This window comes from Macaca fascicularis, chromosome 8 (assembly GCF_037993035.2).
Source record: "Macaca fascicularis isolate 582-1 chromosome 8, T2T-MFA8v1.1".
Classification (NCBI taxonomy): Eukaryota; Metazoa; Chordata; class Mammalia; order Primates; family Cercopithecidae; genus Macaca; species Macaca fascicularis.
This window is the reverse complement of record NC_088382.1, coordinates 73,081,520-73,153,608: the sequence shown is the minus strand read 5'-3', so window position 1 is coordinate 73,153,608 and position 72,089 is coordinate 73,081,520. Positions and strand designations below refer to the sequence as shown.

Genomic DNA, 72,089 nt, shown 5'->3' with positions numbered 1-72,089 from the left:
TGCACCTGGTCACCAAGAGCTCTCATGGAAGTGTGCAAGGGGATTAATGTTGTTTTCATCCCTGCTAACACAACATCCATTCTGCAGCCCATGAATCAAGGAGGAATTCTGACTTTCAAGTCTTGTAATTTAAGAAATACAAATCATAAGGTTATAACTGCCACAGATAGTGATTCCTCTGATAGATCTGGGCATCTGTGCAAAGTTAATTGAACGCCTTCTAAAAAGAATTTGCCATTCTACATGGCACTAAGAACATGCATGGTTCATGGGAGGAGGTCAAAATATCCACATTAACAGGAGTTTGGAAGAAGTTGATTCCAGATCTCATGATTGACGCTGAGGGGTTCAAGACTTCAGTGGAAGAAGTAACTGCAGATGTAGTAAAAATAGCAAAAGAACTAGAATTAGAAGTGGAGCCTGAAGATGTGACTGAATTGCTGCAATCTCATGATAAAACATGAACAGATGAGAAGTTACTTCTTACGGATGAGCAAAGAAACTAGTTTCTTAAGATGAAGTCTACTCCTAGTGAAGATGCTGTGAACATTATTGAAATGTTAACAAAGGATGAACAATATTACATAAACTTCGCTGATAAAGCAGCTGCCAGGTTTGAGAAAACTGAATACTTTTGAAGGAAGTTCTACTGTGGGTAAGACGCCATCGAAAAGCATCTTATACTACAGAAAAGTCATTCATGAAAGTAAGAGTCCACCAATGCAGCAAACTTCATTGCTGTCACAGCCACCCCCATCTTCAGCAACCATCACCCTGATCAGTCAGCATCTATCAACACCAAGTCAAGGCCCTTGATTAGCAAAAAGATGTACTCACTGAACATTCAACTGAATGTGAGCATTTTTTAGCAATAAAATGTTTGTTAATTAAGGTATGTTTATGGCTTTTTAAACATAATGCTATTGCACACTTAATAGACTACAGTACAGAACAAACATAACATTTATATATATATAGGGGAACTAAAAAATTCATATGACACACTTTATTGTGATATTTGCTTTATTAAGGTAATCTGGAACACAATATCTCCGAGATTTGCCTGCTAAAGAGATTGGCATGGCACGGTGGCTCGCACCTATAATCCCAGCACTTTAGGAGGTCAAGGATGAGAGAATCTCTTGAGGCCAGAAGGCCAGAAGGATCACTTGAGACCACTGGACAGCCAGATCCCATCTTTACATAAAATTTAAAAAACAATTAGCCAACTCTGGTGGTGTGTACCTACAGTCCCAGCCTCAGGAGGCTAAGGCAGGAGGATCACTTAAGCCCAGGAGTTCGAGGCTACAGTGAGCTATGATCACACCACTGCACTCCAGCCTGGGTAACAGAGAAAGACCCTGTCTCTAAAAGACAGAGAAATCACTAGGTAATGCTAAATTAAAAGTCATATATCATTAAAAATCCTCTCGCTACATAGTATTCCATAAGTAGCAGAGATCCAGAACACCAAAGAGAATTATGTCATTGTGATTGGTAAAACTTAGGCATTGTGAACAAAGTTCTGAAAGTAATTCTTTCCTAATCAGGCAAGCAGGCACATTAAAAAAAAAAAAAATCTGTGCATTTTATCAACTATGGAAGAAACATCAAGGACCTGCCACAGTCTCAACTATTAGCTGGACACTATGGGATTTCACTTGCCCTACTTTGAAGAGAAAAGGCTCCTGTTGTCCCTTCTACCCTTGCAGCTTTTTATGCTTGTAGATACAAAGGATCTCCATTACTTTTACATTCCCATTGTACAAATTGAACACTTATTCCATTGTACTATCTTATTTTTTTATATTCGTATCTTCTATTTGTCAGCCATCTCAGATGTTGAAAATGTTATCAAATGACGAAGAACGTGGGAATTCTTAAGCACTGCTGGCAGGAGTGTAAATGATTATAACAATCTCTGAAAATAATTTGACAAATTCTAGTCTAGCTGTTAACTGTCATACCCTAAGACTCAGTAATTCCATTCCTAGATATGTTCCCTAGAGAAAATCTTTGCACATTTACATGTAGATATGCACAAGAATGTTCCAAACATTGCATCTCTAATAACAAAATAATATAAACAACTTAAATATCCATTAATTTAAAAAATGAATTAAAAATTACAATGTACTCATATACTGGGATATTATGTTAAAGTAGGAATTAATGGATTATAGTTACATGAATCAACATGAATGAATGTCACAAACAAATTTGAACAACAGCCCGGGCACAGGGGCTCACGCCTGTAATCCCAGCACTTTGGGAGGCTGAGGAGGGCAGATCACTTGAGGTTAGGAGTTCGAGACCAGCCTGGCCAACATGGCGAAAACTCATCTCTACTAAAAATACAAAAATGAGCCCAGTGTGGTGGCACGCGTCTGTAGTCCCAGCTACTCAGGAAGCTGAGGCAAGAGTATCATTTGAACCTAGGAGGCAGAGGTTGCAGTGAGCCAAGATTGCACCACTGCACTCCAGCCTGGGCGACATAGGGAGACTCGGTCTCAAATAATCAATCAATCAATCAATCAATCAATCCAAACAACAAAAAACAAGTTACAGAAGAAAAATGCAATATAATGTTATTTACATAAAGCTTACCAATATGCAAAGAAAGAAAATGCCGGCCGGGCGTGGTGGCTCACACACATAATCCCAGCACTTTGACAGGCCAAGGCAGGTGAATTACCTGAGGTTGGGAGTTCAAGACCAGCCTGACCAATGTGGAGAAAGCCTGTCTCTACTAAAAATACAAAATTAGCCGAGCATGGTGGCGCATGCCTGTAATTCCAGCTACTTGGGAGGCTGAGGCAAGAGAATAGCTTGAACCTGGGAGGCGGAGGTTGTGGTGGACTGACATTGTGCCATTGCACTCCAGCCTGGGCGACCAAAGGAAAACTCCATCTCAAAAAAAAAAACAAAAAAAAAAACAAGGAAATGCCCAAAGAGATGATTGATTTGCCCTGATTTTGCCCTGATCACATGGCATGTAACAGCAGAGGTGGAATTTGAATACAAATCTGTCTAAAATCAAATGTCATGCACTTCCCATGACACATTCATTGTCTTGACTGATTTTTCTTTGTGGAAGCAACCTTCCTCCTATCTAAGGCCTATGGCTCACTCCACCCCTTAACTCTAGGGATGCACACATAATCTATAGCTAACCAATCAGGAAAGTCCATACTCAGGCAAAGTAATAGATTCTAAGGGAGACAGGTGGCAGAGCCAGGTAAGTGAGACATAATCCAAGGATTGTTACAAAATTATTGAGAAAGATATCTATTTATGGGGCTTGCTTAAATAATAGAAGACAGTTAAATTAGGTGTTGCAAGTTGCTTTGGTGTCTAGAATGGAGTTGCTAGGCTTATAGGGCGCAAACCCAGACCACTGGTAGCCATCTTTGTTACCACTTAAAGAGAACCCACTAGAGAATGAAAACAACACAAAGTAAAAAAAAAAAAAAAAAAAAAAAAGACAAATGATGAAAAGAGATAGATCCCTACTATAAACCTGGACTCTTCACTAAGTGAGCCATTAAATTTCCTTTTCATTAGTTCAGCTTCACATAGGTTTCTGTCACTAGCAACCAAAAGTATCCTAATACAATAATTTATTTTATTATATGCATTCATATAACTGTGGTCTTCTCATCACGTTAGTGGGTAATTATTCATTTATTTAAATTTTTTTGATTACTCTCTCTCTTTCTAAAAGTAAGATCAATGAAAGTAAGAATCATGTCTTATTTTGCTCACCATGGTGGTGTCAATATTGCCCAGAACAACTAATAGGTGCTTATTATATATTTGGGGGGTTGGTTTGTTTGTTTGTTGTTTGTTTTGTTTTTTGGTTTCTTCTTCTTTTTTTTTTTTTTTTTTTTTGAGATGGAGTCTTTCTCTGTTGCCCAGGCTGCAGTGCAGTGGCCGCAATCTCAGCTCACTGCAACCTCCACCTGCTGGATTCAAGAGATTCTCCTGCCTCAGCCTCCCGAGTAGCTGGGATTATAGTCACCTGCCATGATGCCCAGCTAATTTTTGTATTTTTAGCAGAGACAGGGTTGCACCATGTTGGCCAGGCTGGTCTTGAACTCCCGACCTCAAGTGATCCTCCCATCTCAGCCACCAAAAGTCCTGGGATTAAAGATCTGAGCCACCATACCCAACCCTATATATTTACTGAATTAATAAAAAAGCAAGGAAACATAGAGCTCTCACTTCTTGTGTTCATGGAAGAAGCTCAATAGTCGAGTAAAGTCACACCAACTATCTATGGTAATCCACCTGGTCCTTCATTCTTAAACAGAAATTACCAACCAAGGGTCTCCAGATAATTGGAGAAAACACTTCATAGAACTACAGTTGTCCCTCAGTAGTCATAGGGTCTGCTCCAGGACAGCCCACAGATACCAAAATTCACAGATGCTCAAGTTCCTAATATAAAATGCCATAGTGTTTGCATATAAGCCACACACATCCTCTTATATACTTTAAATCACCTCTAAATTACTTAGAATAACAAATACCAATGCCTACAGGTCACTTCATTTATGTGGATTAAATGTCATACTCAGCATGTTGCAAATCAAGTTTTGTTTTTTTGGGACTTTGTGAAATTTGTATTCCCCAATTCTTTCCATGCCAGCTGGTTGAATCCATGGATGTGGAATCCACAGATATAGATGCCTGACTGTACTGGGTAAAAAAAAAATCTATCAAAATGGAGAACTTGAAAACAAAGAAAAAAAATGATAAAAGAAAAAAGAGGCATGGGTGTTCATTTCAGAAGGTTCAAAACAACTAACATAAAATCCAATAATGCAGAATAAGTAAAATAAGGGTGAAAGATAATCAAATAAATGCAAGAATAGAATATTGCAAAAGTAAAGAATGGCACAAATCCTGTTTGGAAGTACCCAGTACCATGAATTTAAAAAGATCCATATGTACACATATTGTAGAACTCAGGTACCAAAGTAAATGCTACAAAGGAAGACGTTTCAGATTGGCACTGGAGTTTTTATCAACAACACTAAATTTAGCTGTAGTCCCAGCCATTTGGGAGGCTTGTATGGGAGGATCTCTTGAGACCAGGAGATGTGTGTGGGTTGTGTGTGCTATGGTAATCAGATGCCCACACTAAGTTCAGCATGAATATGATGACTTCCAAAGAGTAAAGGACCACTTGGTTGCCTAAGAAGTGGGGCACTGGTCCAGTTTGGAAACCAAGTGGGTCAAAACTCTCATGCTGATCACTAGTGGGATAGTGCCTGTGAATGGCTACTGCACTCCAGTCTGGGCAACACAGCAAAACCCCATCTCTAAAAAAACCAAAACCAAGCCAACCCCAAACAAGCAAACAAACAAACAAAAAAAACAACACTAGATTTAGGAAGAAAACAAAGCAATGGTTCAAAATTCTGACAGGAAAAAAAAAAAAAAAAAAAATTCTGACAGGAAAACAATTTTGAATCGAAAATGCTACGTCCTTTTAGAATATCAACAAGTGGGACAGAAAACCATTTTTCGCATGTGCAAAGGCTCAGAAACTTTACCATATACTTGTCCTTTATGAAAAAAGGATTTCACACTTGCTTGGGGCCTGTAGCCCCTTTGTTTTGGCCAATTTCTCCCATTTGGAATGGCTGTATTTATCCAATGCCTGTACCTCCATTGTATCTAGGAAGTAACTAATTTGCTTTTGAATTTACAGGCTCATAGACAGAAGGGACTTGCCTTGTCTCAGATGAGACGTTGGACTGTGGGCTTTTGAGTTAATGCTGAAATAAGACTTTGGGGGACTGTAAGGAAGGCATGATTGATTTGGAAATATGAGGACTTGAGATTTGGAAGAGACTCAGGGCGGAATGATATGGTTTGGCTGTGTCCCCACCTAAATCACGCCTTGAATTCCCACACGTTGTGGTAGGGACCTAGTGGGAGGTAATTGAATCATGGGGGCAGGTCTTTCTGGTGCTGTTCTGGTGATAGTGAATTAAGTCTCACGAGATCTGATGATTTTGAAAATTGGGAGTCTCCCTGCACAAGTTCTGTCTTTGCCTGCCACCATCCATGTAAGACAGGGCTTGGTCTTCCTTGCCTTGGACCAGGATTGTGAGAGTTTCCCACCCACGTGGAACTGTAAGTCCAATTAAACCTCTTTCTTTTGTAAATTGTCCCTTCTCGGGTATGTCTTTATCAGCAGCATGAAAACGGACTAATACATTTGCTATATATTCTTTATTCATTTTTCATAATTTATACCTTTCAAGGAATTTGTCCATTTCATGTAAGTTATCAAATTTATGGGCATAAAGATGATAATAACATTCCTTTATTATATAAACTTTTACATTTAACATTTATGGGGTCTGTAGTGACATCTCTTTCATTCCTGGTTTTGGTTATTTGGGCACTGTCTCTTCATTACTTGTCCAGTCCAGCTAGATGTGTATTAATGTTACTTATATTTACAAATAACTGCCTTTTAGGTTCTTTGATTTTCTCAGCTGTTTATGTTCTATTGCATTGATTTCCATTTCTCCCATTATTATTTCCTTCCTTCTTTTCACTTTATTTTTCTTGCCTCTTAAAGTGGAAGCTGAGATCATTGATTTTAAACCTATCTTCTTTTCTAATATAAGTACTTGAAACTGTAAATTTTCCTCTAAAGCACTCGTCTAGTTTCATTTCATAAATTTTAATGGATTTTGTTTTTGTTTTATAGCTTTCCTTTTGATGTCATCTTTGACCCATCAGTCATTAGAATGAGGCTTAATTGACAAATATTTGGAGATTTTCCAGGGTTTTTTTTCTCTATATGGTTTAAATTCTCCCAAGTTTTTGAGACTTTTTTATGATCTAGTATGTGATCTATTTTGAATGTCCCATGTGTACTTTAAAAAATGTGTATTATGTTGTTGTTAGAAGTAGAGTTTTATAAATATAAATTAGGTTAATTTGATTGATAGTGCTCCTAAAGTTTTCTATATCCTTACTAATTTTTTTTTGTTTTCTTGTTCTCATTGAAAGAAGAGTATTGAGATTCTAAAAGTAATCATGAATCCGTCTATTTATTTTTCCAGTTCTGACAATTATTGCTTTATTTTTAGGTCTCTGCCAATGTTTTCATAATTTGACATTTTCATCATTAAGAAATTTCTTTTTTCTTTCTGTTATTATTCCCTGTCCTGAGTCTACTTTGACTGGTTTTTATATAGCCACTCCAGCTATCCCTACACTTCATGTTTTCATGCTACATTTTTTTCATTCTTTTTTTCACCTATCTGTGTCTTTACATAATACAAACTAACCCTAGAATAAATACTACTCTAATCTGCCCTAATATATCTTAACAGCAAGCCTCAAAAAAAAAAAAAAAAAAATCAAGCTAATCCCCAAGTAGCCTGTCAAAATAAAATTCAAATATTTTTTAAAAGAAGACAACAACCAGGAAGTCAAGCACTTAAAATGCCAACCAAAAATTACCAGACGTGCTAAGCATCAAGAAATGTGATCTCTAATTAGGAGAAAAGTCAGTCAATAAAAATAGACCCAGGAAATGATGGTAATAATAAAATTAATGTATAAGGACAAGTTCAGGTAGTGATGCTGCCTGTATAGGCTGTGCTGGCCTGATCAGCCACATTGTTTTATTCTTATCTCAGTATGGACTCTTCCCAAAAGTATTCATATGGATTATATAAATGCCCCATCTGGCTGCAGCAATGCCTTTCCAGAGCCCACAGCCTCACAGAGATATGTCTTTAACATACCAATCAGTCATCACCCAGGTATTCAACCAAATAGTTATGCTGTTAGTCACAGCCCAAGAGTGAGTAAAAATAAAACATACATGGCCGTTAGGAATATTGTCTTGAGTAACAACAGTGGCTTTGAATTTAGGCCATTGTGTTGCTACCCTATTATAGTCAATCTTCCAAATTTCCTTGGGTCTAGACAGCTGCTGACATCCAGTAGATAACATTAGCTTTAACTTTGGCTCAGCAGTCAGGAAACCTCTCACTCTTTGCCAAAGGCTTTAATGAGCATAGTTATTAGCAATAGAGATCTGTAGTTCAAAGAGATCCTAGAGTCTTTGTGCCTCCCAGATTAGGGCTGCTGAAACAGCCAGTTGCACTGCCTCTATCTCTGCTCGCTGCTAAGATCCCCCCGCTAAAAATTTAGCATATTTTCTCGTCACTTTATATATTGGTATCAACAAAATGCCTAAATGAGGTGTGCTATAGATTGAATGTTTACATCCCCCCAAAATTTATATGTTTAAATTGAATCCCCTGTGATGGTATTTGGAGATTGGGTCTTTGGGAGATAATTAAGTCATGAGGGAAGATTCCCTCATGAGTGGGATTAATGTCCTTATAAAAGACGCCAGAGAAGTCCCTTGCCCCTTTTACCATATGAGGACACAGCAAGAAGACAGTCATCTATGAACCAGGAAGAGCCCTCAACAGACATTGTATCTGCAAGTGTCTTATTTTGGGACTTCCCAGCCCCCAGAACTGTGAGAAATAAATGTTTATTGTTTACAAGCCACCCAGTCTATGGTATTCTGTTATAGCATCCTTAATAAACTAAGACAAGATGATGCTGTCTCCAATATTCAAATAATCAAATGGATTGCTGAGCTCCCTTTTTGGTAGTGAGGGCCAGAAGGTAACTCTTCCTTTACTGTCCCAGTGGCCAGGCTTTGAGCCTCATGCCACATTGTTTCCAAGAAATTGGCTGTTCCCTGAATCTTATCAGAATTAACAAGACATCCTGGATTGTCGTGTGAGTTAGGGTATACTCTAAATAAGTCATTGTCACTTATTTTTTTATTGGGGTATGTAGGGGTGTATTAGGGTTTACTAGAGGGATGGAACTCATAGGATACATGTATATATGAAAGGGAGTTTATTAAGGAGAATTGACTCACAGTCACAAAGTGAAGGCCCACAACAGGCTGTCTGCAAGTTGAGGAGCAAGGAAGCCAGTGGTGGATCAGTTCCAGTCCCCAAGCCTCAAAAATAGAGAGGCTGATAGTGCAACTTTCAGACAGTGGCCAAAGGCCGAAGAACGCCTGGCAAACCTCTGGTGTAAGTCCAATAGCCCAAAAGCTGAAGAACTTGAAGTCTGATGTTCAAGGGCAGGAAGCATCTTGCATGGGAGAAAGACGAAGGCTGGAAGACTCAGCAAGTCTAGTCCTTCCAAGTTCTTCAGCCTGCTTTATCCTAGCCATGCTGGAAGCTGATTAGATGGTGCCCACCCAGACTGAGGGTAGGTCTGCCTCTCCTAGTCCCCTGACTCAAATGTTAATCTCCTTTGGCAGCACCCTCACAGACACACCCAGGAACAATACTTTGCATTGTTCAATCCAATCAAGTTGACAATTAATATTAACCATCCCAGGTGGAGAGACTCTAAGATAGTCTCCAATAATCACCATCTCCTGGTATTCCTAACCTTTTATGATCCTGCCCTTGGTTAGAACTTGCTTCCAACCAGTAGAATACCTCAACATCCAGAAGTTGTCAATTCATCATTAGATTATATACGAGTGTGATTTCTATCTTGCTAGCAACCTCTCTCCCTTGCTGGCTTCAAGAAGCAAGCAGCTCTGTGGAGAGGCCCACATGGCAAGGAACTGAGGATGGGACCTTCAGCAAAAACCAGCAAGGAACTGAGGTCCTCAGTTCAAGAATCCCTGAGGAACAAAACCCTACCAACAGTCATGTAAGCTTAGAAGCAGATCCTTCCCCAGACTTTTACTGAAGGCACCAGCCTTGGTGGACGCCTTGATTGCAGTCTCATGAGAGACCCACCTAAGCCATGCCAGATTCCTGACACAGGAAAACCGTGAGGTAGTAAATGTGCTATTCTAAGCTTTTAAGTTTGTAGTAATTTGTTACTCAGAAGTAGATAACTAATATAGGGCCTCTCTGCATAATTACACCATGCGGTGGAACTAAACTCCCTGAGGGAGAGAAATTTGTTTCATGTTTCCGTCCACCTATTGGTGGGTATGGGAATTCTCATACTCCTGTTGCAGTACCATAAATATGCACTGAAGCCCTAACCAGGTAAATGCTACTGATCTTAATCTCTTTGTGCATAAAGGATTTAAAAAAAAAGGCATTTGCAATGTCCAAGATGACATTCCAGGTGCCAACAGTTTTGATACACAATGTCTGAAATAGCAGGAATATAACAACTGAATTCAATAGTAATAATCTACCATAATGGAAACCTCTAACCCCTATCAGCCTGTCTAATGGGCACACTGAACTACTGTAATAAATCGCATCTGTCAATACCCCTGCTGTCTTGAAGTCCTTAATTATGGTTTTGTGTTCCTTTTCTCCTCCTGTAATCATATGGTGTTTTTGTTGCCTAACATGGATGGAATTGGAGGCTTAGTAAGTGTGTTTGTCCCACTATCACAAGCAATTCTTCTCAAATGAAATTTATGAGCACTTACAAGTATGCAAAATATCAATACCAACTGTGCATTCAGCAATAAGAGCAATAATGGCAGTGCCTATGTATGCTTCAAGCAGCCCAACACAGATGATTACAGTTACTTCCCTTACATATTTCACTCCCTTTTCAAATCCGGCCAATTGAAGCTGTGGTCCTCACCCCTCAAAAGAACCTGCTAAGATAATCATGTGAACGCTAATACCCAAAAGAGCCATAAAAATTTGTATGCCAGCTGGGCACAGTGGCTCATGCCTGCAATCCCAGCACTTTGGGAAGCCGAGGCCAGTGGATCACGAGGTCAGGAGTTTGAGACCAACCAGGCCAACATGGTGAAACCCCATCTCTACTAAAAACACAAACATTAGTGGGGTATCATGGCGGGTGCCTACAATCCCAGCTACTCAGGAGGCTAAGGCAGAAGAATCGTTTGAACCCGGGAGGCGAAGGTTGCAGTGAGCTGAGATCGTGCCATTGTACTAAAGCCTGGGTGACAGAGTGAGACTCCATCTGAAAAAAAGAAATATTGTATGCCAAATCCCTCCATCCTATTCCATTGTATCCTCAATTGAATGCAAGGTCTTCAGTAACTTCTAGGATCAGGGACCTTGGTCCAACCCTTAGTCTATCTTCCTCTTATAGGCTGTCAAATCAGGATATGAGCAAGGGTCAGGCAGCCTCTTGACTTCTTTTCTCCAGTAGTTGGAGGTTGATCATTTTGGAGGAATCTGATTCTAAAGAAGCACTTTGTTTCAAGTGGGTGGAAAACTGCCTGCTGAAGCCCACCTGTCCCAGTTAATATCTTTTTTTTTTTTTTTTTTTTTTTTTTTGAGATGGAGTCTCGCTCTGTCGCCCAGGCTGGAGTGCAGTGGCAAGATCTCAGCTCACTGCAAGTTCCGCCTCCCGGGTTTACGCCATTCTCCTGCCTCAGCCTCCCAAGTAACTAGGACTACAGGCACCAGCCACATCGCCCAGCTAGTTTTTTTTTTTTTTTGTATTTTTTTAGTAGAGATGGGGTTTCACCGTGTTAGCCAGGATGGTCTCGATCTCCTGACCTCATGATCCACCCGTCTCAGCCTCCCAAAGTGCTGGGATTACAGGCTTGAGCCACCGCACCCGGCCCCCAGTTAATATCTTGACCCAATTACTCCAGTGCCAAACACATCAGTCTCTTCCTTGGGATCCATATCACCTTATCACCAGGTTCCTTTGAAGAGGGTTTGTTTTTATTCCTATCCTTCGTTTTGCCTCATTTTGCAGAAATATTGCTTTGTTTGCAGGGTGTGTCAATCTTTAGCCTGGGTAATCAATCATTCACAGATTCTTGCACAGTGACTCCAGCTACCAACAACAAAGTTAATGTTCCCAACATTTAGGGGTAGATTTTGGTACAGAGGTCGTTTTTGGAGTTGCCACTTTGTCCATTGTACCGTCAGTCTGGAGAAGCTATAGCTCTTGTGCTGTGATACCATATTCCATAGTATTTTCTGGGATTTTATGGCCCTGAAAAAGTCTCCATGAGTTAGCCATAAGTACCTCAGTACAATCAGAGGGCCATGGAAACAGAGATCCAAAGCCTTTCTTTGAAGCCTGATTCCACTCCAATTGAATAGTCTATGTAATGGCTTGAGGCATGGAATCACATATGAGAAGGCCTAGTTGTTGCCTTTCACATCCAACAACACAACCTTCCTCACTTTCTTGTCATACAGACACACCAACCAAGTCTCTAACAGCTTCCTGCTTAGAAATGTTTCCTTCCGGTTCTGCTCAAAAACTAAACTGTTTCTTCTTTAGTTCATCTCTATTTTTTCATGTGCAGCCAAAAGAAATCCATTCGTGCTTTTTGTTTCGCCTGAAAAATCCCTTTAGCCAAACTGTGTTAAAAGTATCTCTCTGCAACTTACCAGGTATGATACTGGACAGACATTTAGCTTCCTTTAGTTGAGATTTCCTCATTTTGCTAATATTGTTCTCATTCTTAACAGGTTGTTCAGAGGAGTATAGTGGATACATGCAAAGAGCTAGGACCATAAGTGTATTAGGTATATTTTCTATTTTCCATGTTTTCAACTTTCTACCAAGCTTTCTACCATAAGTAACATGAGTCACCTTTTCTCCTAATGACAAACTCCTTCCTGTCCTAACAGGCTCCCCCAAAAATGTCCTCGAGTCCCTTCCAGCTTCCACCTATCCCAAAGTCAAACCCTCATGTAATAGTTTTTCATTAAGCTGCACTCCACTTCCAAGAAAAAATTTCGGTTTTGGTTTCTACTGCGATGTAACAAACCACAACAAAACTGTAGGCACTTAAGAAAACAATAGTTTTATTATCTCTCACACTTGTATAGTTTGAACTCAGTAGGGAAATTCTGCTGGTTTCTCACTTGGTTGTAGTCAGGAGGGGATGAGACTAAAGTAATTCAGGGCCTTTCCTTGGACAACAGGATAGATCAATATTGACCTCCGTGTAATGTCATGTGGTCTCTCCAACAGGAAGCTAGATTTTTTACATGGTCACTCAGGTTTCCCAAAACTGCAAAACTAAAAGTTGCCAGACATATTAAAGCTTTGAGCCACTGAGGCAAATGTCACTTCCATTGCATTCTGTTGGTTAAATGGTCACAGGGCAGGCAGATTCAAGGGGAATATAAGCTATACTTTCGTAATGCAGGGCATGACAAGGAAACCCTGAACAGTCTTATTGGAGATGTACTTTAGAAGTACTTTAGAAAGTACTTGCTACCAGGCTTAGAATTGGCATATTGACTTGATGGGCAAAGGTTTTGGTAGGGGTAATATGGGAGAATCATCTGACCTCTTGCTAGAACAATGCATCTCATTAAGAATAGATTTTGCTATTGTCATTTTATGCAAACATATTTTCACTGACTCATTTCCTGGGATAACAATCTTAGATATTAACAAAAATAGACCTTTAATTCATTCTTAGGAAGGAAAAGGGGGTTAAGGTTTAAAACAGACATTTAAAACAAAAGATAAAACAACACATCTCCTATTGCTGATAAAAAGCAGTGTCAAAATAAATAGAAAAGCTAAAACAAAGCATACTTGTGGCTTAAAGGAACTAAAGGAGGCAGGCAGCACTGAATTTTTATAGGATCTATTTCTGTCATGTATTTCACTCACCTGGATGCATCACCTTATCACACTGTTGCAGTATCAGATGCCAGAAGCATTTTCTAGATAAATGAACTCTGCCAGTGGTGTTTATATGTTTGTGGAACAATCAAGTCAATCAGCGATTCTTACCATCTGAATGCTTCTCAAGAAGCAAAACAGTTTGATGATATCTCACTAAACAAATGACATACAATTAGTTGATTGGAAGGACTATCAAACTCTGGGAAAAGTCATGGATTGATTGATACATTCAAATATTTGTGTTCACAAAACTCTGATACAGGGCAGCTACTGCTTACAATTTCCAAATAAAAGCATAATAAAAGGCAGTCTGGTAGAGTGCCTTTAAAAAGAGGTAATTCATAAGAGAGGGTGATACTTAAAATTAGAAGACCATCCACTATCTCTAATGCAGGTAGGTGATACTCTCAGTAGCACCACCAATTTGACTGCTCCTCTCTGCTTCATACTGCACAGATAAAATTCAAACCATGGGTAGATAATACAACTAGAGACTACCCATATAGTTGGCTTAAAAATGCCAAAGCTTCACTCTGCATTTTCTATAACTATGCTCTTCCTAATATGATGCCTGGATACCACCATTGCATTCACCTTCAGGTAAGCCATTAGTGGGTTCTTAGAAACATGTCAGCAGGCTTTAGTATTAAGCCATAATCAGAATTGTTCATCCAAACAACTAGCTGAGAGCTGGCTTGGAGTGAATGAGACCATAATGCAGGTACAATTTGATACAGAAGTCTAGAGAATGAAGTCATGTCACAAGAAAAACTCAGAATAAAAAGCATTACTGTGCTTACTCAATAAAGAACCATGGCTTTAAGAATGGAGTAAACAATCTCCATTCTCAATAATAGTACCTGTTACTGTTAGAAGTGTTTGAACTAGAGCAACTCCACTGTGAATAGGGGCTGGGTAAAATAAGGCTGAGACCTACTGGGCTGCGTTCCAAGGAGGTTAAGGCATTCTTAGTCACAGGATGACATAGGAGGTCAGCACAGGATACAGGTCATAAAGACCTTGCTGATAAAACAGGTTGTAGTAAAGACACTGGCTAAAACCCACCAAAACCAACAGGTCAATGAGTGACCTCTGGCCATCTCACTACTACACTCCCACCAGCACCATGACAGTTTACAATTGCCATGGCAATGTCAGGAAGTTACCCTTTATGATCAAAAAGGGGAAGCATGAATGATCCACCCCTTGTTTAGCATATAATCAAGAAATAACCATAAAAATGGGCAACTAGCAGCTGCTCTGTCTATGGAGTAGTCATTCTTTTATTCCTTTATTTTCCTAATAAACTTGCTTTCACTTTACTCTATGGACTTTCCCTGAATTCTTTCTTGTGCAAGATCCAAGAACCCTCTCTTGGGGTCTGGATGTGGACCCCTTTCCAGTAACATTACCTCTTATTGAACACTTACATATGCCTGTTGTCTTGCAATGACACTTTGCATAAATTCACTCTGCTCCTAAACAATTGTGCAAGATTAACATGTTTTCTCACTCTTGAAGTAAAGAAACTGAGGCCAAAGGAGATTAAATTTCTTGTCTAATATCACACAGCGGATAAAGGCTGAGTCATACTTTAACTCAGTTTTATCTGACATCAAAGTCCCTACTGGTTCTACTACATTAAGCTGGCTCCAGTAGAGGATTATAAGTCAGTGGCAAGAAAGGGAGTCCACCTAAACCAGACCCATGGGACCATGAAAGGCTTCAGGGAGACACTGATGCTGGAACCAAATCTTGGAATACTAGTATATTTAAATTTACATTTATTTATAAATTATAAGGTCTTGATAGACAGTTCAAACAAAAGATTTAAGGCAAAAAGTAAAACCTCTTCTCTGTCCTCCCCCACAGCCAGCAAGTCCAGCATCATACTTCAGAGGTAACCATTGTTAGGAATATTTTGTACCTACTTCCATTTTCTCTACATACAAGATCCTTTCAAAATCTGATTTAAATTTAAATTATGTATTAAAATCAAATGCAAAATATTTCAATTGTGTATTATACTTTAAAACTCATGGTACAGACCATTATTTTTTTTTTAAGAAAATGCATTAACATCTTCCCACAATGGCTTCCCATCAATGGCTATATAGTATTTCATTGTACTGAAGTTTCACAATTTAATTTTTTCTTTTTTTTTTTTTTTTTTTTTTTGAGACAGAGTCTCGCTTAGTCGCCCAGGCTGGAGTGCAATGGCGCGATCTCGGCTCACTGCAAGCTCCGCCTCCCGGGTTCACGCCATTCTCCTGCCTCAGCCTCCCGAGTAGCTGGGACTACAGGCGCCCGCCGCCTCGCCCGGCTAATTTTTTGCATTTTTAGTAGAGACGGGGTTTCACCGTGTTAGCCAGGATGGTCTCGATCTCCTGACCTCGTGAACCGCCCGCCTCGGCCTCCCAAAGTGCTGGGATTACAGGCGTGAGCCACCGCGCCCGGCCCACAATTTAATTTTTAGGTGAACAGATTCATTCCCATTTTTTAAATCTGCAATTACAAATAATACCACAAGTAGTATCCCTGTGAACCCACACATTTTCTGTGCACTTATAAACAAAAGAACAAATTCCAGGAAAAGGAATTCAGAGTTGTCTTTAATAAATGACGACTATGGCTAACGTGTGGAGGGTGGACTTGGAGTGAGTAGAATTCTGAGGCTGAAGGGCAAGTTAGTAAGCATAGGAACTGTGGGTAGGACAAGGAGAGACAAAAATATCAACAGCAGAAGTGGGTTGTACACATGAAATGTGGCATCAGGATTGTGGAGAAAGGCCTGAAACAAACCTTTCACTTCCCTCTCCCTAACCACCACCACCTGTACATTACACACACAGCCCTAGCCTAAGTACAATCCTCCTCTTCTAATGAGTACTCTTCATAAAATTCTGTGTATTTTAACCCTTTTAGGTCTCATAATCCACCCCTTATAATGGACAACAGGGTAGAAGACTTTAGAAGCACAGGAGAGGTCTTCAGGAAGCCTATAAAAACACAATTAGAGACAATGCCCTGTAAAGCAGTTGATTTTGCATGATCCAGATTTACACTAATGAAATAAACACATTTCTAAAATTACTATGGAAAATTATCATTATTTTTCTTATACCAGCTACATTTATAGGAGCGATGGGGGTGATTAACAGAATTTGAGTGGGGGCAGACAGAAAAAAAAAAGCCTCTTCTTATGCCACCCCCACATTCCATACACATTATCCAATATGATAAAACTTTCCCTGCATATTGATAAGTGAGATGAGAAAGACTAAGTCAAAATATTATAGTTTTTTCTTTTTTTTTTTTTTAAAAAAAGCAAAACCCAACACAAAATATAATGAAATCTCAATAGCTCCCTCTGCTGTCCTTTTGTGTAATTTTTTGTTTTGTTTTATTTATCTTTTTGTAATTACTCAACCAGGAGCCACATTAAGCTGGGTAGTATAGAAGAGTATTTGATTAAATGCTTACCACTCTTATCTAAAAGTGGAGGCATCACTCTTGTATTATGACTAATGACCATTTTCTGGTCAAACTTTTTTTTCCTATATGGTAGGTATAGAGGTAGATTTAGAGTGATTAGATTTCTGAAAAGTTCTATATATACTTTAATAAGAAGGAAACATCATCAACCTCTAAAAACCAAACTAATTTTTAAAAATAAAACTTGTAAGTTTCACCTGTCTAGACAATCTTGGACATGTGAAAGCCGAAAAGCCAATGGCTTTGAGAAGGATCTAGAGCGTCTACAGTCGAATGCAGAAAAAGCACTAGCAAATTTAGGGAAAAAAGCAAGTTCTTCTGCATGAGGACAGCCAGGACTCCTAGAAAAAGAGGGGCAGGAGCCAAAGCTAACACAATGAAGGCTTCAACACGGACTGGGCCAGCCAGGCACAGTGGCTCACGCGCGTAATCCCAGCACTTTGGGAGGCCTAGGTGGGTAGATCCCCTGAGGACAGGAGTTCAAGAGAAGCCTGGCCAACATGGTGAAATCCCATCTCTACTAAAAATACAAAATTGGCCTAGCGTGGTGGTGCACACCTGTAATCCCAGGTACTTGGAAGGCTGAGGCAGGGAAATTGCTTAAATCTGAGAGGTGGAGGTTTGCAGAGAGCCGAGATCACGCCACTGCACTCCAGTCTGGGCAACAGGAGTGAAAGGAACTCCGTCTCAAAAAAGGGAGGGGAGGGGAAGGGGGAGGAGGAGAGGGGAAAGGAGGGGAGAATGATGGGCTGGGCACAGTGGCTCATGGCTGTAATCCCAGCACTTTGGGAGGTGGGCGTTATCACTTGAGGTCATGAGTTTAAGACCAGCCTGGCTATAGGCTGAAACTCTGTCTCTACCAAAACTACAAAAATTAGCTGGGCATGGTGGTACACGCTCAGCTACTAGGGAGGCTGAGGCAAGGGAATTGCTTGAGTCTGGGAGGTGGAGGCTGCAGTGAGCTGAGACAGCGCCACTGCAGTCCAGTCTGGGTGACAGAACAAGACTCTGTCTCAAAAAAAAAAAAAAAAAGATGTCATGCATTATGCATTTTTAATTCTCTGAACAATTCTGAGTAAGGATGTTTCTCATTTTACAAATAAGAAAAATGACAGAGGCACTTAATTGTTGGGTCAGTCAACAAGTAAATAGGAGTTGAGTATTCCTTATTTGAAATTCTAAACACCAGAATGTTTCAGATACCCATTTTTGTTGGACTTTGGAAGATTTGCATTATATTTACCAGGTGAACATCCCTAATCCGAAAACCCAAAATCTGAAGGGCACAGATTTAGATGAGCTTGACATTGAAGTAGGAACTAGAAAATCAGGGCTTTTATAAAGTCCTGATTCTCTCACTCACTTGGGAAAGTTATAGCCTTCCAGGCTGTTTCTTCATCTATAAACAGGAAGATGAGATTAAATGACCCGCATAGGTCCTTTCCAGCACTCTATGATCTCAGGGTAAATCACACTGTATTCCTCCCCCTTATCTGACCCAGAAAAAAAAAATCTGGTTTAAATGAGAGTCAAAGGTAATTTTGGAAAGAAGAAAACAAGGAATGAAGGGGGGAGGGGGAGAGAAGGCAGCTTCACAAGAGCAGCCAAATCGAGTATTAAAGTGGAAATGGGGATATTATCAAGTAGTCAACTTTCCCTTTGGTAGGAAAAATGTAAGTCACATGGCTTTCTTTCAAGCAGTTACTAGTATCACCAGTTTCACAGACTGACTTCTGGCTCCCTAGTAAAGCTGTCATTGCAGCATCAACAGTAATGATCCATTTGTCACAACTTAAGAATGAGCTTGGAGGATGGTCAATGACTCATTCAATCAGTAGCTGTTAAGGATGCTATGTGCCAGGCAGTGTTTACAGCAATAAAGAAGACAAAGTCCCTTTCCTCATGAATCTCGGTTTATAAAGATAAAGCCATGCACAAATTAACTTTAGATAATTTCTATGAAGTAAATAGAGGATAAGAAAATAGAGGACAGAGTTATTATTTTAGACAGTGATCAAGGACATACTCACTAATAAAGTGTGATTTTAGCAGACTCGTGCAGAAGAGAAGAAACATCTGACACAAGCAGAGAGGATAGAAAAACCTTGAGGTAGAAATGCATGTGAAAGTTTGAGGGAAGACAAGGAAGCCAGTGTGGCTGGAGCACAGTGACAAGGCAGAAGATGGGGTGAGTTGACACGTGAGAGGAAGTCCGGGGTGGTTAAAAACAGAAGAGTGCTGCGTTGGACAGAGGAAACACAGTGAGGTGGAGAAGAGGAAGCAATGATGACAATTTCCTCTGCTTTTGTTACCTCTACCTTTGCTTGGAGTTTGATGAGTTAATAAATTAGTAGTACTGAAAGTAGAGCTGGGAGAGTTGGGGTTAGGATAGACAAGGAAGATTAAGGTTAAACAAACATTTCCCTTCAGATACTAAGTATCTTCACAAAAATCCCTTAAAAATATAAATCCATACAAATTTATGACACGTTTGTAAACACAATTTAAAGCTAATTTTGATTATAAAACTACTCGTTATTTTTATAGGCAATGAATCACCAGATAAGGTAAAAAAAATGGTATGAAGCAGAAGCAAAAAAATTCACTGATAACTAAAAGCTGACTCTATAGATTCCAAGTAGTAGATACATTCCTTGAGATGAGAATGTGATTTTATGTTAATAAGGTCAAGGAAAGAGGCTGGTGTGCGTCTGTAGGAGGGTGGGCAGGCCTGTACATGGCAGAGTTGCCCCAAGGCAGGGCTGCTTAAGTGATCCAACAGAACCTCTTGGGAATATCCATTCACGTAGAGGAACTCAAACTGCAAACAGTCCATCACCGACGTGTATCACCAAAGAGCAGTTCTCAAAGGACATCTGCAATGCCAAATTTATATTAATGATAATACTAAGACTTTTTCACTCATATTCTTTCATATGTATAGTGTTTTCCAGAGGTTTCCATGACAAGAGATATCACAATTGAATGCAGAAGCAGAGATGAAAATCCAGCTGCTTTCCATTAAGTGAAACAATGCTTTAAAACTTTTCAGCTTTAATTTCCAATATGGGAAATATCAACCAACACAACCACATAAGCAAAAAGTTCTTTGGGTTCCTCAACAATTTGCATTTAAAGGAGTCCTGAGAGTAAGAAGTTTTGCTGCCCAACCTGTTAATAAATGTAAGATTATTATGTATCATCTATCATGAAAATATTACAAATTTGACATTAATAATTTTACTATTAATTATCAGGAGCATACATTAACACCAGATACCTGGGAAAGTGGATCTGAGTATCAAAACCACTCAAGAACCACTTAGGTGGTAGATGCTCATTTGTGTCTATGGTGGGTCTGTGTGACGCTCCTGAATTGCGTTTTGAAAAAAAGATAAAAAATGATGAAACTCCTGAGGTTTTCCTTGAAAACGGCAAAAGCTATGACTTCTTTGTGGAGCAGTTTCCTCACCAAACTATAAGAATGAACTAAAAGGGAAAGAGTGGCTGTGGTCTCTATGTGAATAAAACTGTACATTAATTTCTTTTTCAAATGTGAGCCTTTGTTGAAAAGCTGTTCAAAGTATCTTCTGTAAAATCTTTTTTATCTGCATTCCTATGAAAATCAACACTGACTGATGTGATTTATTTCTACATGTATATGCTATTGACATACTTTCTTTTTTTAATGCATGACCTTTCAAATACTGCCTGGCAAGTAACAGGAAATTAAAACAAATTCCAAGATAGGTATTTAATGGTTAACTTCCTTTTCCTCAGGCTTTTTTTTTTTTCCTCATTAAAAGGGAGTATTATGGAGGAAAAAAAGTTAATACAAGCTCTGAGAAACAAAACGTGCCCTTCTAAAAGAAATGATTTACTCATGGCAATTCTCAAGACCTGACATGGTTTCAGAGGCTTTAAATTTAGACACCAAGGCTGGGTGGGGTGGTAGATAGCCTGTAATCCCTGCACCTTGGGAGGGTAAGGCAGGCGGATCAGTTGAGGTCAAGAGTTGAAGACCAGTCCATGCAACATGGTAAAACCCCATCTCTACTAAAATACAAAAAGTTAGCTCGATGTGGTGGCATGCACCTGTAGTCCCAGCTACTCAGGAGGCTGAGGTGGGAGGATCACTTGAGCCCAGTAGATGGAGGTTGCAGTGAGCCAAGATCGCGCCACTGAACTCCAGCCTGGGTGACAAAGCCAGACCCTATCTCTAAATAAATAAATAAATAAATAAATTTAGATACCAAGACTTGGTGTTGGGTGCATTTCTTCTCTCCAACATTTCATACAGGAAATATTTCTTACAGTTTAGACAAGTATGTGTTAGCACATTATATTTTCTAAGTAGAATGAATAATTCTTTCTCTTTATTAATTTACAAAGATATCATAACAGCTTATTATTGCATACGTTCACATGCAGCCACATGCAGAAGATGGTCAACTTGTTTAACGCGGAAGAAAAACGTTTTGGGACTTTAAGTGATACAAACCTGCCTTAAACATTTTAGTTTAAAACACATACTTTAATTCAATTATGTGATATAGGTCCAAGACTTCTTCTTTAAATAAGTCTGTTATTTCAATTCCTTAATACTTTTCTTCTATGAAGCATACTTGTATCCACTAAGTGTTTTCAGTGGAATGAGAAGTGAAAAAACACTTGCAAATTAAAAACTTCCACGTTTCATGATTGTCCCATGGCTTTTAAGTTTTCATCCACCTAATCAGACAACTCACCTTTACCAGGTATTTCCAAAGCAGTAAACTTAGTTTTCTTAGAAACAACTCTTTTTCAGTTGCATTTTATCAACTTACATATTTAAATTTCATAATAAAACAAGTACAACTGGAATCAACAAGTTCAGAAAGAAGCACAAACGACTCTAGGAAGGCATATAAACATCAGCAAACTAGAAAATAGTTATGAGATACAAGTACCAATTGTACTCTCAGCACTGGCTGCTTTCCAGGGGACACCAAGTCACTTAATCCGGCAAAGTAGTAATAACAAACAATATATTTGTTGGGGATAGTAGCTTTAATATTAGCATGCAACAGCATTATGTTGGAGCTTTTGTATTTCATGTGTAAACTTAAGATATAATCTTCCTTTTGAATATTTACTAGAATAGAATTGCCATCTAAGTTTGTGTATACCAAATACCTCTTCCTTTTAAAGTTGCATGACTTCACTGAGGAAATATGGAAGTAACACATCTGCATTAGTGTTTCCATTCTGTAATGATACCAAACAGATATAATGAAGTGCTTACATCTTACTTATATATTTAAATGACACTAAATATCAAGGGGCATTTGTAATAAGCAGATCAAAATACATCTAATTTTTGTCTTTGGCTTAATTTTATTCTATTGTTTACACATTTTCTTACCATTATTCCCCCATGTTTGCTTTCCTTTTAACCTAATTCGCCTTTGGTTCTGCCATCTGCTCTAGCAGGATAAGCTCTATATTGTTACATTTTACTTGGAAAAGGCATGGCTGTCACTGAAAACACTGGAAACCAAAGTAGCAAAAACAAAAGATAAGCTATAATTTAACAAAGCTTTATTCACAGTGGCTGTTCTCAGGATCTCAATGATTTAACTCTATAAATTGAAAGTAATCAACTTTGACTACAACCTCTAAGCTGCTAGAAGCAGTAAAGGCTATCCTAAAACATCTTCAATGGCAATCAATAAATTCTAAATTCTCCCAAAGAAACAAAAGAAGATAGTTAACAACTAACTTTTGAGGGCTTGAAATGGGTCCAGGGATTGTACTACACACTTGATAATTACCTCATTTAACCTTTCTGAAATAGGTTCTGTTATCCTTCTTTTATATTTTTTAATTGACCAGAAAATTGAGGCTTCGAGTTAGTTAAGAAGTGAACCTATGATTCCAGGACAGATCAATCAGTCTCTGAAGTCCAAGGTCTTGGCCATTATATTACACAGCAGGCTCAAAAGTATTTCAAAAGAATTACATCAAAAAGCAGATGCCAAGGTATTTGGAATGTTTTTTCAAGGGAATGCACCATTCTAACCATAATATATTATGGTTTATCTCCCTCAGCTAAATCTGAATGACTATCTGTTTCTACCTACACCATAAGATCAAGATATTTTGCTTTTTTTTTTTGAGACGGAGTCTCACTCTGTCGCCCAGGCTGGAGTGCAATGGCCGGATCTCGGCTCACTGCAAGCTCCCCCTCCCGGGTTCACGCCATTCTCCTGCCTCAGCCTGCCGAGTAGCTGGGACTACAGGCGCCCGCCACCTCGCCCGGCTAGTTTTTGTATTTTTTTTTTTTTTTTAAGTAGAGACAGGGTTTCACCGTGTTAGCCAGGATGGTCTCGATCTCCTGACCTCGTGATCCGCCCGTCTCAACCTCCCAAAGTGCTGGGATTACAGGCGTGAGCCAGCCACTGCGCCCGGCCGATATTTTGCTTTTATCTAAATATTCCCTATGACTACTTCAATCCCTTTATTACACACAAAATTAGAATTCAAGAAATACGTATAAGTCTTCATTACAATGCCTCCAATATCCAACTGTCCTGTTGAAAATGAGGGGAAAATGGGGAGTGTGCTAAAAACATATAGGCAAAAAAAAAAAAAAAAAAAAATGTATTGGCACACAAGCCTGCTGAGCCCCGGTCACAGACCAGTAGTGTTATATGTAGCCTGCTGGTTTTGACAACACAAAACAATTCTGTAATTTTCCTATCTGAACAAATACCTTAGATAGAGAGTCCAGCAATAATCAGTGCATCATCCAGAGTCACCATGATCCTATCCACATAAACTATCAATCCCAAGAGGTAATGCAGACAATGTCAGAAAAGCATTCCTTGGTACCAAGAGTGGGGCATTAGGATTATTCGCTGCTGCCACTATTTCCTCCTGCTACAAAAAACAAACAGGCCTTCTCGTTCTCTTTTGCTTTAAGTGTAGTATTAAAAGCATGTAAGTCAATAAGCTCCTTGGAATGGATAAAAAATAGGGTAAACTGTTACCCTCCGTTTACAAATGGTATGAAGGACAAATGGTATGAAGACAGATTCCTGTCTTCCCCATTAAAAATATCAGGATAAGGCCGGGCACAGTGGCTCACACTTGTAATCCCAGTACTTTGGGAGGCTGAGGCAGGTGGATCACCTGAGGTCGGGAGTTCAAGACCAGCCTGACCAACATGGAGAAACCCTGTCTTTACTAAAAATACAGAAAAATTTGCTGGGCATGGTGGTGCATGCCTGTAATCCCAGCTACTCCAGAGGCTGATGCAGGAGAATCGCTTGAACCCGAGAGGCAGAGGTTGCGGTGAGCCGAGATCAGGCCATGGCACTCCAGCCTGGGCAACAAGAGTGAAACTCCATCTCAAAATAAAAATAAAAAAAAAACCAGGATAAGAGACCTTAATTTCCTACTCAAATGTGGGCTGTGACTTCCTTCCAAAGACTTTGTACAGTACAGAAAGTGTGGGGGGGGCGGGGGACGGGGAGGGGAGGGAGAGTAATGTTATAAAGTGGAGAAACCTAACAAACTCTACTTCAGCCAGGTGATCAAGGTCCAACATCAACAGTCATAAAAAGCTGGTGGTATGTATCCTTGATTGGACACGATAGAAATGGCACTTTACTAATGTGGTGTTTCCTCCCCAAAGCCAGTCTAAACATAAGAAAACCACCAAATTCCAAAGGAGCAGCATTCTGCAAATCTGATGTTCTGGTGCAGATAGGAGTTTTAAAACATTATCTGAGTATGCCTCAATACGATCAAGGTCATCAAAAACAGTAAGAAGAAACCAAAACCATCATAGCCAATAGGAACCCAAGGACACATGACAACTAAAGGTAATGTGGTATCTTTGATGAGATCCTGAACCAGAAAATGGGTATTACGTAAAAACTCGGGAATTCTGCAAAATTCACTAACATTTTAGTTAGTGACAGTGTATACTGGTTCATTCATTTGTAAGATGTTAATCAAGTGCAGGGTGCTGGGAACTTTCTGTATGGTCTTTGCAATTTTTCTGTAAAGCGGTACTAAAAATTAAGGTCTATTTTAAAAATACAAATATAATATGAAATGGTAGAATGTAAAAAACAACTAGGATTTTTTAGGGACACACATTATCTTGCTTCTCTTTACTAATGCTTAGAAAAGATGGACCTTTTGTACCACTAGACCATAATTCACGGAAAGTAGTAGTCATATTTGATCAGTTCCAAACATTTATTTTCTGGGCTATTACGTATACTTTGAATAAAGGATGATTATTAAAAATCATACTGGCCAGGTACAGTGGTTCATGGCTACAATCCCAGCACTTTCAAAGGTTGAGGCAGGAGTTCAAAACCAGCCTGGGCAGAAAAGGGAGACTCTCTTACCCAGAAAAAAAAAAAAAGGCATGTTTGGAAACCAACATGTTATATATGAATATATATAACATCACTTTCAAAAAAACCCATTCACCATTGCTAGAATAAAGCACAGCCTACAAAACTACCTATTGAAATCATAAATTATAAAATATTAGAACTGCAAGGAACTTGAGATGCCTTCTACTCCAACCTTCTGATTTTATTAATATGGACACTTACAGTAAAAGAAATATTTGATCAGTGTCAAGCCTACTAGTTGGAAATAACTAGGTCTGGTCTTACAACTCTCAATACTGAAATCTTCCCCTAGACAGTAATCTCATTCTGGTTATAGATTGGTCTCTTAAAATTATCTAACACTGTTTTAAGTAACATTCTAATATCTAAATCTTTAAGTGTGTTCTATGAAGGAAAAAGTATGGTGGCAGAAGAAGTGGGGAATCTTCCAGCGTTATTAACCCCGCATTCATAACCTTCCTTAAACAGTAAGCTTTACAAAAACAATTTTTCATTTACATTTAGTCCTAGCGTTATACAGGTAACTAAAATTATAAAGGTGATAAATTCTGAATTTGGTGCACTATTTACAAATAAATCACATTTAAACTGCCATTACTTATGGGTTATATATACATATATATACACACATACACACATATATATAGAGAGAGAGAGACAGTTCTTTTTCTCACTATTGCACCAAGAGAAATGAGGAAAGAATACATCAAGATTATGCAATGGCAAGTACTGTGATTAGAAAGATAGCAACTTTGGTCAGTTAACTTCTGACTGCAAGAATATGTTGGTTCATAGACTAGAATGACTAAATCCAGTATCACCAAGCAAGATAAAGCCAAGCTAAATTAGGCCCTAACTATGATTGACTGTCCTCAATTTTAATATGCTGATGAGACATACACCCTTGCTCTCTCTAGATGACCAGTAATAAAAAGGAGGATTCTGATGCTGCTGCAGTGTAGGCACCTGGAGCGACTCTTTAAGCTTGTGTCTGGGTCACAGACCAGTAGTGTTATATGTAGCCTGCTGGTTTTGACAACACAAAACAATTCTGTAATTTTCCTATCTGAACAAATACCTTAGAGAGCCTAGCAATAATCAGTGCATCATCTGGATACACCATGATCTTATCGACATAAACTATCAATCCCAAGAGGTAATGCAGACAATGTCAGAAAAGCATTCCTTGGTACCAAGAGTGGGGCGTTAGGATTATTCGCTGCTGCCACTATTTCCTCCTGCTACAAAAAACAAACAGGACTTCTCTTTCTCTTTTGCTCTAAGCGTAGTATTAATCTGTTTAATTCCTCTACTTCATTTAAATAGTCAACTAGAAGGAGTGATATAATCTATTTGTACGTGAAAAATATATCAGGAAATCCGTAAGAGTAGGCAAAAATGTTACATTTTCTGGCAAGCAATACATACTCATGAAGATAAAATGGAAAGAACACAGATATGAGTGAACAATTTTTATTGAAACCCTCAAAGATTAAAGAGGACCAAATGGTGAGTTTGGGTACCATAACAGAAAATCTCACCTAACTGTACCATCATTCACAGGAATGAACAAACCCAAACACGACAAAATTCAAATTCTCATGTAATTGCTACAAGTGAATGTAAATGAACTAATCATTTTATCATAACCTTCCTTTAATCATACGAAAAAGGGAATTTACATGGCATAACAAAAGATATGCAAAACTTAATGAAAACACAATTCTCTTAAATTTCTTAAACTTATTTTTAAAGGATGCAGAATGCACTTGAAATGATTAAATAACTTAAGCTGATTCTTTTTTTATTGCAAACTGTTTTAACATCAGCTTAACCCCCATGCATGGTATTCAAAAAGAACACAGCTTTCGAATTAGAAAGATCACTTAAATTAAAAAGAGAAATTAAGAACTAAAATTAGGAAAAGGCTGGATTTCTTTTGAAAGGAATCTTCAAGTACCAATATGTATAGAGAAATACTAATTTTGGTTACAGTTTCCTCCTTACTGTTAAATATACAAACTATAATACCTTTCAAAATAAAATACCCACATAAGATAACTTTAATAAGAAATATTCAAGCCAGAACTTGGAAAAACATTAAGCAAGAAATTTACTGGGCTGATAATGTCTTAATTTGTGATCATTCAAACATTTGATGATGTGTCTCCTTTTGTAGACCCCAGGCTCTCTCCCTTTTGGTCCCCACAGTTAAGAGACATTCAGCTGGTTGTACTTGAGACAACCTGTAATAATTTCATTTAGAGGAAAAATATTTTGCAATATAATGACAGACCAAGAAGGAAGAGAAGGTGGGTGCTCTGGAGAAAACTTATATGAGAAAAACACAAAATTATCACTTGAAAATAAAAAGTTTTTTTTTTTTTCCAAAGGAATGCTGCACCCATTTCACTTAAGATTAGAAATCCAGGTTAAAGGCACTGGGATGTACTCCTCACCATGAATAGACTCTCAATTACACTTATTCACATGTCTGAGTCTATTGCAATCAGCCTGCTTGCTGAGTGCTTCCATGACACTCTTACATAAAAACCTAATGTAAATTAAACATGTTTGAAACCGTTTATAATGTAACTAGTTTTATAAAAATATCCAGAGTTGCTAATAAAGCACCAAGAAAAAGACAACCTCAGGGGGAGGACTCAGATCCTTCCTACAAGGTCACCCTTTTATAATATTCTCTAATAGGACCTCCAGAATGACAACAGTCATCTTTGACATGTCCTACCTATGTAATCTTAGGGATGTAGAACATTGCTGTGGTGACTATACCCAAATGCCACTTTTCATTATAAATAGTTAAGAGACATGTTACAAGATTTCATGGCTTACTCTTAAAAAGGTAAAATAGGTGCAATTTTCCTTTAAGAAAGTCTTTATTTTATAATATACCATTAATATTTTGATGTTCCCTTCAGTAAACACTGATATAACTACACTGGGACTACCAAAGAACTGTGTAGTAGCTATGGTTATCTACAAATACTGTTTTCACTTGAATACAGTATTTGCACATTTTAAAAAAACATTGTACGAAACAAAATTATATAAATGAAAGCCTCAAAGAAATATCCATCACTAGGTTTTTGAGCTGAAGTGACCAAAGACCATAGTAAATGCAAACATTTCTAAACATGATGTAAACATAAATGAAGTAATGCAAAAACATCAAGGTATTCAAATCTACTGTATTGCTATTTTCACCCTTAATGTATCTTTCTACATAGCTTTCTCCTTTTGGAACGGTAATACATGGGGCAGTACATTATTTTCATAACCTTATGCCATCAAATCAATTAATACAGATGCTTGACACATTTAATTATACAAAATCAATTTGCTTCAAGATACAAAATTAATGTTGATATGTAATTAATGAAAAAAATAAGATGTTAAAAAGATAACTATAAGAATATCCAGATATATGCTGTATTCCCACTGATATAGATCTGATCAATAAAACATCAACACATTCACTTAGATACTGATTTAATCCATGGATCAAGGCCATATTTTCAAAGTATTTTAAGGATGCCAGGACACTGCAAAAGCTGGAGAAAAGAGCTGAGGAACAATATATGCTTGCTAAACAAGAACTATGTTTATTTAGCTAGTGAATACCTAGAGTAATAAATTTTTACTTCATGATAGCAATCAGGCTCGCAAACACCCAGAAATAGGAATTAAGGGTTTTAAATGTAGTTATAAAGGTCATAAAAAGTCTGATTAGACTGAGGTACATTTACTCAAAATTTTGAGATTCATTAAGTGGTAGCAAACAAAATAATTCCTCAGACAAATGCACATTTTTCAGTATACATATTAATGGGGGGAGGAGGGAAGAAGAATGTGCATTAACTGGTGAAATCCACCAAGCTGCATATCAATATTCTGTTACACCAAACAGTTTGAAGACAAGGGAAATGTTCTAATATAATTTCAGATTATGTTTCATTTGGCTAAAATAGAGCTTAAGGTTGCTTTGCCATATTAAAAGTTTACTACAATAATTTTTCACATAAACATTTAGACTTGAACTCCAGGACTAAATATGGCATGATTATTTTGCTTTTAATCTGTCAAATAGCTAAAAATCGACAATTTAAAAACTACAACAAAGAAAAAGTTGAAGCAGTATGACTCTTACATCATTGAACCACTTCTAATGGTTAACTGTTAGTATTTAACAAATTCAAAGAGTTAATGAATCCTTGCATTCATTCAGTCTTCTGTGCCTTAGCTAGGATGCATAATTACAAAAGACAGCAGATACTGGTAAAAGCTTCAGGACAGAAAGTGCTTGACGAAGTTACAGTTCTCAAGTGTGTTTGGTGAGAGTATAAGGGCAGATGCGCTGATGAAAACCATTACGAGAAGAGTCAACTTTGTGTTAAAGTGTTCAAAGATGTCACCTTAAGCAGAAAAAAAGCTTTAATAACGTCTTCTTTTAGGCATTTCCAGAGTCTACATCGTTAGTGTTGTAAATTTAACAGGACATCTTCATATGGTTATTGTTTGTTTCTATTTCTCTCCTGAAAAAAAAAAAAAACACAGAAAGAATTACAATGAAAAACTCTCATTATTTAAAGATTTAAACTATATGCACATATAATGTAAATCATCTCCACATAAAGTTCAAGTACTAATTCAAGTAATTAAAAACAACTGATAATTACCTCTATATACCATAGTGAGATTATTACCACAAAACATTTTAAATAAAGAACTCCCAAACACAGACCACAAAACATTTTAAATAAAGAACTCCCAAACACAAAGACCTATTTCAGGAGAGTATAGATCCTCTCCACATCCCTATTGTTTGTTTATGATGAGAATATAATAACGTCTTTATAACCTTTCAACGAGTTTTTGATCTTGAGGTGTCAGACTAAAAGCTATTGGTTGAGGTAGGGGTAGGAGAAAAAGGTTAAAAGTTGCATTAAACTGCAGTACAATTGCATTCAATGAAGATTTCAGATTAATAAAAAAACTTTAAATCACAAATTTCCTCCATATCTTACACTCTCTCTTTCAGCACACTATAACTTTTCGCATTAGAAAGTAAAACGAGGCCAGGCGCGTGGCTCATGCCTATAATCCCAGCACTTTGGGAGGCCGAGACAGGTGGATCACCTGAGGTCAGGAGTTCGAGATCAGCCTGACCAACATGTCTCTACTAAAAATATAAAAATTAGCTGGGCATGGTAGCAGATGCCTGTAATCCCAGCTACTGGGGAGGCTGAGGCAGGAAAATCGTTTGAACCCAGGAGGCGGAGGTGGCCATGAGCCGAGATCGCACCGTTGCACTCCAGGCTGGGCAACAAGAGCAAAACTCCATCTCAAAAAAAAAAAAAAAAAAAAAAAAGATGAGTGTTAGACAAATTCAGTTGAATGCTGGCTTATAACATAATTGGGAGAAAAATTATAATTCCTATTTTAAAAAGCAAAAACTACTTGAACAAAAGTTAAACTGAGTCAAATAACGTTTATTAGTAATCAAATATTTTTAATATTTCTGATGAAAAAATGACTAGCATTGTACATGCCTATCAACTGAACACATCAAGTAGTTTGTACAACCTTGTTTTAATGTGTAACTTAGTGGTTCTAAAACAAGTATCAGAGTCACCTACCTGGATGGCACGTCTGGGCCCCAGAGGTCTGACATGGAACCTGAGAATCTGAATTTCCAACAAGTTCACAGGTGATTCTGGACTGCTGGTCCAGAAACTGTACTTTGAAAACCACTGGTGTTTAACACATTATGAGACTTTCACTTTGTTTTTGCTACTCTCATTTTATTTTTGCATGAGTAAAAATAAAATGTTCTGTAACAAATACAAATCATATTTTGCAAGTGGTCAATTTAGTTTTCCATCCCCTGAAAACTGTATTGTAAATTTCAAAGAGAACCTCAGCTGTTTGTTACTAAAAGTCCTTTCTTTTTTATTTTAATACATTCCTGGAATTTGCAGAGCATTATTTCACACATAAAGCTAATAAAAGAAATGTCCTACTACATAACTATAAATGAAACTATTTCATAGACTAACGAGTATCGGTGAGATACACTGAAATGGAAGACTAAAATAACAAAAACAGACACAGCTAGCTAGATTAAGTACATTTCAAAAGAGTAAGCAAAAACAAAAATCCCACAATATCAGCAAAGGAAGAAAAGATAAAACAAGGATTTGGTACCATGAAGCTGTAGTCTAATTTTACAAAGGTCCTACAACTTTTCACAAACCAGTTGAAACATAAAGTTTAATTCACTGCTAAAGGAAACAAATAGCTTTAGATGAGAAATTTGGAAGCATACTCTAATAAGCTAGATACGAAATACATAGAGAGATTAAGTAAAAAGATATAACGGCAATCTGCTCATTCTCCCCATAAAATAACTGATCAAAACTTGAGAGAAATTTCTCAACTCCATGAAGAGTCCTAGAAACTACAGGAAAAAAATGCAACTTTTCTTAAGGATAAGTTAGACAAAGAGTAGTTTAATGCCAGTAAGATGATCAGTTATAACAATGAGGACGACATGTTATGCTGTTTCAGTTTTAATTGTAATCAACTATGTACTTTACATGAATCACTAAAATATACAGATTACATATATATCTATCTATATATAAAATGCATAACTCCCAACTCAATGGACAAGGGGAGAACAAAGAAAATACCCCAAAAGGACAGAAAAGGAAGAATGAGTTTCAAAAAAATCTAGATTAGAAAGCACAAGAGGGTAGAAATAAACATTTGTATCATTTAAACTAGGAGTCACAATAAATGTAGGCCCATCAATGAAACCACCAGATACCAGCTAAGAAAACTTTAAAATCCCATTATACATAATTTATAAGAAATAAACCTAACACACAAGGAAAGAGAAGTTAAGACTAATAGAGACATACAATAACACAAAGCAAATGAATACTCATACAACTATACTAATAACAGACAGTGGACTTAAAGTCAAAACCACTGTTGGAGACACAATGGTCACCACATGCTACATAACAAGTTTTTGAAAAGCTGTAACAATACTAAACTAGAACTACAATTTTAAATATATTAGTAAGTTGTCAAGTACAAAGAGAAGCTGACAAATTTCTAAGAGAGCAGGAGAACTTAACACATTTACACATTAGTAAAAATATAGATTGAGTATACAGAATACAGAAAACTGAGACAAATAATTACAAGGTACATATTTTACTAAGGTATACAATGAACTACTATCCAGTGAATCTTAATAAATGTCAAAGAATTAGTATCATACAGATCACATTTTCTGACATCAATTTTGGAAATAAAACAGATAACAAGGAAAAAAAATCATGTTTGGTATTTCTAAAAGACAGTTCTAACAGTCTCCAAAACATCATAATGGAAATTAGAAAAGAGAAACAAAATTAAAAGCTGACGTTCTGGGGGGGGGAAAAAAAACAACAGAAAAGTCTCTGAAATTACTGATTTTTAAAAAATGAAGTCTAGATATGAACACTTAGTATTATTAGTAAATGAAAATGTTAATCATGCTAATATGCCAATAGATCTGAATGTTAAAGACAAAAAAATAACAACTTTAAAAAGGTGGAGTTACTAAGAAGTGCATGGATTCAGTATATATTTGAAAGTAACGTCAACAGGACTTACTGATGGATTAGATCAGGGGTTAGAAAGAAGTATCAAGTATGAGCCCAGAACTTTTGGCCTAAGCAACTGAAAGGAGAGTGGTATCATACCATCTCCTCTACTAAGATGAATAAAGTTTGGAGCAGGCAAAAGAACAGGAGTTATGGCCGCGCACGGGGGCTCACACCTGTAATCCCAGCACTTTGGGAGGCTGTGGCAGGCGGATAACCTGAGGTCAGGAGTTCGAGACCAGCCTGAACAATCCCATCTCTACTGAAAACACAAAATTAGCTGGCTGTGGTGGCACATGTCTGTAATCCCAGCTACTCAGGAGGCTGAGGTAGGAGAATCACTTGAACCCAGGAGGCAGAGGTTGCGGTGAGTCAAGATCGCGCCACTGTACTCCAGCCTGGCCAAAAAGAGTGAAACTCCGTCTCAAAAAAAGAAAAAACAAACAGGAGTTACAGTAAATTTAGGCTGCTTATGAGACAACTAAATAAAGATGTCAAATAGGCAACTGGATACATGAGTAGCAGACGGGAAAAAGGTCCAGGTGGAATACAAATTTGAAAGTCCACAGAGCATGGTAAAAATCCATCAACTGAACTCAAGTCCTCCCAAAGTTTATGATCCATTTTTTAAAAATCTCTGCTTTAAGACCAAAAAAACCCCACATTTATATTAGCAAGATGGACTGTGTCTGATAGTGTTACTATTAAAATATTTTAACACAATATCTATGGGCATACTATCAGCTACAGACCACTAGAAGCGTGAGACTAAGAAACGATGAGCGGCCAGATGCAGTGGCTCAGGCCTGTAATACCACACATTGAGAGGCTGAGGCAGGTGGATCACCTGAGGTCAAGAGTTCAAGACCCGCCTGGCCAACATGCGGAAACCCTGTCTTTACTAAAAATACATAATCAGCCAGGCGTGGTGGCATACACCTGTAATCCCAGCTACTCAGGAGGCTGAAGCAGGTGAATTGCTTGAACCCACAAGGTGAAGGCTGCAGTGAGCCAAGATTGCACCACTGCACTCCAGTCAGGGAAACAGAGCCAGACTCCGTCTCAAAAAAAAAGAAAGAAAGAAAGAAAGAAAAAGAAAAAGAAAGAAATAAATTATGAGCTATCAGTGATATCATTAACTTTTGATGTTATTATAAAATGAGGTATTACATAGTTAACATCATAATTACATGTACTGGTATGTTGTTGGAAAGTAACTTGGGGATAAAGGAAACCTGAATTACACAAAAACAGCCACGATCCCATATACCCGGAGAAGGACTAAGCCCCTAGTTATACTTTAGAAAAAGACACTGTGGACAGATTCTGAAATTTAAGGGCTGAATCTCTTGAGGAAAAACTAAGTGGTACCGGGCTTCTTCCCCACTGTGAACTAAGCAAATACACTGGAGACCAGCACAGGATCCTAGAGCAAAGACTGGAATTTGTCACATGGAAATGAGCCCGGAAGGAAGTTTACTGAGAACTCCTGTCTTTTTCACAGAGGTTAACAAAGGAGCTAAGACTTCCCTAGACTTCAAACCAGGAAACAGCCTGAAAACCAAGACTTTCTTCAATGTCCTAAGAGGAGCCTACCGCATGCCCTTAACAAGACAAGACAGATAAATGACTTATTCTCCTTGTAATCTTCTGTAGGTTTATCACCATTAGCAATATTTCAGTAACCAGAACTGAGTCTAAATGAGCCACAAGGGAAAAAGTAACTGTGTATCTAAAAGGCCATAGCATTCAAAAGGAAAAGAAGAATAAACACTGAGAACATAAATAACAATAAAACAGAACTGCTGAAGAAGGGCAGTGAATATCTGAAAAAGAGAAAAAGCAATCATATTACTTGATATGAAATGCAACGAACAAGCTAGGAGCAGTGGCTCACGCCTGTAATCCCAACACTTTGGGAGGCCGAGGTGGGCAGATCGCCTGAGGTCAGGAGTTCGAGACCATCCTGACCAACATGGAGAAACGTCATCTCTACTAAATAACACAAAATTAGCTGGGCGTGGTGGCACATGCCTGTAATCCCAGTTACTGGGGAGGCTGAGGCAGGAGAATCGCTTGACCCTGGCCAGGAGGTGGAGGTTGCGCTGAGCCAAGATCACGCCATTGCACTCCAGCCTGGACAACAAGAGCAAAACTCCATCTCAAAAAAAAGCAACAAACATAAAAACAATTTTGTAGCTTAGAATCTTGATTTTCAAATTGAAAAATTCAGTAGATTAATTAAGGGAGAAATGGTCACTGCTTCATTTGTGGAGTAGAATATTAAATCCAAGAAATATCTCACATCACAGAGCAAGAATAAAGAAATGGAAAGCACAAAAAGAAAAAAAATGAGAAGACAGATCCAAGACAAAAATGAATATTCCAGAAGCAGAAAAAAGAACAAACAGAAGGGTGATAAACAACAAAAAATGTCACAAAGTCTGATATTCCTCTTTGCGGTGGGTGGGGCCTGATTTCCTCAAGTGTAGACTGCACAGTGCATGACTTGCCTCTAGGGTACACAAAGGAGAAAACAGAACATTTTATGGTGGAGAAACCTAGCAGACACTACTTTAACCAATCGAAGTTAAGATCCCTAGTAATAAGATATATGATGAGATGAAGAGGATACATCACTTCTGTGGTATACTTCTTAAAAATCCATAAGCCCTAGTCTAATCATGAGAAAATATCAGCCAAACAGAAATTGAGGGATATCTTACAAAATACCTGACAAGTACTCCTTAAAAATGTAATGGTAAACAAAGCAAGATGGAGAAACTGTAACAGCTTAGAGGAGAGTAAGGAGACATGACAACTAAATGTAATCAATGTTAGTGTCCAGACTAGATCTTGAAAAAGAAAACGACATCAGTGAGAAAACTGGGAAAATCTCTGTAATTTAGTTAATATTGTACCAATGTTCATTTCTTAGTTTAAATAAATGTACTATGATTCTGTGTTAATATTAGGGAAAATGAATAAAGAATATACAGAAATTCCCTGTAATCTCTGAAACATTTCTGTAAATCTAAAATTATTTTGAAATAAAGTTTTAAAAAAATCACTAAATTTAGTAAACTACAACTTGCATACAACTACCAAATAACAAATACCCTATTGCAGAAATATGTGTGTGTGTGTGTGTGTATATATATTCTATAAGGTATTACTATTTTAATGGTTGCCCTGCTTATCCTTATTGTTTATGAGGATAAAAGTGTTACTGAAATTTCACCCAAAAGTTAAAGCCAGGGAATATATCAGACTGCATTTTTTTTTTTTTTTTTTTGAGACGGAGTTTCGCTCGTCACCCAGGCTGGAGTGCGGTGGCACAATCTCGGCTCACTACAACTTCCGCCTTCCAGGTTCAAGCAATTCTCGTGTCTCAAGTCTCTCGAGTAGCTGGGATTACAGGCTTCTGCCACCACGCCCAGTTAATTTTTGTATTTTTAGTAGAGACAGGTTTTCACCATGTTGGCCAGGCTGGTCTAGAACTCCTGACCTCAGGTGATCCGTGTGCCTTGGCCTTCCAAAGTGATAGGATTACAGGCGTGAGCCACCGTGCCCAGCAGACTGCATTTTAAAATTAAGAATAAAAATCACAGTGTGCGTGTTTCAAGAAAAGAAGACGTTCATAAACGAACAATGAAATTAAAACATCTAATAGATTCAATTATTTAGGAAAATTAATGACTTACCAGGAATGAAATCTGCATAGGTGGCTGATAGGTTTAAAAAAATTCATGCTAAAGAGTAGAACAAGGGCCAGCTGCGGTGGCTCATGCCTGTAATCTCGGCACTTTGGGAAGCTGAAGCGGGTGGATCACCTGAGGTCAGGGGTTTGAGACCAGCCTGACAAACATGTCAAAACCCTGTCTCTATAAAAATACAAAATATCAGCTGGGTGTGGTGGCGGGCACCTGTAAACCCAGCTACTCGGGAGGCTGGAGCAGGAGAATCACTTGAACCCAGGAGGTGGAGGTTGCAGTGAGCCAAGATTACGCTATGGCACTCCAGCCTGGGCAACAAGAGCGAGACTCCCTCTCCAAAAAAAAAAAAAAAAAAAAAAAAGAGTAGAACAAGGGCAGTAGCAGATGGATAAAACCCCAGCTGCTCAAAGCCTGCACATATGTCCACCTTTAAAGTGCTATAATACTTAGATATGCTTCTAGCATGCACTGTCCCAAGAACAGGATGGATCCTCTGGCATTAAAAAAGCAAAGGACAAAATTGTAAAGGAAACAAACCAATTCCGCACTCTAAAACTAATTTCAAAACTATACAATTATCAGGGGAAAGGAAAATGATTATGTTTTGGGGATGGAGATGTTCTGTTTTGGAAATCAACTCTTCAGATTTCTTCAACTTACATTTACATTTTAATGAGGCTCTAGCATTGCAAAATTCTCCAGAGAGGAAATAAACATTTGGCTTCCTAAGTAGACTGAGTTCTACAAAGGGTTATTTATCTTTGGTGGTTTACAGTACCCTTTATTATTTATCTGTTGAATGAGGGAACACAGTTAAGAAAAGAACTTGCAGGATCTAAATACATGATGACACAGGTTGATTAGAACACAAGATGTGTGCTGGAAGAAATCTCAGGAAAAAAGATCTGGTAACAGAGGCTCTTAAAGCCAAGCAAAGGAATGCATATGCAATTCTATTTGGGATGCCAAACTTTGGGCTCTTTTTGATAAAATAAAAATAATTATTATATTCTAGACCGTCTTTCACATGCAGAATTGTTCACTAATAGTTTAAGTATATCAAGCGTGTCAAATGCAGACAATACCAGAGCTGAATCATCTTTCAATAAATTCAGAATTTTCAGCCAAAAACAGTGAAGTCAATTTCACTCAGAAATTAGAGTGCAATGTAAAGTTTGGTGAGGATTCTCTACAATGAAAATGATTAACTCAACATCTGGTAAATTATATTTATTAACTAGAGACCAACTATAAGTACAATTTTATGCATACAATGTTACTTATGCTGTTAACGAAATGAAGAAATAGTAGTAAAATAAAGGTTTTACTGGCATTCACATAATTTCCTATTTAATTGAAAACATAACATAAACCTTTATTTTTTATTCTAAATATAGAGACAGGGTCTATGATGGCCAGTGTGGTCTCGAACTCCTGGCCTCAAGCAAACCTCCTGCCTCACTTTCCCAAAATCCTGGGATCACAGGCATGAGCCACCACACCTGGCTGTAAATCTCTACATAAATACATGCAATGGCTTAGATATTTCTCTCATTTTTTGCAATCCTTGTTTGATTGAAGACTTAGATATTTCTAGAGTGACACTTCAACATACCTAATTTGTATGTAACTTCCTTGCTTAAAAATTTTAAAAATGACTCCTCAATACTATCAGACTTTAGCTCCTTGAAGACAGAAATTTTCTTAACGAGCTCTATCCCTTGAAGTGTCTAGCATGTTCAAAAATGCCTGCTGAATAAAATGTCTTCAACTTGTGATTTATCTTTCCAACTTAATCCCTTTTTCTGTACTGCCTCCCCTCCCTAAGTTTTAACTATTTTAGATTACTTCAACATATCACAATACCCTAGGCTCTGAATGCCTGTCTTGACTTTATTATGAAATCCTACATATTATCATTCAAGGCCCATCCTAAAAATTCACCTTGACACCCTGAAACTCCCAATCAAAATTGTATTTGCTAGGAATAAAGATAACATGTTTTAAATTGAATAAGGCTTTAATCTAATTTTTTGGTTTACAAATAAAAATTTGAAGACCTGATAATCATAACAAACACTGCCAGACCACCACAAATTCAAATCAGGTAGCACGATTTGATGTAACCATATGGTCCACCCATTAAAAGGTTCAAGAGTTGTGGCAGGCAGTACCACAATGGTCTCTGCATCCAGGTATTCGCACCCTTATAAATCCCCTCCCCCGAGTGTGGCCTGGACCCAATGAATGAATTGCTTCTAATCAATAGATTTCAGCAGGGGTTCAATCCCCAGTATCTCAAATTAAAGAATAAGGAAAAAAAAAAAAGAAAAGAAAAGAAAAAGAAAAATGAAAGAAATTTAAAAATTAAGTTTTAAAAGAAATTTAAAAATTTTAAAAATTTGAAAAAAATTCAGCAGAGGCCACAGGGTGTCACTTCGGTAATTAAGTTACAAAAGACTGTGACTTCCGTCCTGGTAGCTACTGTCTCCTCAGCTTACTCTACTGCCCTCTCAGCTTGCTCGCTTTGATGAAGCAAGCCTCCTATGGGAAAGTCCCATGTGGCAAGGAACAGAGTATAGGCAGGCTCTGGCATACAGCCAACAGGAACTGAGGATCTTAGTCCAACAACCCTTGAGAAACCGAATTCTGCCAACAACCACATGAGTTTGGACGCATATCTTTCATCAGCAGAGTATTCACAATGAGACCTCAAGCCCAGCCTTGACTGCAGCCTTGTGAGAGGCCCTAAGGCTGAGGGCCCAGACAAGCTGTGCCCAGATTTCTGACATGCAAAAACTGTAAACTGTATGTTTTAAGCCAACGAGTTTTGAAGAAATTTATTAGGCAGTCACAAGTAACTGAGACAACAATTCACAACAGACCAAACACTATCCCTACTCATTTAATACAACAAAGGCCAAAGTACAGAGAATGGAGCTGTGATATCTTTCCCTAACTTCAACAGTATTCATGTATGAGTAGGGTAAAATACCCAACAGATTTTTATAAATTAAAAAAAATGTTTAAGCCATTCCAAGAAACAGGTAAAGTCAGTTAAGCACCTCAAACGACGCTTATGGAAGAATAACTCTTATCTTCAGTAAATACAGCTTTCTATTCATGAAAAAATATTTTCTTTCCTTGGACACACATACTTTAAGAAACTGCAAGTCACATTTAAAATAAACTATTAAACTGGAATAATTTAATGATTTAAATTATTTGTGGAAACATAAGATATTTCATATCCACCTAAGGTTAAATATATGTGCTATTCAGGTTATGTAACTGCTGAAGAAAAAGATAAATGAAACACAGCTGACCCTTTAACAAACACTGGTTTGAACTGCAGGAGTCCATTTATAATGATTTCAACTAAAGAGATAAAAAATGCAGTATTCAAGGGATGTAAAACATGCCTATATGGAGGGAGAGGCAACTGCAGAGCTTGAGTATGTGCAGATTTTGGTATTCACAAGGGTCCTGGAGTAATCCCCTGTATATACCAAGAAATGACTATAAATGAAATTCTGTCCAATTTAATTACCTCACAATTACAGTATGGAAGAAGTATCTCCCAAAGATCTATGATTAACTTGATACAGTTATCACATTGAAACATAACCACTATTAATATATTATCTGAGAAAAAAATAAAAACAAATCAATATAATGTTAACTGAAGCACCCCCTTTCCAATTCTAACTCATAAAAAATATTTACCAAGTTCAGAATAGAGTAATACTGAAGTAAACACTCAATCATCTTGACTATTCAAAATACCACTCAATGTTTTTATCAAGTAATTATTTAATTAAATATGTAACATTATTTAATTAAATATGTTACATAAAAGTTTATTGTCTCAAAAGTGTTACATCCTGGGCCCAACTTCACTTTCTAGGAAAACATTCTTCAAATTTTACGATGTTCAAAGGAAAAGTAGATTTTACATATTAAATTTGTTTGTTAATTACAATCAACTTTTTCAGCAACAGAGAACTATAACCATAGAAAAATTTACCAAAGGGTAATAGGATAGATTTCAACCCACATCATTAAAAACCGCCAGGGAAATGTTTGCTGTTGTCACAGGTATAACTATTTTTGAAGTAATTTCTTCTACGTTAACACAAAGTTGAGTACTCTAAGATAGACCTAACATCATTTCAAAGTTATTCCAAATATGAAAAAAAATTGTATCAGGCACTAAAACTTAAATCTTCAGAAATGCCCAACTTGGCCAGGCATGGTGGCTCAAGTCTGTAATCCCAGCACCTTGGAAGGCCGAGGTGGGCAGATGACCTGAGGGTCAGGAGTTCGAGACCAGTCTGGCCAACATGGTGAAACCCCATCTCTACTAAAAATACAAAAATTAGCCGGGCATGGTGGCGCACACCTGTAGTCCTGGCTACTCAGGAGGCTGAGGCATGAGAATCGCTTGAATCCCAAAGATGGAGACTGCAGTGAGCCCAGACTGTGCCACTGTACTCCAGCCTGGGTGACAGAGCAAGACTCTGTATCCAAAAAAAAAAAAAAAGAAAAAAGAAAAAGAAGGCCGGGCGCAGTGGCTCACGCCTGTAATCCCAGCACTTTCGGAGGCTGAGGCGGGTGGATCACAAGGTCAGGAAATCGAGACCATCCTGGCTAACAGGGTGAAACCCCGTCTCTACTAAAAATGCAAAAAAATAGCTGGGCGTGGTGGCAGGCGCCTGTAGTCCCAACTACTTGGGAGGCTGAGGCAGGAGAATGGCATGAACCCGGGAGGCGGAGCTTGCAGTGAGCTGAGATGGCGCCACTGCACTCCAGCCTGGGCGACTGAGCGAGACTCCGTTTCAAAAAAAAAAAAAAGAAAAAGAAAAAGAAATGCCCAACTACGTAACAGCATAAAGAACTAAAATACACAGAAAATTCTAGAGATTTTACTATAATTATGCCTTGCTTATTTCTGCATAAACTGCAGGGCTCCATCTCTTTCGGGGGGATAAATAATGCCATGATTTGAAAGTTTATCTCAATGTTATAGGCAACTGAAAACTCTAATTATTCCTATGTGGAATTAAAAGAGCAACTGAACCAAAAATAGTCTCAGATTATGTTTCCTGATTAATGAAGATTTACAAGAACGAAGGAATATAGGGGGATTTAAATGACTCACATTCACTACAACAATGGAAAAATATCAAAAGAAAGAATCACCTCAATAGTCAAAAGTAGATTCTACTGCTATGCAGATTATTTGAATTTATACTGGACAAATATACTCAGGATTTTTATTAGTTATTTTTCTTTTCCCTTCTATTATTCAGTTCCTCTGGGGGGTTGCCATTATGAATTTAAATAGCATACTAATACAAAAATTGCTTATCAATTCAGACACTATCGATTCCCACTGTACATGAGTAATTTACCATATCACAGTGAATATGGTATATCCCACTTCTATACTACAAGCCACACTATTTTTAATTATTCCAGTGGCTATGCTTATGATTTGAAACAATATGCTTAAGGTACTGTTCCTTGATATATCTTTAAAGAATTATGCTACTGTCAGAAAGATTAGAAAATAAGTGATTTACTCTTCCTTAAACTCGTCCATCTCATAACATTCTGTTCTAAATATAATTAAATCTTTCATATTCTACTGTCCATTTCTACAAATGAAAAACACCAACAGACAGCATTTTATATAACTTCATTGATCAAGTAACACAGCGATTACACCTATAAAAAAGAAAAAATCCTACAGACATTCATACTTTGCAAATGGGAAGAGATTCTTCAAAGCATTTACACATTTAACAAATGTCTACTTCAAATCTACTGTGTGCTAAGCATTTTGCTAGGTGCTAGGGATTCAGCAGAGAGCAAAGTCAATCCTGCTCTTTCAGAGGTTATCTTCCAATATGACAAAGGCTATCTAGAAATTTTATTTCTTTTTAGCTTCCTTCAATTCTCCAAGGTCAGTGGTTCCCAACCAAGGGCCCACATTGTCAGGCGTGAAGGACGATAATGCCAATTAAGCAGGCAGGATGAGATGGCCAAAAGTTCTGATCCTCTATAAACAATGTCAACCTGTGTAACATAAAATACACATAGGGTCCCTGCTAAGAGATATTTGTTCTAGTATAACCAGGTGCTACGGGCTGTTGTTCCTTCTTGAATTCTTTTTCATTCTGCTGAAACACTTTAGGTATGGTTTTCATGAACAGCATGTGGCTAAGCTCTTTTAAGTCTACATTTCTTTTTTTAAGTCTATATTTCTTTTACTCCCTCAACCCTCTCCAACCCACCTCACTGATATAATTAAACACTCATCGTTACAGGTAAAATTCCACAAACCACTCCTCTCCATCCCTCTCAACCCAAAAATAAAGATTTTAAATTTGAGTATCCAGGGCTATAGAATTCTGATGACAGTCTGATTCTCCTTTCTTTGTAGGTAATTTGTCTTTTACTCAGGAAGCTTTTAAAATTTTGTCTTTGTCCTTTTTTATTCTTTTCTTTTCTTTTTTTTTTTTTTTTAAGATGGAGTCTTGCTCTGTAGCCCAGGATGGAGTGCAGTGGCACAATCTCGACTCACTGCAACTTCCGCCTCCTGGGTTCCGCCTCCTGGGATTCTCCTGCCTCAGCCTCCCAAGGAGCTGGGATTACAGGTGCTTGCCAGCACGCTTCACTAATTTTTATATTTTTGGTAGAGACAGGGTTTCACCATGTTGGCCAGGCTGGTCTCAAACTCCTGACCTCAAGTGATCCTCCCGCCTTGGCTTCCCAAAGTGCTGTGATTATAGGTGTTGAGCCACCACGCTCAGTCTTTAATTTTTTTTTTCTTTTTAAGAGACAGACTTCTGTCGCCCAAGCTGGAGTTCAGTGGTGCAATCATGGCTAACTGCAGCTTCAACTTCCCAGGCTCAAGCAATACTCCAAACTCAGCCTCCCAAGTATTTGGGAATACTGGCACTTAACACCACACTTGGCTAATTTTTAAATTTTTTGTAAAGGCCAGGTGTGGTGATTCATGCCTGTAATCCCAGAACTTTGAGAGGCCAAGGCACGTAGAGCGCTTGAGTCTGTAAGTTCTAAACCAACCTGGGCAACAGGGCAAAACCCTGTCTCTACTAAACAAAGGAAAAATTAGATGGGCGTGGTGGCGCATGCCTATAGTCACAGGTACTTGGGAGACTGAGGTAAAAGAATCACTTGAGCCTGGGAAGTCAAGGCTGTAGTGAACTTATGATCACACCACACTGCACTCCAGCCTGGGTGATGGGAGTGAGACCTTGACACACACATACACACACACACACACTCTCTCTTGTAAATAGAGAGTCTCACTATGTTGCCCAGGGTAGTCTTGAACTCCTGGGCTCATGTGTTACTCCTGCTTTGGCCTCCCCAAAGTGCTGGGATTACAGCCCATTCCATTTGAAAACATTTATCTGTTTTCTTTAATCATTCCTCCTTTTGATTATTGTTTCCTATACTCTTTTAACACTCTTTTAGAGAAATACAGGAGAACCTCTCTTTCCATCACATCTTTCCCATTCTGTATTTTCATCTCTATTGCTGCGCATTTGAAATTTTTCTCTAATCTGAAGTTTCAGATCATCAACTGGATCTAAAACATGACATTTTATTAATCTGGTTACTCAGATTTTTAAAATTCTGATAATTATGTTTCTAATTTCCAATAAAACTTTCTGGTTTTCTGTTCTTTTTACACAGGAATCCTTCCTAACAATACAAATTACAATTTTGTTTTGTATTTTTAATAATCTTTCACTGCTGGAATTACTACTACTTTTAATGGGGTATTGGTAACTCATTAAGCTTGATTTTACTCAAATATATTAAAATTATGTTTTCAAATGTAATACAAATACTAACTAGCACGGATTTCTCCTGTAATTTGATGTTTCACCAATACCCTTCACTCTGAAATAGAGGGCCTGACATTCCAAGTTTTATATAAGCAGACAGGATATGACAGGTTGGCTCCTCCAGAGGAAGAGCCTTGTTGGTTGCCAAGGCAAGCCAAGGAACTCCTGTTGCCAAAATAATCAGTCAATAAAAAATATCTAGCAATGACAAGAGATGAAATTAGATTTTTAAAGTCCTTATTTGTTGTCATAATCAAGCTCAAGAATTTAAAGAAAAACATGAACATAGGTAGGAAATGATAGAAAGATACAGTAACTATAGACCTCAATGTAAATTTTAGTTAAAATCTCCCCAAACTTGGGGAAGGCAGGTTAGTATAACCCTTCTAAACTTATTATTCAAAATTGTTGTAACCAAGTTAGATCCTTTACCTGATCCTAGACTGGATTCTCTACTAGAAGAAAGCAATAAGCAATTTCATGGATCATCTGAGAATATTACGGTTATGCAAGATAATATCCTTATTCTTTCCTATAGAAAAAAACACTATAGTTTTTTGGGGGAAAGTTACCTCAAGTGGTTCAAAAAGAACCATAAAGCAGATGGGGAAGCATGTTAATAATAAGTGAATCTGGATAAAAGGTATGAATGTTTCACATATTCTTATTCCCCCCAAAATTTATTTTTTTTATTTTTATTGTTTTTTGACATGGAGTTTCACTCTTGTTGACCAAGCTGGAGTGCAATGGCACGAACTCTCCTCACTGCAACCTCCGCCTACTGGGTTCAAGCAATTCTCCTGCCTCAGCCTCCCGAGCAGATGGGATTACAGGCATGCGCCACCACGCCCGGCTAACTTTTTGTATTTTTAGTAGAAAAGGGGTTTCACCATGTTAGCCAGGCTGCTATCGAACATCTGACCTCAGGTGATCCACCCGCATCGGCCTCCCAAAATGCTGGGATTACAGGCATGAGCCACCATGCCCGGCCTCCCCCAAAAAGCTTATTTACAACCAAAAAGATGAAGCTAAAGTATAATTACCAATACTTTTGCATGTAACTACAGTTTAACTATTCTATTATCTTGGCACCAATATATTTGGCCATTTTCCTAATGATGGACATTTGAATTGCTGCCTTTAAAAAAAAAAAAAAAAAAAACTATTGATTGCTCCTAACATTCTTATACATGAAAGTTTCTATTAGGTATGCAACCCAGAAAATAACTGCTGAATTATAAGGTAGATGTATGTTCAACTTTATAGGAAAATACAAAACTGCTTCTTGAAGTGACTTTATCAATTTAGATTCCCATTTGCAACTGTGTAAGAGGTCTTGTTATCTACAATCTTTCCAATACTTGATATTGTCAAACTTCTTAATTTTGCCAAATGAATGGATATAAAATATTCTCACTGTAGTCCTGATTCGTATTCCCTCATTTTTAGTAAGCCTTTATATTCTTATTAGCTACATGTTTTTTCTCTCATTAAATGCCTATTCACATTTTTGACTGTTTTTCTATTGGGTTACCTTTTCTTAAATTAATACATAGAATTTCTATATAGATTCTTTAAAATATATATTCATTTATTTTAGAGATGGGTTCTCATGTGCTACTTAGGCTGGTCTCAAACTCCTGGGCCGAAGCAATCCTCCTGCCTCAGCCTCTTGAGTAGCTATGAATATAGGCATGCACCACTACACTAGCTTATATACTCTTGACACAAATCTTTAGTCAGTTATATTCAAATTTCTTTTAGTCTTTTAAAAAACATAGCTTCTTCTTTTTTCTTTTTTTTGGATGGAGTCTAGTTTATCACCCAGGCTGGAGTGCACTGGTGCAATCTTGGCTCACTGCAATCTCTGCCTCCACGGTTCAACCAATTCTCCTGCCTCAGCCTCACAAGTAGCTGGGACTACAGGTACGCATCACCATGCCTGTGCCTCGCTAATTTTTGTATTTTTAGTAGAGACAGAGTTTCACCATGTTGGCCAGGCTGGTATCAAACTCCTGACCTCAAGCAATCTGCACACCTGGGCCTCCCAAAGTGTTGGGATTACAGACATGAGCCACGATGAGCAGCCAGGCCTCTTAAACTTTCTTTAAAGCATCTTTAGATGGACAGATTTTAATCTAATCAAATTTAGCAGTCTTTTGCAATTAGTGCTGCCTGTGTCTTGTTTATGAAACCCAACCTTTACCCAAGGCTTCCAAGATACCCACTTGGGGATACGGTACATCCACATACCAGAAGCTTTGAGAAATTCCAGCTAAATACATGAGAGATAAGACCATATTAAAACCAGACACTAATAATGGCTTACAACTACTTTTATTAAAAAAAAAAAAAAGGCATAAGTAGTAAAGAAAATCCTAGCAAAATACCACTGATTTGTTCTTTTCAATGAAGTGAAGAAGGACTTAGAATAGACAGCAGTACATCCTTCCTTCAGCACTAAAATGACAAAAGTATTTGAAAGCAGTTATGCTGGGAAGTCCAAATGCAAGCACAAGCATATCAAAGAGAAAATCTACAAATGAAAATACAAATTCTGCCTACACAAAGCTAAAAGTAACAGGAAGAAAACTGGACAAAAACACATGGTACCCTATACGCTAACCAGCTAACAAGCAAGGAAAACTGGTTCCTAACACAGTGATTTCAAACTTAAGGGACAGTCAAATACCTAGCACAACCCATTATACTGGCTTTCCCTTTTAAATCTCCACAGACTGGTGAATCACTTACCTGGTAAAATCAATTTACAGCATGATTCTCCCATCTCCACATTTGTAAAGGGAAAGGTATATGCAACTAGCACCCAGCAATGAAAGAAATGGGGTGGGGAAGGTAAAAGTACCCATTTTGAGGCAAGTAACTGAACTCAATGATCCTCTTACTGGTTCAATGACTAAACACAAAAAGCCCAAAGGATAGTCCTGAAGCCTCCCCCCAACCACAAAGGAGATAACAAAATTCTGAGTCCAGATGAGTGGCTGCCAGGGCTTAGGTCTTGGGAAAGGATGGAAAAACAAAAGGCTAGTATACAAGGGAGGATTTGGGGGATGATGAAACTGTTCGGTATCCTAACTGATAATGTGGTTACACAAATCTACATATGTTACAATTCACAGAGCTGTACACCTCCCAAAAATGAATTTCATTGTACGAATGAATTTTATGAATAAAATACACATATTTTAAGTATACACAAATTCTTATAGAAGCCTTATTTACAATATCCCCAAAAGGAAAACACCCCAAATATCCTTCAAAGAATGAATGGAATAGACACAACGGTCCATCTATGTAATAGAAAACTACCTAGTAATAAAAAGGAAAAAAGAACTGAGTTATACAACGACATAGATGAATTGCAAAGATACCATGCTGAGTGAAAGATAAATGTCTTAAAAGATCATATAGTACATAATTTCAATTATGACAATATGGAAAATGTCTTATAGGGACCAACAACCAATCAGTGGTTCAGTAATGAGAGGGAGAGAGAGGGCTTGACTCTAAACTGGCAGGTCAAGGAAATTTACAATTTTAGTATATTTAATTTTTTTTAGAAGAAAAAGACAAAATTTCTAAAAAACAGTAAGGACAGAAAGCAGACGTAAGTTTTAAACAGTCCTTTGTGCTCAATAAAATCAAGATGAATTCTAGGATCAAGGGATTCCATTAAGAAAACAGAGTTAAGAGGGGGAGCTGAATGTGACAATAGAAGCAAACAATTACTATCAGTGAAGAATGCAAAACCTCACAAATCACAGAAACAGCACAAATCAAATACACATGAAAAATAAGTGAGCAGGAAAATTCAAATCCTCCAAAAGAAGAGAAAAAGAATAAAGAACCAACAGAACTCAAGGACAAAGATTCAACAAATTTGTTGACATTAATAGAAAAAAGTGGCCTGCAGACAAAGGATTACAGAAAACAATATTCATGTACACGTTTTCACATTTACATTCACAATGTAAAAATAAAGAAAAATCTTTTGTGCACACACCAAAAAAACAGCTGTTTACAAACAAAAAATGTAGGCTAGCCTCAGAATTTTCCATAATATAAAACCATTTAACTATAAAGCAAAGCCTATACATAGTACCTTAAGTGAAAAGGCTGTTGACTAGAAAGAATTCTATACCTAGCTAAATGGTTGTTTACATATTCTGACCAAAGACATTTTATGGATCTAAAGGCTTACTAATAAATAATAAGTTAAATAAGATTCAAAATAGAGCCGTCAAAGGTGTGCTAGGCATTAAAAACGGTGGCAGCAATGTGACAGAAAGAAAAACTTCTGCTGAATTAAATTGAAAGGAGATTAATTGAGCAATGAATGTGATTCACGAATCACAAAGCCAGCCAGCGTAGGCTCTGACACTCAAGTGCAGCCCTGTGGTGGAAGATTTATAGACAGAAAAAGGAAAACTGATGTACAGAAAACGGAAGTAAGATCAACAGCTCGACTGGTTACAGGTTGGCATCTGCCTTATTTGAACAGTTGGCTACATTTTATTCAGCCAAAATTTGGCGATTAGCACAAGAGTAGGCTACGGTCTGTTTATACCTCCACTTGTTATAGTTCGCCATGTACAGAAAAACCTTTAGGCTAGACTTAAAATATGTAAGGAGGCAGCTTTAAGACAAACTTTATTTAACAAAATAATGAAACAATATAAGGGTAAAGTTAAAGTTTAAATCACTGTTGTGTACACAGCTACAATATACATCATAATATAGCTACAAACATATACCTGTCATTAAAAATTTCCTGAAACAACTACACAATATTAACATACCAAATACATTATAACAAAACTAGGATTAAACTTTCAAGTTGGGTAGGAAAAAAAAAAGACAGAAGGGTGATTATCTCCTCAGTGGTGGGCGAAAGAAAAGTTATTTCCTTGCCATGTATCCTTTGTCCTAAGTAATCTCATCCCACTTCCATACTATCAACTGTTTAAGAACAGAAGGTCCCCATATCTGTGACTCCGACATCTAACTGCCTAATCAGAGATTTTGCTGCCTATAGTTCTCAAAGGTACCTTAAAATCAGCACAATCTAAAAATGAAGTCTCAACTTGCATCCCACCTTTCATACCTCAAATCATTTCTCCTGATGCGCTATTTGTAATGGCAGTTACAGTATGACCACTTAACTGCTAAACTGAAACTCAGTAACTACTTTTGATCCCATTTCTCTCATTTCCCACATTTAAGTGGGAGAAAACACAATTATATTCAGCAACCCATCTAAAAGGTGCAGCAGAGCCTTAAAGTCATTTGTATTAATTACTCCAAAGCAAAGTTTCTAACAATCCAACACAGCAATCAATAACTAGCACCAGAATCACCTGGAGTAGTTTATACTTAAAAAGTACACTACAAGTTCCTTTAACAAATATACCAAGGGATAGGTCTCAAGAATCTACTATTTCAGTAAACACTCCAATTAATACTTATGTGACCTAAGGTTTGGAAACTACTGCTCTGGGGTCATTATTCCAACATCTTCCCTCCGAGAAATGTTGAAACACTTCCCTCTGCTGCACACAACCATGAAGACAAGATATTCAGCTTCACCCACAGAAACAAATCACTGACATTTTACATAGAGTTAAATTAAGTTACCTCTTTATCTTAATTTCTACATAGGAACAGGCATTCTGTAAGAACATGCTTTCCATAGTAACAAGCATTATTTACTAGAGGAGCTTCTAATTTAACCCCTACTAAGTTTCAAAAGAAATTTAAATGTATCCCCTATAGAAAAGCCCATCCATTTTCTCTTTCCACCTAAAAACAGAACTCCAATTTTATGTTACAGTTTGGAAGAGAAAACATTCCCTAGTTCAACTTACTCTTGTGGCCCTGTGATCAAAGTCTGGCCAATATTTGGGGGGCTAATCCCCATATGGGCCGCTTAGCAAGATATTTTTAAAAAATAAAAATAAAAAAATTCTGGCCAATATAAGGATAAACAGCATGTTTTATTTCAGGAATGTCTCCCTCAATCTTACAGAGGGTACATAACAGAATTAGGAATCAAATTCTGCAAAGCCTGTATTTTGTACAAGTGCTTTAAGTATAAAAATTACAAAAATACTTCAAGAGTTTTATGTTTTAAAAATATATTTTGCCAGGCACGGTGGCTCATGCCTGTAATCCCAGCACTTTGGAAGGCCGAGGTGCACGGATCACGAGGTCAGCAGTTCAAGACCAGCCTGGCCAACATCGTGAAACCTGTCTTACCAAAAATACAAAAATTAGCCAGGTGTGCTGGCGGGCGCCTGTAATCCCAGCTACTCGGGAGGCTGAGGCAAGAGAATCGCTTGAACCCAGGAGGTGGAGGTTGCAGTGAGCCAAGACCACGCCATTGCACTCCAGCCTGGGTGACAGAGAGAGATTCCATCTCAAAAAAAAATAAAAACAAAACAAAACAAAACAACAAAAATATATATATATACATGCAATTTCTTATAAACACAAAATTAGAGTAAAACATTTATTTAAAAGTTGTTTCAGCCAGGTGCAGTGGCTCAGGACTGTAATCCCAACATTTTGGGAGGCAGAGGGGTGGGGACAGATCCCTTGAGCTCAGGACATCAGCCTGGGCAACAGGGGGAAACCCTCTACCTACAAAAAAACACAAAAATTAGCCTGGCATGGTGGCATGTGACCGCAATCCCAGCTACTCGGGAAGCTGAGGTAGCAGGATCGCTGGAGCCCAGGAGATCAAGGCTGCAGTGAGCCATGTTCACGCCAGTACACTCCTGCTGGGACAAGAGAGACCCTATCTGAAAAAAATTAAGTAATATATAAAATGTAAATAAATAAATAACTAAAACGTGTTTTAAGTGCCAGGTTCAGTGGCACAGGTCTGTAGTCCCAGCTACTTGGGAGTCTAAGGCAGGACGGCTGCTCGGGGCCGGGAATTTGAGGCTATATTCCATGATTGCACCTGTGAATAGCCACTGCACTCCAGCCTGGGCAACATGGCAAGATGACATCTCAAAAAAAAAATTCTTTGTTTCAAACTCTAAATACATTTTCTCCTATCTTAGTATGATTAATATTATTAGTAATTAGAGCCCCTGGTTAGTTTACAAAGTCTGTTTAGTTACAAATGCCAAAATTTATTCAGCTTTGATGATAAACACTGCGGCCCAATGGCCTTTATCATCTAGGGAGTATGAAGAATGTGCAAGAGGCTAACTCAGCGTGAGTTACCCTGGGAAAGGAAAGAAATGACTCATATAGGACACACACAATACCTTCATGGGTGTTTGTAGAGTTGTTTCTTAAGTAGTTGGTTTCCTTCACAGAAAATTTTCAAACTCAGAATACTAACAGGCATTCAAGAATACCTATCCATGCACCCCACCAGCAATACAAAGACCCCAAACAAAAAATTACTATATTCTTACCCTACGCATGGCTTCCTCCTCTTCTTGACGCTTTTCATAATGTGCAAAGTCATCAAAGATTGAGGTGGTATGCTTGAAAGTAGCAATTATTTTAAGCACTTGCTTAGCTTTTTCTAGGGGTACCTCTTGAGTGTCCCTTGAATTGGTAACCGGTTTGTTGTCATTATTTTCTAAGCGAATATGCCGTAACTGGTTATTGGGAACATCTTTGACAAAGATCCATTTAACTTCAAATTTGCCCTTCCACTTATCCTGAGACCAGACACCAGCATACGCATTATAGTCCACAACAGACTTCATTTCAGCCACTCCACAAAAATGTCCACTGCCATTCACACTGAAGAGTAAATAGAGTGGGCCTTTCCCATTCAGGGAACGGTAAGCTGCATCCAAACGCTTATTACCATGCTCAGTACTACACCAGATAGAGTATTTAATGGAACGATGTATGTCATCCTCAGAGTAGCTTTTAATTATAAACACACGTCCATTCTTCAGATTCCAATCAAAGTCTTTGGGATTATAGTTGTTTATGGCCTTTAGCTTTTCCAGCACGGGATGCACTTCTACACTAGAAGGTGAAGCACTGACAGGTACAACACCTAAACCAAAGTTTTCACTGCCCGCTCCATTGTTCTGGTTGAAGCCTGCTCCCCTGTTCCGAGGAGCTACCCAGCGATTCTGCAGCTGCTGCTGTTGAGGCTGCACTTGGTGAGGCTGGGCCTGTGGCTGAGGTCCTTGTTGCTGCTGTGGTTGTGGTGGTTGAGGCTGCTGTTGAGGCAGTTGGCTTTGCACCAATGGTGGTGGTTGAATTAATGGCTGAGGCTGCTGGATTATAGTTTGAGGAGGCAGAACTGGTTGGGTTGGTGGAGCCTTTACCACTGACCCCTTTTCATCCCAAGTTCCAATATTCATGTTGTGTTTTATAGGAGGTGGTGGTACAGCAGAACCCCCAATTCCCACATTGCCCTTGGGTTTAAGTTTCGGTTGAGGTTTGGCAGGTTTTCTGGCAATGGCAGCCCAGGAGGTTGGTTTAGGTGCTGCACTGCTAACTGGGGGCACACTATTGGTTGCAATGCTAGTCATACCACTGCTGCTCAAAGCTGTACCTACAGTTTTTGTCACTGCAGCTGTCAGATCACCACCAATTTTCAGTCCAGTCATGCCTTGCTCAATACTGCTAATGCCAGGCACCTTACTCAAAGTATCATTGCCAAATCCAGCCTGTCCATCAGTAATAGCTCTCCCAAGAGAACTAGGTGGATAGCCATAACTGCTACTATAAGCAGAACTTTGTGTTGATTGTCCCTGAGATCCACTTGTCCCCCATGTAGAGAAATCAGCATTACCAGGAAAAAAGTTAAATCCATGTTGACCAAGAAATGGAGGGGTATTTCCTAATGCCCCAGGTTGACTAAATACACCATCTGGTATATAGTGATGTTCTCCATTACTCATTTGTCCATAGGTTGTCAGATATGGCATAGGCTGGTCTCCAGCCGTGGACCACGCTGCTTCCCCAAGAGAATATGGAAATCCAATGGATGGAGCATAGTAACTAGGCATGTACGGATCTGACATTGGTGGATAGCTATTACTCTGCAAAACAAAATATCACAATCAGTAGCGAAATGTCCTCTTAAAAGGGCAAAAAACGAAATCTGAAAGATTAAAATCAAGAAGTTTTAAGTAAATGAAAATAAAAGATGTACCTATTCTAGATAAACAAAACTAAAATTTCAATCCAATTTTATCAACAGAAAAATTTGCTAATGAGTATTCACATCTTAAAATATTTATTACAAAATAACCTATAAGGCTTTTTTCAGGGACGAGAGTGGGGGTATAATTAGTATTATTTTTGTTTGAAGAGCCAGGCCCTCAGTCACAATTTAAAAATATCTTAATTTCTACAGAAGGCTAATATGTAAACTTTGTGGACACAAAATTACGATTTACAGCCAGCTGTACTTTAACCAACTGATGTATGCAATCACTTACATGCAAGGATTAAATAAACTAGACAACTCTGCCAAATAATAGAAGAATTACAGCTCATCTATATGATGGAATCCAGTTCAGTCATTACATTTTGTACTTTCGTTAAGGAGAAAATGGAGAAATGCTCATAGTCTGAGAAGATTCAAGATTATGTCTATAGCAGGATCCAAATTTCTTTTTGTTTTGCTTTGCCTTGTTCATTTCAAAAAGAAATAAATTCCTCATCATAGTTTCTTACTGGTGGAATAACAGACATGTTTTTCTTTATACTCTCCGTTTCCCCAAATTTTACACAATAAACCTATTACAGAACAGTTTTGTTTTTTTAATTTAGAAATAGTGAGTTCATATAAATTTTTTTCCAGAATTACTGCAATTCAATCAACCTTCATTATACTCATCATTTAGTGAACTGCCAAAAATCAAGGCACCAAATTTCACTAAAGGAGAAAAAAAAAAGCTCAAATTTGTTACTAGATAATATAAAAAATAAAATAAAGTATTTTAAATACTTATTTCTTTTGAAGTAAGCTTCTTAGGCAAAAAAAAAAAAAAAAAAAGCTCTGAAACTAGATTTTCGATCTTTGATTTAGGTGTGCTTTTATTCTATTTTATTTTTGAAACAGAGTCTCACTCTGTCACTCAGGCAGAAGTGCAGCAGCGCTATCTTGGCTCACTGTAACATCCACTTCCCGAGGCTCAAGCAATCCTCCCATTTCAGCTCCCAGAATAGTTGAGACCACAGACGTCCACCATCATGCCCAGCAAATTTTTTGTATTTTTTGTAGAGATGAGGATTTCACCATGTTGCCCAGGCTGGTCTTGAACTCCTGGGCTCAAGCAATCTGCCCGTCTCAGCCACCCAAAGTGTGATTTATGTGTCATTTTAAAGCACTGCACAGAGCTTCACAATTTGTAGATTTACGCAAAGTGAAAAAAATCCACTAATATTGTCAGTACAACTGGTATTACTTTTCAAAGGTCAATACCATTTTGAAGGTTATTTAATTTATATAGACAGTCAAAGTTCTTTGGAGTAAAGTTCTTAATCCATTTCTTCTACTGTTACACTCTTGTCACTATTTCGTGGCTGCTTTTCCACTCATGAATGTGTGACAACAACATCACAGTTCCTACCTAGAACTAATTTTAAATTATTTTTCAAAAGGCTTATCATTGAAAACTGAGATGTTTTATTACTAAGTTACTTGTTTTACTATTAAATTACCTTTGGTATACAAAGTATTTGTTATACTCTTGTAACTGTCTACTGTCTATGGAAAGCTAACTTAACATATTGTTTTTTGAAATGATTCTCTGATATGACTAAAATAACTTAAGAACCAAATATAATGTAATAGAGGTTACATTTAAATAATAATTCTGATGAAGATTTACTGGCTATTGCCAGTTGTATTGTTATTTCTTCTTCCAACACAATCAGTCCTTCATATCAGTGGTTCTACATCTGTGGATTCAACCATTCAGATTGAAAACAGCTGTGAAAAAGAAATGAATAGTTGCATCTGTACTGAACACATACAGACTTTTTCCTGTCATTATTACCTAAACAATACAGTATAACCATTTTTACTATATTAGGTATTATAAATAACCCAGAGATGATCTAAAGTATACAGAAGGATGTGCATAGGTTACACGCAACTATTACACAATTTTATATAAGGTTCTTGAGCACATGCAGATTTTGGTATCTGTTAGGTGTTCCGGAACCAATCTCCCACAGATACCTAGAGACGACCGTATTTTTGATCCACAACTGACTGAATCTGTGAATGTAGACACTGCAGATATAGAGGGCTGACTATACTTAAAACTGGAAAATTCATGTGTTACTAACTGAACACATTCTTCAGCTATAATGGATACTTAGTAACTCTAACTGCAAATATAGTCAAAGAATGCTCACAATATTCACATGAAAGGAATCAACAGCATGTTTAAAACTGCAATAGTAGCATCTTACAGAAATCAATATTGGAAGTATTGACTGCTATATTTAAATATATCTATAAAGAAAAGCCTGAGGGAAGTTCAAATACACCAACAATAGTTTTTGAAGAAAAAAATCTTAACAAAATTAATGACTAAACTTTGGAAGCTATGAAGATGACACACACAAATGTGTACAATTTGATCACTAAAATATCTACTAAAAATGAAAAGTATTCAGTGCTTCACACTGACAAAAAGTCATTGTGATATAAAACTCTCAAAAGTTTAATAAAAATGAGAAGTATAAACGAATATACATTAACTGATTAAAAGATAAAACTGGGCTGGAAGCAGTGGTTCACACCTGTAATCCCAGCACTTTGGGAGGCCAAGGCAGGCCAGCCTGGCCAAAATGGTGAAACCCCATCTCTACCAAAATTACAAAAATTAGCTGGGCATGGGGGCACACATCTGTAATCCTAGCTACTCGGGAGGCTGAGTGAGGCAGGAGAATCGCTTGAACTCATGAGGCAGAGATTGTAGTGAGCCGAGATCACAACACTGCACTCCAGCCTCGGCGACAAACGAGACTGTCTCAAAAAAGAAAAGAAGGCCAGGCGCAGTGGCTCAGGCCTGTAATCCCAGCACTTTGGGAGGCCGAGATGGGAGGATCATGAGGTCAGGAGATCGACACCATCCTGGCTAACACAGTGAAACTCCGTCTCTACTAAAAAATACAAAAAAACTAGCCGGGCAAGGTGGCGGGTGTCTGTAGTCCCAGCTACTCAGGAGGCTGAGGCAGGAGAATGGCATAAACCCGGGAGGCGGAGCTTGCAGTGAGCCAAGATCCGGCCGCTGCACTCTCTAGCCTGGGCGACAAAGCAAGACTCCAGCCCAAAAAAAAAAAAAAAAAAAAAAAACTGTATACTGTCTTCATCCTTTTTTTAAACCGTTAAACATATCCTTTATTTATAATTTTAACTATTTATTTCAACCACTAATCAAATGCATACATTGCAAAAAACGTTGATATAAGATTCTCATGCTAAAAGAAAATCTACAGTTAAATGGAAAAGACAAATAATACAGGAAAGTGGATAAATTCCACATGGAGATGCATAGTAAAGGTGGGCTGAATATGAAGGTAACTGGTTTCCAAGTTTTAATTTTGATTGTTGGCAATGCAATCCAGATTCAGCAGTCTTCATCTGGATGTGGGAGTGGAAAAGCACACAAAGTAGGAAGTTTTTATGTTAATTCTTTATAAGAAAGCATTCAGAAAATTAAACTCAAAATTTATATTGAATATTCTTATTTCACCATGACAAATGCTGAATTCTACACAATAGTTACACATAAAGTTTTTAATTTGTCTATACCCATAGTGTTATTCAGGGGTCAGGAAACTAAGAAGCCAACAAGTAAATCAAGCCATGTTCAGTCTCTGTCACCTATTTGGGTTTTTTACTTTTAGCAACTCTTATAAAAGCTATTAGCTTAAAGCCAGGCACGGTGGCTTACGCTTGTAATCCCAGTTACTCCGGAGCCTGGAAAAGGAGGATCAATTGAGTCCAGGAGTTCAAGACCAGCCTGCACAAGAGATTATCTCATTAAAAAAAAAAAAAAATTAGCCAGGCATGGTGGTGCATGCCTGTAGACTTAGCTACTTGGGAGGTGAGGTGGGAGGATCGCCTGGGCCCAGGAGTTCGAGGCTGCAGTGAACTATGATCACACTACCGTACTCCAGTGTGGGCTACAGAATAAGACCCTCTTTAAAAAAAAAAACAAAAAAAACCCCACACACACACACACACAAAAATTGAAGTGCTTCAAACTCCTGAAGTGACTTCTGATTTAACAACAAAAAGCAAAAAGTTAAGTGATGTTCATTCTAATTTTAATGCCTGTATTATGCTATGTACTTTCTCCTATTATAATTTTCTAAAAGTATAATTTATGCATATCTAATCATAAAAATGTCATAAGAAAAATGTCATAATAATATTCAACCTGAATATTTCACCAACCATAATTCTTCATTCTCTAATTCTATTAGATAACCTAATCCATCCATTCACTTAATAAATAATGAATGCTATATGTGCCAGATACCATGCTGGTTACTGGAGACAAAAAAATAACATGGTCTCCAATCGGGAGCACTTCACAGGTATGGTGAGGAAGACTTATTTACTCTATAATGTGATAATTACTCTAACTGAAGCACAAAGAAAGTAAAACAAAACACTTAAGTACAAAGAAGAGGGAGTAAATAACTGGAAAATCAGAAAAGACTTCCTGAAGGAAATGCCATAGGTGTGTGTACACGTTTGTATAAGACATACATACAAAAATTGAGATCGTGAAAGAAACATTAAGAAAATACTTATACTTGCATAAAATAATGGTAAGTTCTATTTTGCCAATCAGATGGAGAAAGTTGGCAGAAGATGAGCTAGAAAGGGAAGTGGAACCACCACTTTAAGGGCATTCATGTAATAAATGTATTCACTGTTGAGAAGCTACAGTAATTATTTGACATTACAGTGACACAATCAGACTTGGATTTTAAGACTGCTGAGTGGCAGTACAGAATTATTAGTTAGAAAATCACATCAATAGGCAGAACTAATGAATACCTTAACTAAGGACAGTGATGACAACGGCAGAAAACGACAATTTAATTCTCTATATTACTTCTCTGATAAAAATAGCTAAGAACTTACTTTCCCGAACACACAAGCAGACAAACTCAACTTGAGTTTTCCAAATTATTCTTCAAATTTATATGCACAAATTACATGGCATATTTAACAGTGCCAATTAAAATCTAAATTTTCCAATCAATTCAGTCATAAAATTATTCTGAAGAACTATAAAGAACTAATTTTAAGAAATGAAGGACTGTGATTTACTTTCAAAATTACTATAAACTTAATACTTATTCCTTCAGAAACTGAACACTATAAAATAGAAGAAACACGCTGCCACAGAAGTAGAAAGGCCAACAACTTGTTTTAAAGTACCCTTGGGTTTGATATGAACTAGATCAAAGTATACAAAACAATTTAAATCATTAGCAAAAGACGTTAAACACCTTTCCCATCAAAATACTTATTTTCATTTATAATTTTAAAATCAGATAAATTAATTTTAAAAACACACTGTGTACAGTGTATAAGGACCTTATTAAATAGTTGTATAACTTTAAATTTGCCACTATCTTCTTGAGATCTTTCACCAATAAATCCAGTTTTCACTCATGTATTATGATAGTACTATTTAAAAGGTCCAAACATTTTATTTAATTTTCTAGCTAGGTAATTGAGAGTAACCTAAATTCTCATACAATTTACCTTGAAGATTCCAGATAATTTTCAATAAACCCAGTTTTCAATATTCTACAGTATTACTCCTCTTTAAAATGTAAATATGTATCTTGCTAGAGATAATTATTTTTAATATTAAAGAAAGACGACTGCTAAAAATATATTTAGTACTGCAAAGGATAGGTAGAACAGGCCTTACTGGAATCAAACTTTACAACTTCTCTTCAAACAGTATACAAATGTTGATTCCAAATGTCATGAGTTAAAACAAATCTTTTAAAACATTAAAACAAATATTTTACAAATGTTTTGTCCCAATGTAAGCCGCAATGATGTAGCTGAAAAAATTCATTTGGGTTCACTAAGGTAAATGCCTTTATATCCTTTAAAAAGTAATGGTTTCCCAAACACTTTTTAAAACTTTTTCTTTTTTTTTTTTTTTTTTACAAGTAAAGTCTTACGCACAATTCCAATATATAGAACAGATAAAATGCAAACCACAGCACTGGTTGCTACACTGGTGGGATTCAGGCACCCTCCACTGGTTTTTCCCCTAGGAAGAGACTAAAGTGCCTCTATGAAATACCAGAAGCTCTCTTGACAAAAATTTTTCCTCCAACAGAAACCCTTCTATGTCCTTGTGACAAATAATAAAAAATTGTAAAATATCTGTTACCAAGTAAAACATGCAAGAAGATTACTTCAGGTAGCAATTTCAAAACTGTCTTTTACAGTCCACTAAAATTCCTTAAAAAAGAGTTTGAAAGGCTGAGTGGGGTGTTCCATGCCTGTAATCCATCTCAGCACTTTGGGGGGCCAAGGCAAGCAGATCACTTGAGGTCAGTAGTTCAAGACCAGCCTGGCCAACACGTTGAAACCTCGCCTCTCCTAAAAATATAAAAATTAGCCAGGTGTGGTAGCATGTGTCTGTAATCCCAGCTACGTGGGAGACTGAGGCAGGAAAATTTCTTGAACCTGGGTGACAGAGGTTGCAGTGAGCCAAGATCATGGCACTGAACTCCAGCCTGGGCCACAGAGCGAGACTCCGTTTCAAAAAAAAAATAAACAGTTTGAACAAGTCAGGATTTTTTATACTATATCTTCATCTTAAGAACCTCATTTTCAATTATAATTTATAAACTATGAAATCAAGTAGCAAAAAAAAAAAAACAGTTCAACTGTTTAGCCCTCAAAATTTCTCAAACCTATCTAAACATGGAGATCTTTTTGAAGGAATATTTACTACACCTCCTAATATCAAAATTTCTCAGCAAAGCTGGAAAATACTGCCATATTGCCATAAGTGTTAACTGAGATCACTCTATGAGCCAGAATGTAATAAAATCACACTTCTTTTAAAACTTGCACTACATTTCACAACAAATGATCTACTTTCATAACCTTTAGGTGGAAAAGTAATTTTGCTGAGATCGTAAAGTTTTTTTCTTTCCCATTTATTTCTTCTCCTCCAACGTATGCTAGGAATGTTGCTCAGTAGATCAGAAGGGGTGGTCAAGGGGAAGAAGTAACCAAGAGGTAGATGAGGTTGAACACAACCACCACTCTCCTTGGTCCTAAAAATAATCCTGCATCCCACAAATTGGGAACTATTTTTTGTTCAAATTTTCCCTATAACTCTACTGTACAAATTGTTCAATTCTGTAGTAAGTTTTGGTTCCTTGTTCTTTCACAGTGTCAAAAATCTAGGTTAAAATTTTAGAGTACATTTTTCATTTTCTCCATATATGCAAGCAGACAAGTCAAACTTCAGTTTTCCAATTTACTCTCCAAATTTATGGACATAAACTAACTGGCATCTTTAACAGTGCCAATTAAAATCTGAATTTTCGGCTGGGCACGGTGGCTCACGCCTGTAATCCCAGCACTTTGGGAGGCTGAGGCGGGCAGATTACTTCAGGTAAGGAGTTCAAGACCAGCCTGGTCAACATGGTGAAACTCTATCTCTACTAAAAAATACAAAAACTAGCCAGACGTGGTGGCATGTGCCCATAATCCCAGCTACTCAGGAGGCTGAGGCAGTAAGAATCACTTGAGCCTGGGAGGCAGACGTTGGAGTGAGCCAAGATTGGGCCACTGCACTCCAGCCTGGGCAAGAGAACAAGATTGTCTCAAAAATTAAAAACAAACAAACAAAAAAACTGAATTTCCAATGAAATTAATCATAAAATTATTCCAAAGAACTACATAACTAATTTTAAGACCCAAAGCTCTTGAGCATTTTTTGCTTTTTTAATGCAAAACAAAAAGTTTCATTCCAGAATGTTCTCTCTAAAAAAAAACTGGTGAATACTGAAAATGTATTTTCTTCATTTATTTCTATCAGTGGCATATTTTTAATAACAGACAGAAATGGATGCAGAAATGGCATACAGATACCATTGTTCTTCAATGTTTAAATTGGAGTTCTGCTTGTACACAAATACTCAAGGCCACCAGTTACCAATTACTTGCTTTGATAAAACTGTCCATGTCTACAATACGCAAGCAACTGTTTATAAAGCAAGTATGTTTATAAACTCCTTAACTCTATCCCTAACATTAACAAGGCATGTTAAAATTTTCAATAGTTATCAATGAATTCAAATTGGAATGTTTTTAAAAAAAGAAAACACTACACTTGACTCAAAATTGCAGGCAATTTCAGGCAACTAATCCCTCCTCCAAATACACAAATTTCTAGCTAATTAAGCCTTTTAATTAGCTTAAGCTATGAAGATATAGCAGTGACATTAAAAAATTAAGTTCCTTCAATACACACACACACACAAAAAACCTAACCATAATATATACAAATAATGGTCACCTTCAAATCTTTATTCTGTATTTCATAACCTAGTTTCTGGTGCCTATACTTTCTGAAGAACTCTCCTGTGCCATAAACCTGCAACTGCTACTCACTACTCACTTACTATATAGGTACACGAGATGAATGAATCCATGTTATGGTTAATCTCATTAAATAATCTATTTGGAAAATCAATTAATATTAATAAAAGGTTAATTTCCTAAAATCTGAAACTGTCAGAAGACTTACCTGATTTGTCTGGCTACTTAAGTATGGCTCAAAATCATCATCATTTACAGCATCTTTTTGATGAATCGAACCGTTTTGTACTGAAACTAAAAAATACGTTTGTATTAGAAGTGTTGTAGCTATCTTTACGAAACTCACAGCACAATCTAATGTTTTTAATATTTTTCAAGCCAAAAAAGTAATCAGAAAAAATAATACTGAGTTATTTTTCCTTTTAAGAACCCTCTTAAGGATAAACTATTTTAGATACAAATATTTATGTGCCACAAATACTTAAAAGTCTTTTGATATATAAGCCCAAGACTACATCAAGCCATATATATACTTCCCCTTACCAAAAACTTTAAGTAAATATCCCAATCTCAACACTGTAGTGAGTAAACTGTTATACAACAATGTTGGAAAGAGTTTCCTAATGCTATATTTGAATCTAAAATAACTATTTCAAGTAGTGTTGTAGGCAATAAAAAAGATTTCTGAATGTTCTCTAACTTTGTTTAAATCTCTAAATTATTTACTCTAATAAAAAAATAACTATTTTTTAATCTCACGTTACAGTAAATATCTTAAATGTCTCCAGTAAAGTTTAGACTAAAATTAACTTGAAACAATATCACAATGAATAGACTTATAATTATGAAATGTCTAAATAAAGAGGGCTTTAATTCTAAGCCCCCTAAAACGAAGACTTTCACATGAAACGACAAACAAAATTAAGACACAAATGATAGCCATAATCATCCTTGCAACAGATGAGAAAACAAGTCAGAAAATAATTTTGTTCAAAGGTCATCTCCATAAACACTCTGAAGTTGTTATTCTCTGGATGCTGTTTCAGAGTGCTTTTGAGCAGACTCCAGAAGTAAGGTCCTGAATTTGAATCTCAAGTCCCCCACTGAGGAGATGATCTCCAGTTAGGGATTTAACCTCTCTAACCTTTGACTGTTTCTCTGTTTCAGAAGGTTATGAATAGTACCTACCTCATCTCATCTGATTATTAAATGACAGTGTTCAATAATCTTAGATATTATCACATTAAATATTACAAGATCCAAATAGGACTAAGATGACTTTAGAACCATTTAAACGGAAGTGTTACTAGGCTAATACTTGCTGGGGTGGCACTATGTAAATATACTATTCTATACTAGTGAAGATGAAAAAAGTTGATAAAGTTTCCGATGGATGTCTACAAATTAGAAACAAAAAGAACTCAATATCTAAAGATTTATTGCTCAAAGGTACAACATCACCAAATTTTATGAAGTTAGGAGGGTGATGGGTTTAAGTTATGTGTTCCTCTGTAATATCGTAACATTTTTATTATCCCTAAATTTTCCCATGAGTATAGAGCACCTAAAATGTAATATTATGAGTTAACAGTGGCTTGGGAGCAAAGATACACAAAATCCCTTAAATCTTTGCCATCCGATGAGTAGCAAAGATCAAAGATATGATGCTACTGTGTAAAGCATTCCAAGTAGACTTCTTACTACACCACATTGCCCCTCAGAGGCCACAAGAGCAACCTGAAGGTCAACTTGATCCTGGCTCCACTAACGTTAATTTAACTACGTCTGATAAGGACTGCATCAGAACTAGAGTTGAGCTAAATATGCTCCATGGAATTTAAATATGTAACAGCCACTAGAAACCAAAATAAAGAGGGTGCCTTAGGTTACTTCTAGTGCCATTATAAGGCTGGGTTACTCATTTCAGTCCAAGAGATTCTGACATACCTGTTCTCCTCTGACACCAGCTTTACTGTTCCTAAATCAAAGGTAGTTATGCCTGGTCTATTACTTCTTGAAAAAATATTCTTCACTATTACATTCATACATGTTAGTCAATATTTGCAACAGCTAACAACTTAAAAATTATGACTATCTCTCATATCCACTAGGTTCTCAAAAATCTAGTTCATACAAATACAAAAACTGCCAGGCCAGGAGCTCAAGACCAGCCTGGGCAACCTAGCAAGATCCCATCTTCACGAAAAATGTTTAGAAATTAGCCAGGTGTGGTGGCATGTGCCTATAGTCCCAGTTACTCAGGAGTCTAGGGAGGATCACTTGAGCCCAGGCATTCCAGGTTACACTGAGCTATGATTATGTCACTGCACTCCAGCCTGGGCTACAGAGCGAGATCCTGTCTCTATTTAAAAAAAAAAAAAAAAAAAAAAAGTACTTACTTAAAATTTATCTGTATATTATACTGCTATTTTTACTTATTTCTTCTGTTCCATTCTTTCTCTTCTAAGGCTAGGCCTGAGAACAACCCATATACTATTACAAATACAGTCTACAGTCATTTTTAAATGATGCATAAATGTCTACAAAGTCTTAAAATATAGTACAAGAAGTTAATCTACTTAAAAAAAAAAGTTCAATTAAAAATACTTCACATATACTGAGAAGCTATTTGCATTAAACTAGCCCTTAAGTTTTGGAAGTGTATCTTTAAGAAAACGATCGTAAAGACTTTCGTTTTTGAATATTAACGACAAACTAATGTCTTGGAGTCTGAAAACCATTAAATAGAATTGAAATCCAAGCTAGTTCCATAGTCTGTAAAAGTTCTTCAGGGGAAAAAAGAACAGATGACTTACATGATTCTTCGCCTGTTTCCTCTGCTCTATGAAACAGAGTCAAATCAAGATAGAACATGGGCCTTAGGAGCCAGGTGATTCTTTGCTCTGGTCCTGACTACATCAAGTTAGGAAAGTCAACAGATCTGTGCATCATGTTTCCCCACCTACAAAAACAGCGACAATACCATATACCCTCTATCTCCTTACAAGGGCGTTGTGAGGATTGATAAAATGAAGCCTAAAATAATAACAGTAAAGTGCTTTGAAATCATTTCTTGGGAGGATGAGGAGAGAATACAACTGAATATTGCCAAAATGCAAGACATTTTCTACTACTTTCCTGAAAATTAAACCTTAGCCAAATTTAACCTAATTATTTTAAATTATAGTTGTATAAAACAATGCATATGCCTCTCTGTTGGAAGAGAGTGGAGAGGAGGAAAAAGATAAATCCTGTTCCATGAATTTGCTATTTATAAACTTAGGAAGAGGAGAAAGGAGGCAGTATGGCCTAAGACTGTAAGTATGGCATCTGACACTTCCATCCATAGTACTCCCAAATAAAAGCACTGCACACCTTTATTCCAATAAGCAAAAATTCTACTTGTTAATATTAAAAAAAATACAAAGTCAGTGTTAAATTATGAACCAATAGGCAATAATTATCCTTAAATTTCTACTATCCTTTGGTACTACTCTTGCCAAGGATAATAAAGAGTTCTGATATTTAACACAGGGACAGTCTATTAATTAAAAAAGAATTCAAACTTAGAAAACAAGTAAACCTTGAATTATTACTTATTCTACAAAAACATTTTTGCCATATCAAAGACACTTATTTAGAATTCCTTTTGGCTTCTGTAATGAATTAAGTAATTAAGGATATACAGAAAATCAAAGACACTAAAACTAGGTGTTAGGCTAATGCTGTCAACTGAAGACAATTCAGAAAAAAAACAGAATCTCTGAAATTAGAGTAAGTTGACTGAAAAGGATTATGTGTTCAAAACTCTGACACCAGCTTTTCAAGGACATATTATTTTTCATAAGCTTGCTAAGTTCTGAATTCAAGATTACACATATTTAGAATACTGAGCTTGTAGTTAAAGAAAAATAACTTAATAAAAGTAAACAGAATTGTAAAATAATTTTACTAGCTGGAAACAAGCTAAGGCAGAACAGCTTTTCTCAAATACACACATAGCTACTAATATGAGGTTCACTGGTGGTGCTGCCTTTGCCTTGTAATTCTCCCTGCAGAGTCATAAAAATACAAATAACGTATATGTGTATTTGTGCACTTGTAGCATCTGCCATTTTTAAGGAACTTAAATGATTAGCAATACTTTCAGGCCAGTAACATTTTTCCCCTCCTGCCAAGGCTCCACGCAAAGGAGTCTTCCCACATCTTAAAAATAGATTAAGTGAGGAAAGTGAAAAGAAATCCAGCAAATGTAATTGCTACTAGAGCAGCGAACTATTGTAATTATAAGAATCCTCACAACATACCACAGGAATTATGACTAGAGTTATTATTTTTATTTTATAGAGGGGAGATTCTGACAAACAAGTAGAATGTTTTCAAGCTCACTTGGCAAGTCAGTAGCCAAAGGCAGTATTAGAACTCAGGACTCCAAGGAATCCCAATCCATTATTCTAACCTTATATGAAATTAATAAACTGAACAACAAGGGGGAAAGAAAGAAAATTTCTTGAGAATAAAAAACTATCAAAATAAACACTTTGTGTATGTGTCTGAATACACCTAACAGAAGTGATACTGACGGATAAAAATTTTTGAAATAACCAAAAAATACTTATTTGCAAACAGTGGATATATTATGCAGTTTATAGATAACTCATGTCTAATATCAAAGATGCCACCAGTGCCTAACTAAGTGAAATGACCACTCATAAATCAAATTTATTTTACTGACTTACAATGCTGTAGAGACTCTTTTAACAAACAAGTACCTCATAGAACTTGTGTACTTACCTTAAAGCAGGTAACACAAAACACTTAGCATTTCAAATAGCCTTGCAAAGTGCCACCTCCCCACAGATCTAGGATAAAATAATTTATGCTAGGCAATAATGACAACAATTTCACAATCTCCAAGTCTATATAATTCCTAATGGGTAGACTAGTAAAAAAAGAAATTAAAGGATCATTCTTTTTAAAATTCACAAATTTTTAAAAACTCATTTAAAATAAATCAATATCCAATTTTATTTCAGGTTTATGCTTACAATAACAAAAAATTCTAGAAATGAAATTTTAAAAATTAAAATGTCTAAATATTTATATACTGCAAGAAAACATCTTTAATAAAAACAAACCAATAAATGTTACCTAATATGGTGCCATGTAATTGGCATGTACAAATTCCACATTTCAAAGGAAATTAACTAATCTACATTTCCAAAACCTATTATTTTAAATTCACCAAATTTGCAATAGCAAATAAATACCCTAACAAGAATTTAAAAGGCACCAAAGACAATCTATATCTAAAAGGCTACTATAGATCTTAATTTCCAACACTGTGTTACTGAAATCAACAAAAAGCAAATTTTAGCGTAATTTCAAGCACTACAAAACGTTACATATAATTTGCTTTGATGTTATTTAATTGGCACTATCCCAAGAAAGCAGTTATTGTTCTATACTTAACTAAATGTCACATGACTAATGTAGTCAGCTGACTGCACTGTTCCATATTAATACAAAACACACTTTAAAAAAAAAACACTTTTCTTTCAATGCTACTTTTACTAAAGAGGAAATTATAAAATCCTGAAAGAAAGTCACAAATTATTTTATTCTCAGCCCTTTATAGAATACCAGATTGATTCACACCTTGCAATCAGGACAACAGTGCAAGATGGCATGCCTACTTAATTCTAATCTCTCTCCTGTTGTTGCCTCCTTGCAACTGACTTCAATAGAATCTGTGATTAACAGTACAATTTTCATTAATGTGATGGAATACTATGTAGAGTTCCATTTTCCAGTGTAATCCAGACATGTCAAACAAAATGTCCACTTTAAGAATATACTTGTCTACATACATATGTAGAAATTTTTTGTGGCAGAAGTTACATAACACAGATAAACTGGAAAACCAACGAAATACCACTAGGTTCACACCAATTCCTGCTTAACTGACAAGGAAACTGTTTCTCGTACTACTTTGGTTTCTATAAAGTGGCTTCAAAGCAACGAACTACCGAAGTTCTGGATAGAACTTGGCTACCTTAGCCATGATGAATATTTTCTCTAATCCTACATTTTTTCCCAAGAGGGAGCAAAAATAAACAAAAAATCCTCACAGAGTTTAAAAGTAACATCAAGGCAACATTGAGCAGTAAGAAAAAAAAAATCCAAACTCACCTTTATTTCCTTGCCCTTTAGGTCTCTGTGTAGCAAGACGAAAGATGCGGTAAAGAGGAGAAAAAGGAAGAAGAGAGAAAGTGTGTTAATCAAAGGCATTATCAAAGACAAGTTATTTTAGACTATCCGCGTAGGAGTAAAAACCCACCATATCCTCCACAGCCACCAATTTCCCAACCACCCCCGGCCTTTAAACCTCCCACCCGCCACTCGGAATCCTTCTCCCAGAGCTCGCCCGGTCTCAGCCCCATGTCTGCCGCCCTCAGGATGTGTCCTAAGGCCCCTAAGACCGGTCTTTGCCCCCACCCACCGCGGCACCGCGCCCGCCCGCAGGCTACGAGGCCAAGACGTACGCCCCGGCCCAGGCAGCTACACCGCAGCAACTTGCGCCCGGGGCACCGTTATGGGGCCGGCAGCGGCGGCGACGGGGAGGAGCCGAAGCCCCGCGCGAGGGTGGAGCTCCGGGACTCGGGCCTTCGCCGAGCCTGGGGCCTCTGCTCCCTCACCTGATCCACGCTAGTGGCTGACATTCTTCACCGCAACCCGAGAGCCGCCGCCGCCGCCGCTGCCTGGGCCTCTCCCCGTGCACTCACAGCAGTTGGCTGTCGCCCTTGGCCGAGTGATTGTTCCAGCCGCCGCCGCTGCCGCCACTCGCTGAGAACCCAAAATGAGGGCCTCGCGCTCGGGAGTCGGAGGAAGAGGCCCGTCTTTTCCGCTTGCACGCTCCTCTTCCCCCTCTCGCTCTCCGCTTCTCGGGTCCACAATGGCGGACAGACTCCCTAGTCTCACTTCCGCTCCGAGCCTCCCTGACCTTCCGCTCTCCACTCTGACGTCCGCGCTCACCTCGCTCTTCCTCCCCCACCCTCCCGCCGCCGGTCTTGGCTCCGCCTCCGCACCGCCACGTCACCGGAGACGGGACCCGCGCTGACTGCCCGTGGGCGCATGCGTCGTGGAGGGAGGGCGTCGGGGCGTCCGCGAGCGCCAACTTTCAGCGTCTGGTCTGCGGATTCCTTCTATCCCGCCCCGATGCTGCAGGGCCCTGGCCGAGCGGCGTCAGCTGGAAGGCTGGCCAGATTTTGTCGCACTCGGGGCAGGAAGACGGCCGAGGCGGCGGCCGATGGAGATAGTAGTGCCTTGCTTAAGTCACGGCGGCCGGCGGCGCCCTCCTGGAGGCTGACTGGACGGAGGCAGGGAAGATCCCGGTGAGCGGGCCGGGCCTAACAGGAACCTCCAGCGGCCGCCCAAAGCCGCGGGCACGGGTGCTGACTCAGCTGCCCTCGGGACGGAGTTGCTGCGTCCCCACAAACCCGCCAGTGCAGCTGAAGTGGCGGGTTAGAGCTGTGGTACTCAAACATGTCCAAGCAAACGGGAGGAGCACCGGCGCGGGTTCAGTCTCTCCAAACCCGGTTCAGCCGTTATCTCTGGAGTCAGACTTCGCCGCCCAATTCATGGATTTGTGCTTTTGACTCCGCTCTGATTTTTTTGAATGAATAAAGTTGCCTGGGATACTTTAGTTGCAGAGCGTCTTTTCGACCCTAAAAAGAGGGAAATTTCCATTGAAAAAGTTTTTTTCCACATATTGGCAAACCCAAAGGATGCCAATTTGCAACATGTTGACATTTTCATTGAAATATCTACAATAAAGGCAAACATTGCTTGTCTTTCAGTGATACAGACTCCGTGGAAGGAAATAATTTAAATGACCAAATACTTTCTGTACTTCAAAACCATCAAATAAGTGATCATTTAGAAAGTATAATTGTAGAATCATAAGATTAATTTTGTAGTTTACAGTGCAACAGTATCTTAGAAGCACTGAATAATAGAAAAACTTGAGAGGCGACTTTTCTTGTGAATCACCAAGAGGCATTTTTGAGTTCTGGTCAGTTTCCCTGGCCCTCCCATTCATTGCCACAGGTCCCAACCTGAGCACCCTTGCACTTCCCAAGACTCCCCCAACGCTTTCTGCTGTTGCTCTCAATGTCTCACATCCTTCACTCCCAAACACCGTTTTAGTTTTAATGACTTTGCTGGTACATGCTGTGAACCAGGAACTTGAGAGAGAATATACAAGAGGAGGCTTATGAAATCTTGAAAGCCTTGTCTTTGATCCTTAGTATCATGGCTTTGGAACCCAATCAATTCGAGTTTGAATTCTAGTGGAGCAAGAATTAGTGTTATAACCTTGGTAAAGGCACTGAAACTTTGTTTGTTTGTTTGTTTTTTGAGATGGAGTCTTGCTATGTCACCCAGGCTGGAGTACAGTGGCGTGATCTCGGCTCACTGCAAGCTCTGCCTCCCAGGTTCACGCTATTCTCCTGCCTCAGCCTCCCCAGCAGCCGGGACTACAGGCGCAGGCCACCACCCCAGCTAATTTTTTTGTGTTTTTAGTAGAAATGGAGTTTCACCATGTTAGCCAGGATGGTCTCAATCTCCTGACCTCGTGATCCGCCCGCCTTGGCCTCCCAAAGTGCTGGAATTACAGGCGTGAGCCACTCTGCCTGGCCTGAAACTTTCTAAGCCTTGGCTTCCTCGTAAGTAAAATTAGGTCCTTTGTGTACAGTTCCTGACACACAAGTAAGCTTTCAACAAACTGTGGCTATATGCAGGTAGTGAATTGTTCCTTTGCTAAAAGATTCCCAGAAACAGTAATCGCTTACATTTATTGAGAACACATTATATGTCATGTTAATTCCCACAGCATCCTTGCAGAAGTGCCATTGCAAAAACTGACACAGTGAGGTTAGGAAACATGCCACGAATAACAGCCAGTCACTATGAGAGCCAGGTTTTGAACTCAGGCAGTTTGACTCCCAAGTTCCCACTCTAATAACTACCATATAATACTGGCTAATGACATAATATTATGAGCTTCTATTCTCTTTCATTTCTGCTCAACAAACTTCTTCCTTTATGGCTTTTCTTCCTAGCAATGAGGTCTGAACTTGCTGGTAGTGCTAACTAACCTCCAATATAAACCTACTTAATTTAATATTAACAGACTTTTGAAGTACATCTGGGGACTACCTAAAAACCATCTCCAATGCCTCCAGGAGTGTATTAGTCCGTTTTCATGCTGCTGGTAAAGACATACCCAAGACTGACAAGAAAAAGAGGTTTAATTGGACTTAAAAGTTCCACATGGCTGGGGAGGCCTCAGAATCATGGCAGGAGGCAAAAGGCACTTCTTACATGGGGGACAGCAGGAGAAAATGAGGAAAAAGCAAAAGCAGGAAACCCCGATAAACCCGTCAGATCTCATGAGACTAATTCACTATAATGATACTAGCACGGGAAATACCGGCCCCCATGCTTCAATTACCTCCCCCTGGGTCCTTCCCACAACACGTGGGAATTCTGGGAGATAAATTCAAGTTGCGATTTGGGTGAGGACATAGCCAAACTATATCATTCTGCCCTGGCCCCTCCAAATCTCATTTCCTCACATTTCAAAACCAATCATGCCTTCC

The 72,089-nt window shown here is 37.8% G+C and overlaps 1 protein-coding gene across 7 annotated transcripts; it reads right to left on the bottom strand.

The window, feature by feature from the left end:
- Window positions 1-27,021: 27,021 nt before the first annotated feature.
- Window positions 27,022-69,406, bottom strand: YTHDF3 (YTH N6-methyladenosine RNA binding protein F3). Of its 7 annotated transcripts, XM_065519289.1 has the most exons (7): window positions 69,126-69,406; window positions 68,620-68,644; window positions 67,222-67,289; window positions 65,244-65,389; window positions 62,636-62,721; window positions 52,295-53,893; window positions 27,022-30,115 (listed from the first exon to the last, which is right to left on the bottom strand). In XM_065519289.1, the coding sequence occupies exons 4-7, from the start codon at window positions 65,299-65,301 to the stop codon at window positions 30,092-30,094; spliced, it is 1,767 nt and encodes a 588-aa protein (XP_065375361.1). In that variant the 5' UTR covers window positions 65,302-65,389; window positions 67,222-67,289; window positions 68,620-68,644; window positions 69,126-69,406; the 3' UTR covers window positions 27,022-30,091. The 7 variants fall into 7 exon arrangements, with proteins under 7 accessions (XP_065375361.1, XP_005563480.1, XP_015310383.1 ...); XM_005563423.3 differs by lacking the exon at window positions 67,222-67,289; XM_015454897.3 differs by lacking the exon at window positions 67,222-67,289 and having other exon boundaries at window positions 69,213-69,406.
- Between the last annotated feature and the right edge of the window lie 2,683 nt (window positions 69,407-72,089).

Coding starts and splice junctions, on each gene's coding strand:
- YTHDF3 (XM_065519289.1), bottom strand. CDS start 65,301: ATGTTCTATCTTGATTTGACTCTGTTTCATAGAGCAGAGGAAACAGGC. Junction 62,722..65,243: donor GGAAACAGGCGAAGAATCAT/GTAAGTCATCTG, acceptor CGTATTTTTTAG/TTTCAGTACAAAACGGTTCG. Junction 30,116..52,294: donor AGGAGGAAGCCATGCGTAGG/GTAAGAATATAG, acceptor TTTTTTTTTCAG/GAGAGAAATAGAAACAAACA.